Below are 72,089 nucleotides of genomic sequence, written 5' to 3' on the forward strand. Positions count from 1 at the left end.
CTGATATATATATTTGTGTTACTGTTAGAATTATGTGTGTTTGTGTTACAAGTATGTGCGTGTCTCTGTTATATGTATATGTGTTGCTGTTAGAAGTATTGCTTTACTCTCAAAAGTACGTGTGTCTCTGTTAGAAGTAAATATCGCACTGCTAGAAGTATGTGTATTACTGATAGTAATATGGGCATTACCGCTAGAAGTATGTGTATTACTGTTATAAATATGTGTGCCAAAATTAGTAGTATGTGTGTCACTTTAAGAACTATGTGTGTTACTGGTACAAGTACGTGTGCAAATGCTAGGAGTATGTGTGCTACAGTTAGATGTGTGTCACGGTTAGTATTGTTATGTCACTGCTAGAAGTAGGTATGTTACTCTTAGAAGTAAGACTATCACTGTTAGTAGTATGTTTTTTACTATTAGAGATTTGATTGTCACTTATAGAAGTATGTTTGTCAGTGTTAAAGGTATGTGTGTAACTGTTAGAAGTATATGTTTCACTTTTAGAAGTATGTGTCCAGTAGCTATTTCAGAAAAAATGTTCCGGGGGGCACACTTGGTATTCCGGGGGTGCAATGCTGATACTATTCTAATCATTATTGTAATATAAATGTAGTATTTTGGTCTCCTCTGGGGGAACTCTCAGAGCTCCGGAGGGCAGTGCCCCAAAAACATTTCTGGAAGAAACACTGTATGTGTCACTGTTAGAATATGTGTGTCAGTGTAGTAGTATGTTTATCACTGTTAGAAATATGTATGTTACTGTTCCAAGTATGTGTGTCACTGTTAAAGATATGTGGGTTACTTTTAGAAGTGTGTGTATTAGTGTTAGTAATTTTCCTTTACTGTTACAAGGATGTTTTTTACTGTTAGAAGTATGTACAGCACTGTTAGAAATTTGTATGCTACTATTGGAAGTATGCGTATCACTGTTAGATGTATGTGTTTTACTGGTAAAAGTATATGTGCCACAGAAACTTATATGTGTGTCACTGTTTGAGGTATTAATGTCACTGATAGAAGTATGTGTGTTACTGTTGGAAGTACGTGTGTTATTGTTAGTAGTATGTATGTCACTGTAAGAACTGTTTGTGTGTGCGTGTGCTTAAAAAGTATGTGTTTTATTGTAGCTAATATGTAAATTTTTGTCAAAAGTATGTTAGATGTACGTTTGTCACTTTTAGTAGTATGTGTCACTGTATGAAGTATGTGTATTTTAGTTTTGCTTTACTGTTAGAATTATCTGTGTTACTGTTAGAAGTATGAGCGTTACTTCAGGAGTACGATTACTACTGTTATAATTATGTGTTACTATTAGTAATAATGACGTCAATGTAAGAAGTATATGTGTTACTTCTGTTAGTAGTGTGTGTATTACTGTAAGAAGTATGTGTGTCACTGTTAAATGTATGTGTGTCAGTGTTAGAAGTATATGTTTCACTCTTAGAAGTACGTATGTGTGTTACCGTAAGAAGTATGTTGTATTGTATTTATTTCGTCCTTTTTTCATACATTTAACACTGTAATACAATGCATATGAAGTGGACACGTCATTTATATATGAATACAAAAGTAAAAGAAACAATAATAGTGAAAATTACACACACTAGGTTAATAATTAAGCCTTACTTCTTACATCTTATTACGCTGTACATTTTACATGACATCATTGTTAAAAATAAATTTAGCAATTATTGCTTGCAGTGTATTTAGAAATCTCCAACAAATATCTAATGCTAAAAGCGAGTAATGACATTGATTTACTGTACATCATGTAACATTTCTATTCACTTAGCAGTTCATGTATTCCTCTACCGAGTAAAAGCAATGTTGTAATAAATATTTCTATAGTTCTTTTTTAAATTTAGCAACAGAGTCCTGAGTTTTTATTTCTTTCGGAAGTTTATTGTAAAGCATGATACCAGCGTATTTACACCCTTTTTCATATAATACTGTTCTGTGTTCTACAATAGAAAAGTTTTGTTTGTTAATACAAATATGTGTGTTACTATTATAAATATATACGTTATTGTTAGTAGTGCGTGTGTCACTGTAACAAGTATGTGTGTCACTTTGGGATGGGTGGGTGAGTTACTGTTAGAAGTATGTGTGTTACTGTGAGTAATATTTGCCTTACTGTTAGAAGTATATATGTTACTGTTAGCAATATGCGCGTAACTGTTAGAAGTGTGTGTATTAGTTTGAGAAGTATTAGGGATGCGCACGAGATGAGTCGAGACGGGATTTTCCTGACAAAATTCGTGTCGAGACACGGCTCTTCCAATAGAGAGATATACATTTTTCGAGTCGAGACATCACTTTTACAACACATTTTCGAGACGAGACAGCCATAAATCTTGTCTCGTGCGCATCCCTAGGTGAGCTAATGTTGACAATATATTCGTTACTGTTAGTAATATGCGCGCTACTGTTAAAAAATTACTGTTACTGGTGGTAATATGATCGTTACTCTTTGCAGCATGTATTGTTAATGTTAGAAGTAAATGGGTTACTGTTAGAAGTATGTGTGTAAATGTTATATGTATGTGTGCTACTGTTAAAAATATCGCTTTACTCTCAGAAGTATGTGTATCGGTGTTAATAGTACATGTGTCACTGTTAGAAGTATGTGTGTTAGAGAATACAACTATCGGTGGCTTGGAAACAACTTCAAATTCCAGAGTATTTCTGGAGAGGGCACTGAAGTTTTCATTATCATTAGCTTTACCTCATTGCCCATTTAGCTACGACGATGGAAATGTATAAATGTACTGAACTGAGTAGGGCTCAGTGATAAAGTCTCACCTTTGGATCTAAACTGTCACAGTTCGATTCCACGTGATGCTATCTTATGAGATAGACAACATAGTATTTGTGAATTATTTTGAGGATTCTTCTGTTTCCTGTAATTACTTTCATTCCACAAAGTGCTCTTCGTTGCCCTCATTAGAGCATGGGATCCCTGGTTCGATTTCTGGTGGGAGATTATTGAATGAATTATGGAGAAAGAGAGAGTTTAAAGCGCCTTGGATTACACTTTAAACTGTGCACCCCACGCCTCATATAGCTCAGTGATGAAAAAGAACACGAAACTTTAACTATCAAACATTCCACCAACATTTAGTAATTATTCACGCCATTTACCTATTATGTGTATATTTCTTGCAGCATCTATAACATAGTAGTAGAACTTAGAGCTAGAGATCCTATTTGCTGCAAATATACCTTAAAACATTTAGAGCTAAGTTAATTATAATGAATAGTCAGCCTATAATTTAAAATGCATTATAACATATTCTTAACCTATTTTGATGACATTACTTGGTAAGTACTTACAATATACACCTTTTTTGTTCCTCTGTCTTATTATTAATTGAAGCACCCAGCCAAACAACGATATAAGTTACATTTTAGCGATATCAAGAAACACGAGTAAATTTTGTAGTATATTTCAGGAGTACAATAGGCAAACAGAAAACCAGGTGCAAGCACATTGTTGAACAATAGCTGATCTGATGAGAGGCTAATTTGTAGTCTTGAAATTCCACTGATAACTCAAAATGGTCCAACATGTCACATGTATCATGGTTCGGCCGGGTGCTTTAATTCTCGTGGTAACTAAGGTTTAAGTTAACCAATATTCTTCTGATATTCAAGCAAAAGCATAAAAACAGTAATTATAATGAAATAAAATGAAATCTTTCAGTTTAACGTCCCACGAATATGCCCTTTAAGCTAAGAGAGAGTAAAAATATAAAGCTCAGCAGTAAAGTAAAAATATAAAGCTCACTTTAGAAACTAGGTGGTTTCGTCTCGGAACATTCTTGTAGAACTTAATGTCCAGTCAGAGACAAGAATTCTTTCCGTTTGGTAAAATTTATTTTGGGAATAATAGTGGTATAACTGGAATGTACAGAAAATTACATTGTTTTTAATTTACTGAAAACTGTACTCAGATAGTCCTTCCATTCTGAAGTTCTTTCGGGAACTAATGTCATCAAATGGAAGGAACTTTTGTCGCTTACTGTACAAGAAAAATCACGTTGAGCAACGTAAAAAAGAAAAAAGTAAAATCAAGACCACAGAGGAATGATCGGTTAGTAGCGTCTGGCAACATAACGGAACACTTACGTTCTTAGCAGGTGACTCACCCACTTCTTTCAGAAGAGTGCTAGGACTGATGAGTCGATCATAAGACAACCATGTAACTTTGCTTATACGATCTTCAAATAACTATCTTCTATGCAGCTACTTCTGTGAACATGTATTCAAAACATACCTTCAGCTTTCAAATAAGATACAAATACTTTTCTCCTTAACAATTTAAGATCTGATTTGCAAAACGTCTCGAGTCTACTGCAATAATTTTTGAGAAAAAAAATCTAAACTTGGCATGTAATTATATTCAGTTAAAATGTATTTACGATAAGAAAAAGTTTATATTCGACTCAAGTGAATAGCCCTTGAAGCATATACTGTAGTTCTTAACAAGTTTAAGATCACGTGTAGAATATATTAGGAAGCGACTCTGGTCGTAAATAAATATGTAAAAGCATGTTTTTGGATATGTTATTGGGCGTTTTGAAATAAGTGAATTCGCATTTTGGCGTTTACATCATGAAAATAAAAGCATAGTTTGCGTTGCACAATGAGTGAAAATACGAGATTTCTCCATCTTCATTAACGAAATGTTAAAAATGAACAAAACGATTGTGTTGCACTACCACTGACTTTTAATGCTTTCTAAGTATGCAACTTCAAACACATAGTGGAGTTGTTCTATGATGTATTCATTGATGGGAATCTATGAGTTAATTGAATTTTAACGAGTTGAAAAAAAAGCATACAAACAACTTGCAATATTGTATTTTTATCTTTTGATCACGAACATAGCATTACATGAAACTTCTCTTAAAAGCACTTTTGTTCTATTTTCGCCCCTGTTTGAGACCAAAATTTCGAAACACAATTATAAGATGCGTGGTGCACGATGCAATTCTTTTGTCAAAGCATTAACTGATTTAAGCCTCACGAGTCGAAAACGACCCACTTACGTATTGTGTTATTGCTAAAGCTTATATATTTGCCCCCGGGTTGTTTTCAATCCAGTATCATAATTAGCCAATGGGAGATCAGCAAAAAGAAATGATACTAAATTCACCAAGAACAGATTGATAACTATCTATTTTCAAAAAAAAAAAAAAATCAAAATGCATAACAAAGAAGAAAAGAGTTAAAGCTATAAAGTCGCTAATGCAATACGAGTACTTGTGAATAACTAATTACCTCTATGGCCTATGGCCAATGGAACCCGGAGATCCAATGCTGCTTTTCAGAAAGCTCCCAGTTGAAATCTGTTCTTAGCCAACTGGTTCCAGTTTCTACTTCTTACCGCAATTTCTGCGAGATCCATCTTAATATTGCTCTCCCATCTGGACCTAGGTCTTCCTAACGGTCGTTTTCCGATTGAATTTGAAGTTAAAATTTTGAAAGCGTTCCTACTTTCTTTCGTTATGTCTACATGATCTGCCCACATGAACCTTCTAGACTTCATTATCCTAGCAATATTCGGTAAACGGTATAAATTATGCAGTTCTTCATTATGAAATTTCTGCCATTCCACATTCCCGTCGGAATATTAGTCTCAGGATGTTATTCCCAAATACTTTCAGTCTGTTTTCTTTCCTTACAGTAAGCGACCATGTTTCACAAATATCCAGCACAATAGACATGAGTATCGTTTTATATATTTTATACTTATATAGTACATTTATAGGACAATACCATTTTTAATCTAAAATTGTATTGGTTGTAACCTTTTTTAATGCATGTATAAAGATGCAATTAATACGATCATTTTGTGCGTCTTCTTTTTTTATAGGATATACGATATTGTTATTATTGAGTACAATATCCTTGATTTCAGTTCACAAAATTGGACATTTTAAAATTATAAAATTAGTCAAAACAGAAAACAATTTGTAACTGAGAAATGTTAATTCTGGTCCTAGCTATACACAAAACACAATTTTAGATGCTTTCAGTTCAATTAACCGTATTTTATCTTTTGTCATTTACAAATGTTGATAGTGCTGCAACCTACAATACAATGCTTTTCCGGTTGCATAAAAAGTAGGGAATCAGTTGATCTCGAAACATGAAAAAAGGAAAGAAAAGGAAAGAAAAACAGACTCGTATAGTATCAGATTTGGTTTCGTTTCAGAATCTCGAATTATTTTTATCGAACATTTTTTTTTTTTATGTTGGCTCAAAAATTTCAAGCCGTTGTATTTCATCTTTTTGGATTTAGAAGTAAGAAAGAATATATATTCTTCGTTCGTATTTCAAAGCATAGACCTTTTACCTGAAGGCGGGCACGATTGGTTCAGTGGTAGACCAATTGTCTCTGTTGCGTGGGTACCCTGATTCGATTTCAAACCAAGTAAGTTTATGGTGGACAACATCATTTCCGTATATTTCCTCGGGCTACTCTCGTTTCTCCCACATGTTTATTCCACCAATTCTTCCATCATCATTTACTTGCCCTTAAACCATCCGTCTCTCTTAGCCTAAAAGTCATAATTGTGAGATGTTAAATTGAAAAATCTCATTCTTTTTACCTTAAAGCAAACTCCTTCAGAATTCTTCTCGTCAGCGAAAATATTAGTCAGTTCCATCATATAGTGACGATAACACCATGTCGGCCATAATGTGTGGTTCTCAGAACTGACCAAACTACCGTTTCCTCTTACTTATGACATTGTAACTTAATGTGTGTCCAAAGACGTTGATATATTTTTTGCTTTTTAACTGTAATGTATGACTTTACACATGGTATTTGAGAGGCTACTTTCCTTTTTCCACTCGCTTTTTTTTCTCTCCCCTCGAAAATGAAAGATGGGTGCTCCCTTTCGTGTTAATTTAAGTAAATAATTAAATAAAAACATAGCGCTAAATAACTATAAACTATTACACTTGAACATGTGTTGGAACTCTGGATTGATAAACAGGTCCTATTTACAGCATCAGCACTATTGGCTTACGCAACGACCACTGGAGGCCTAAGTTGAGTAAAATAGCTTAATAAGCCCAATGCACTATGAAACAAAAATGTACACCACAAAAGACAAAGATAGCACAGCACTTAAATGAATTCTAAGCAAAAAATTTTCACTTAAGGCATTCCACATATTTACCCCCATATCATGCGCCCAATTACCCCATGGGATGTACATATTTTAACAAAATTTTAACTGCCTCACAGTGAGGATCCAAGATTGCTGCTCTTCACGGCACCATCCTGATTATGTTTTTAAGCAGCAGTAAAAACAGATGAGCGATTTATTGAGACTCAAACCAAAACACACACAAATCTGAAACTCAGTTTCAAATACGTCATTTCTCAATCAAATCAGTTTTTGGTTTCTTTTGTCATTATTACGCCCTCTCAAAATTCATCTAAGCTTTTTCTTCTGATAAACATCTACCCATCCAACATTTGGGTGTAATTAAATTCCATAACAATATGTGAAATGCAAAATTTAATTTTTTTAAAAGTTTTCCGCCCAATTACCCCCTCCATCCAATTCCCCCTTCTACATTACTTCGTTTGTTGACCCTACTACGACCATGTTGTTCAAACAATTTAATCCGCTCATTTGAAAAACTCTTATTTATACCGGATTGTACAATAATTTGTATCGTTTGTTCCGTCTTGGATTATGAGAAATTAACAAAACAAACTGGAGGCCCAGTTCAAGCTGGTTCTCAACACAGGTACACATGAATTATGTATATCATATGAAAATACTTGGCTAGTATGGAAATGTCCCATAATTATTTTAATAATAATAATAATAATAATAATAATAATAATAATAATAATAATAATAATAATAATAATAATAATAATAATAATAATAAAATATATATTTGATTTTTTGTTTAGTAAAATCTCGTTTTCATTCATATAAAAAATATTCACCGAAGAAACTTTTGTTACGCCGTCATCTTAATAGATATTCTGTTCCATGATACTTCGACTCTTAAAACTTGTTATGATGAACTAAGAAAACTATTGACTAATATTTAATATTTTAACATCCCAGATCAATATTTTTTGTCTAGCTAATTTTTAAGTTTTTTTCACTGTCCTTAGGTTTTACGGAAACAAAAACAATCACCATACTCACCACTACTTCCAGAGCTGTTTTCCATTTTTTTAAAAAAAATATGCAACAACTATCCTATATTTTTCGTGTGCTCATATTGGCGACTTGTATGAAATTACAACAAAGGCGCTTCTCTAGAGTGTCGGGTGAACTCAGGTATTGAATAGCAACAGTGTCGTGATTTGGTTTGTCTCATGTCTTTTGAATTCTTGCATACCCGCGTTTGCATTTTTCCGAAGACATGTTTAGAGGTTGACAGAGGTTTGGAGAAGCATTGGTGCTAAAGGAGTTGTAGATTGGGCAACAATTTTTCCCCCTCCCTAGTCTACTGCACAAACTTCGTGATTGGTTTTATTTTCCGTCGTCATAGTGAATGCCATTCCGAGAACATACGTTATAGAAAGAAAATCAAAGTCGAAAGTAATGTATTACAGGAGTTAAAATATTTCTTTTAAGATGACAACTTGACAAGTTTAGGCCTAAAATATTCAATCTGAATGTCCGATAAACTCTTCCTGTGATCATTTATTTATGTTATTTTCTCTTTTGACAAGTATGGAACCTAGTGTTAAGGGATATGAAGTAAGGACAAGCTAGGACATCTTTATTTCATGTGGAAATTCAACCAGCGATCAATGGAAGCCAAACAGCCTTCAAGAGTTCACTGCCTGATGTTATTAACACCAATATTCTTTTGTACGTCGCTAGCTGACTTTACATCAAAAGATAAATTAATTATTGCTTTGCTATTATTGAGGAAGTCTTTGTACTTGTAATTTGTAATAAACAGTGGTAGCGACCTTCAGAACCTTCACCCTTTAACAGTCTCACACGCGACGCTTTTAATTTGCTTTGTTAGATCAATTACTTCTCTCAATTGGTTCGACCTCATTGGCCCCTCATAGTCAGGCTACAAGACATTGTCCGTTTTGTTCGTTTACCCACGACACGATGTTACAACAAGGAAGTAATGTATATAGAAGTAAGTACTTTGACTCAGGTGAGTCTCCTTTTGGTTCATTTACATGTCAATGTTAGCAATCTCAGGAGCAAGTTTGAGAACTTTGTGTTGAGTCGACGACATTTAGAAACATGGACTTGGTCAATGTCAGTTTTGGGTAATCAATCACGCTCAGGAAACTCTGTGGTGTCACCATCATCTCATTCAGATGTCAGAGGGACAGTCAGGTCAAAAGCAATTGAGAGAGCACGATCTGGGTCTTTGGATCTCAACCACGACGCGAGACACATCGGAGTATCCCTGCCTTTGGGGTCCGGCATTCAATGCCATGGTTGATTGTCGGACAAGTTTTCATCATGGACTTCATCAGGACAACCCAACCTGCAAGTCACTGGAACTTCGAGGACAGCGCCTAAACATCACCTATGAGTAAGAGAGAGAAGATTGGAACTACTTCGAATTAGGGTGAGACTGTTCTAAATTAGTTGCTATTCCTTTGCTCTACCATCTATTCCTTAACGCCCTTATTGCTACCAATTTTCAATGAAAATGCACTTGTTATTTTCAAATTATTTTAACACTAAATTCATATTCATTATCTTGTCTAATTTTGCTCATGGTTCTAGTCGCCTAAGACTAGTGGTGGAGTCGCCCCCATTTAGTTTGGCTTTATTGCTATAAATTTGGTATTGTTATCCCGCACCTCTTAGGTGCCTCTCGTTTCTATCCCGACAGTTAAGTGGTGTCGGAACACTAAGAATAGCTTCGAACACGGCAATTATAGGACAAATTCGCACTATCTACAGCTCACTCTACTAAAAAGATTTAATTACGTATTTTTAAAGTTGGGAAATAAAGAACATAGAGAGTACTTTATTAATAATTAATAGAAATAGGTAAAAAATTCTGTACATATTAATATAAAAACTAATGAATCTCTCGAAAAGATGCTATGTGTCCGGCAAATAATAAAAAGTAGCCCCAGTCGTGTCCCCGTGCCTCACTGGCTAAGGCACTGTATATATACATAATTAGAATCTTAAACCAAACAAGTTCTCAACCTTTTAAAAAGTTCTTTCCTATTATTTCCTTTTGTAGAAAAACACGATTGTACTTATTTCTATTTTTCACTTATATGTTTCAAATAACATATTGTTAGTCAAAAAGAAAATTATAAAGGTAACTTAATTAAGCAAATACAATTGTAAAACTTTACTTCAAACGAAAAATCATTATCTAATACGTCTTTCTGTATATCGTGCACATGTGCTTTGTGATTTAGAGTGCTTTTCGTTCGATAGTTAGTAACTCTTTGGCACATGATCGAACTACCTTGTACGTGATTAATTGCCCTCATTGCATGCACTGGTAAAAGATCGCTTAACAGACGAAACAACTCAAACACCTCAAATTTCGTGTTGCTTACCTTAAAGCAGAGTTTCCCAACCGGTGTGCCGCGAGGAAATCGAAACAAAACTATTAATTCTATAGCAAGCAAATTGTAAGACATAGGAAAAAAATTATATTTTTGTATTTCACATTAGTATGAATTTCTACCATGGAAAAAATTACTGTAATTATAATATATTATTCTACATCTATTACTGTGTAGCAGACAGTATTTCGGCTCGTATACATTTCCACGGTTAGCTGCTGTGTTACGTTTCAATTGAGAGTCATACTAACACCGGGAAATGGAAGAACTTGTACGGTACGCGTTAAGTGAACGTTCGTAGAACACTCATTCGCACGTGAATGACAGAACAACACTTTGTTCAACAGCTGTGTTTTGACTTCGATGCATCGCAAGCTGTGTGATTGCAATAATATGCACCGCTTTTGGTTAAAACAGCAAAGTTAAAAGTACAAGACATTTGTTTGTTCGTTCGTTATTTAGTGATCTTCGTTCTTAGTGAAAGGTTGGATACAGTTTCCGAAGAAGAAAGCGTATTTTTTAAAAATCTGAGTCCTATATTTCATTGCAATTGTTTTCTATTTTGAAATTAGAATAAAAAATAAGCATAATGAATTAGCATAGGGGAAAACCAGTGATCGAGCTTTCATCTCTGTGAGAAGAAGATTAGTAATCACAGAAAAAAATACCATGGTATTTTATATTTGCAAATAATAATAATAATAATAATAATAATAATAATAATAATAATAATAATAATAATAATAATAATAATAATAATAATAATAATAATAATAATAATAACATTTATGAGTGTGCAGCGAGAATTCAATTTACACCCGTAGTGTGCCGCAAGTTGAAAAAGATTGGGAAACGCTGCCTTAAAGTAAAGTCGAGGTTATTATTTCTATGTTACTTTCTCTCCTTATTGTTTATATTAATAACAAATTTGTATTATCAGATACACTTGAAACAAATTTTTCAATTAAAACAAATTGCTCTGGAACTTAAAACACGTCCAAGACATGTTTCCATTAAGGAAGTAATTGGAAAATGTGCCATATTGTAACTTTCATTTTTTCACTTTTCTTTTTTAAACGAAAAGTTGCGTTACTGCTCTTTAATCGAATGTTGACAGGCTTTCTGTTTTTGCTGGGTTTTCGTCAATCCCATAAAAATGGCTTTTTGAGACGTGGACTACCAAAGGCTACCACCTGATCGCTTAACTGTATACACAATACTGCTTTACAGAATGCTTCTGTACTTGCTAACAGTAAAATATATCCTTTTTCATTCAGTGAGCATTGATGCTGCAACCTGCAATACAATGTTCATTTTCCGGTTGCATAAGAAGTAGGGGGTCAGCTGATCTCGAAATGATAAAAAAAAGAGTACCTATTTTTCCTTATGCAGATACGTTGTAAAGCGTCATTAGTGTTATACTAAAGAGTTCGACTAACATATATTTTCTGCAGTAGTCAAGCCTTTAGTATGACGATAATCATACTTCAAAAGGATTCTGCATAAGGCCCATCATGTTTTATGTTACTATTGGTTTCTTTTCGGGAATTTCAATGATTTTTTCCTAACATATTTTTTTTATTATTTTGATTTTAAAATTTCAGCATATTCTAATTCATCTTGGTGCAGGGGCGGATCCAAGACCGACTTCTGGGGGGGGGGCGGTGGGTTGTCATACTGCTACTTTTAAGGGCTCCAAACTTTGGGATGTTTTTTTTATATATATATATATAAAATAAGAAAGGTTCCTCTTCTGAGGGAGCGATCGGGGCGATCGGGGCAATCGCCCCCCTGGATCCGCCCCTGTCTTAGTGGGCTTAACATATAAGAATACATAGGATTTTTAAAAAGTTTTTTTCTTTATAATTCAAAGCACACACACAAAATACTCGTAGATTCGAGATTATAGTTTCTGTGTACCTGTTCTATTCTTATTGTCTTATTCCTCATAATCTTCTATTACCATAAATAATTAAAACAAGCTCTGTGGTTATAATAGTTGACCTGGAATTGTGTTGAAACATAATATACCTCCAAGAAGTAAAGCATTTAATAATCGTAAGAGGAAACAATGTCACATACTAGCTTGCAAAAGCAATAGATGTTGTGCTTAGCTCAACGGGTGTGTTTCCGTTTCGCAATGGAGAGCTCCTAGTATGTAAATTTAGACTGACTTTTCTTCAATCTCATGTGTTTATTTGATCTGTATGTATTGTTTGTTTATTTTGAGTCTTTACTACCTTTTCGAGTACCGAGGTTATATAAGACGTGAATCTTGAATTAGCTTAGAATTCAAACCACAGAATTACTCATTTGCAGTCGAATCGACATCTAGGTCATAGGGAGAGTTGATCGCAGAAGTTGAGGGGGGATGACCGTGTTTTGACTGCTTACGAGAAATTTGCTAACCAAAACCTTGCTATTGCTAGCAGAAATTTAATTTTGGTCGGTGGATATGTATAGTAGTTCTGTGTCTCTGTATTAATTTTTTCCCCTCTATCTTGCCTTTTACGCATATGGCATGGTCTCAAATTTTTAGCACATCCCTAAAAATGTTTACACCTGTTTCTTGGAAACTACTGAAGGAATTCGTTTAATTTTTATATCACGCACCCTACACTGGCTGGTAGTGCTACCGAACTAGGATTATATTTCTACGTTACATAAAAAACTAATAATTATTTTTTTACACATTCGAAGAATTTTATTAATGTGATTTTGTATATTTACCAAAACAGTAATTGAGAAAAATAAAGGAACTATGTTATAATTCTAGTTCAGTAAATAGAGGTACGTATAAGTAAGATTTGTGCAAAATTTGGCTACTTTAGCCTTAATAGTTTGTGAGAAAATGGTACTGTAAAAGGTGATTCCTCACATCAAAATAAGAGAATAATTAATATGTACCTATGGCGAAAAGTGCATAGTTTCCGAGCTAGGGATGTCCAAAATCACCAAAAAGCTAAATTTCAAGAGGCCCTACTTTGAATTCTAGAGACTGAATGGCGGTCCTTATCAGTGTAAAGGAAGTCATGCATACGCAACCCAAAAATGCATATTTCATTAATGTTCAATGGGTTCCAGAGTATTACGTGCAGGATTAAATTTTCAGATATGTCATCAACAGAATTTTGAGATATGCTCTGACTTTATGATTGGTCCAAAATAGGCAAATGATATGCCTTGACAGCAGTGAATACGGAATCCTTTGCAATTGGTGCCATGGCTCATGTTCTCTAAATTTATTACATTTTTTAAAAAGTTGCGATTTGTCAGTTCGTGAATAGTGTTGTGATAAGCATCCAGCAATCTTTATAAATTTTGAAGACTTGCAGTGTAATTATTTATTTTAACCCAGAGAACATGAGGAACCTATGGACCTATGTGACGTAAAGAAATGCAAATGAAACTATAACAAATTGGTGTTATATGAACACATAATTATCATGAAATGTAGACTACATGTTGCGCAAACGACAAACAGTAATTTTCTTTTAAATCAATAGAATTTTAAAGGAACAGCAGCAATGATAAAAAAATCAAAGATACATAATATGACTCTTCCCAACAAGCTGTTTGTACCATGAACCAAATATGAAAATAGGTAACTTAATAATTATAAAGGGGTGTAATTTAATCGAGTTACCAATCAATACTGATTATAAATCTTACAAACATGAACCATTGACAACAATCGCTAGAAAACGAATAACATTTTTTTTGTCTGACTAAACTAAATAAATAAATATATAATACACAGATAAATTATAAAACAAAACAACAGACCATTGATTTACACAACAATCATATTTCGTTTTCTTTTTTGAAGTGAATTTTCATTTGATTTCTCGTCTCATCTAATATCCATTACAAGCTACGTCTTCGGTATTACCTGAATACAAAGTTGGAGTTGTTTCATTGTGCGATGGTTCATGTCACTAAACGAGTTTTTAAAGGGCTGATATAGGAAATAAATAATTACATTGCCTAGGAAATTAATAATTACATGGCAAGTCTTCAAAATTCAGAAAGATTGCTGGATGCTTATCCCAAAACTATTCATGAACTGACAAATTGCATCTCTTAAAAAATGTAATAAATTTAGAAAACATGAGCCATAGCAACAATTGCAAAGTGCCAGTTGTAATCTCAAAACATGCGGTGAAAATTAGGAGTGTTGCCAATTTGAAAGATTGAATAATGGACGTTTGATGCACATTAGAAGAGTCCTAAATTCATACTGGTTAACTATAAAACAAAAATAAGCATATCATTGGTTTTTGGGGAAAATTTACTATTAAAATGAGTAGTCACTTGTTATGGTTTTCATTTTTCAAAACTTCACTTTAATTCAAAATTGCAGGTTTCAAGATGGCTGCCATCAAGGATACCGTTATGGTATGACTTCCCTCTAAACCTTTATCCACTTATTATCATTAATACGCGGGTTAGAAGTGGAGGTAATAGACTTAAGCATATAGTAAGTATAAACAATTAATATTCCTGTTACTTTTCCCCAAATGGGCGTATCTTAAAACTAACTTCACCATTGTCTTCTTGAGTACATTCTAGCCCGAAATTATGTATCATATTACCTTATTCCCATTAAAAGAAACTTGACCTTAATTCAAAATGGCGGGTTACAAGATGTCTGCCGTCAAGGGCATACCTACTATACGATTTCCCCTTAGGCCTTATATGTATCTACATGGTTGTTCTTTCATTATCACTCCGTTTACAAAGGGTAGTAAGGGACTTCTGCATTAATCTCTATTATCCACATCACAACCTTTAAAAATTATTTTAAAAAAACAATAGAAAACATGCACCATGGCAAAAATTTCTATCATCACAAGTAATGAATACATGTCCTCTATCATCAAAAAACATCCTTGAAATCGGAGCTGGACAATTGGGTGATGACCCTTGTATGTTACGAAATGTTCCAGGATAAAATACTAATATCTGATATAGTAATATATGAAACAAAGTTGCTTCTTTCCAAAACTAATCAAATCAAGAATTTACACAATATTTACCAAACAATATTGTTATTGCTATTAGTTTTTTTTTAAATCCAAATCTTGAAATTAAAATCATTTAAGGTCTATATTCGCATATCATAGTTTTGAACCGTTTATGTACAAAATCAGAGGAAAATTTATTTCATTTTGGAAGAATTTCTTTTCGTTTTCATGTCACTTATAACAAGCTGACTCTAAATTAAGAGTAGAATACCAGTTCTATAATCATATGTAAATCTGTATTGTTTCTAAAACAAGATTTTTCTACACATTGTTTTACAGAATATTTAGAGAATACAAATATTTAAGACGAAACCAATTTTCAAATTACGTTTGAAAATACACTTTCAAAACAAGACGTAAAAATGAATCTACTGAGTAATAATATAAAAATCGCAATATATCATGGCAATAGTATATCGATTAAAACTTGTTAGTAAAATAATAAAAAGAAATCACAGACAACAATGTGTTACCGAAGTTTGTTAGTAAATAATAAATCAAGTGATAGCAGAAAACATATAATTGCCATAGTAATGTTAGTAGAAACGTTAACCCACAACTTGAAGTTGCCACTAAAGTTATCTAGCTATGATTGATAAATTCCAATATATGTAACTAATAACTTCTATTTTAACCAAACCATAAAAAAAATTAAACCACGATAATTATTTCTTGATTTCAATAATTACCAACTCTTAATTCTGCTTCTTGTGGCAACATACAATGATATGTGGAATGCTGGGTGCATTCATTTTGTCTTCATTCTTTTGCTCTATCGTTTTATTGTTCATCTTCCATTCAATAATAGGGGTCGAAAGGGGAATGTAAATGGGCCAGCTTGTCGGTGCCCCATCTTCCAGGTGCTTCTCTGTTTTGCCAAGGATTGAAATGAGGAAAGCTTGGTTCATTCTTCTCCTCTTCATTGTTTTGTTCCTCTGTTCTATAGTTCATCCCATATCCATAATAGGGGTTGCAAGTAACACGCAAATCGGACAAGTAGTCGGTTTCTGATCCATTAGGAGCTCCAAATTCCCCCCAAGGATCAAAATGTGGAAGGCTGGATTCATTTTTCTTGTCTCCATTATATCTTTCCTTTGTTACATGGTACATCCCATACTCATAACAGGGGTCGCAAGTAACACGCCTATGAGGCAAGTAGTTTGCTCCTGATCCGTTAGGAGCACCATCTACCTCCCAAGGATCAAAATGTGGAAGGCTGGACTCATTCTTCTTGTCTCCATTATATCTTTCCTTTGTTACATCATACATCCCATACTCATAACAGGGGTCGCAAGTAACACGCCTATGAGGCAAGTAGTTTGCTCCTGATCCGTTAGGAGCACCATCTACCTCCCAAGGATCAAAATGTGGAAGGCTGGACTCATTCTTCTTGTCTCCATTATATCTTTCCTTTGTTACATCGTACATCCCATATTCATAACAGGGGTCGCAAGTAACACGCCTATGAGGCAAGTAGTTAGTTTCTGGCCCACCAGCACCACCTGCTTCCTCCCAAGGGTTGAAAAATGGAACGGTGTAATCAATCTTCCTGTCTTCATTCTTTTGACCCATTAGTTTGTGGAGTTTGTTCTTAATGTAGCGATTAGATCGATATTTTGCCATCCTATAAGTTAAGAAATAAAATAATAAATACACAAAATTATTGAAATATTCCACAATTATTAATTAACTATTGAAATGATTAGAAACTATGCACTGAGGCACTCCACCAAATAACACCATATGATACACTTCAGTGAATTGAAGAAGAGACACGGTGTAAACCAATGACATGGTTTTGGACTACAGCATTATTCCACTCAGGGACCAATTTTCCAGCATACTAACATTATTTGAGCAATTGAGAAGCAAACCTTTCAGTATTTCTCAGTCATGTTCCACACAACATTTGATTCCACTGATAACACGTTCCAATAGGTATCATACAGTGTTATTCGGGGCAATATTTCAATTTTTAAACGTATACAGTAAGTAATTCTAGAATACTATTTTAAATACAGAATTATGCAAAATAGAAATGAACAAAGAGAATTATGAGTTTTGTATAGGTCAGTTACAGTCTGTATGAGATTATTAAGAATTAAATCACATATTAACAGGAACATTTTAGTTTATGACTTTAGAAGTATGTGGCTATTCGGAGTGTAATTTGAAGCTAAATGGTGCTGTGTACACGCACCAATTATATAGGATTTAACTTCCGCCATGAATCAGAAACCTCGTAAATAGTAGAACGGACTAGGTTGAATTGCTGGTATCCTCACTATTTTTTTTATATATTTTATATATATTTAAGGAAACGTTTATTATATATCGTACAATCGAAAGTTTAGGACAGTTTACAAGACAAATCAGTAAACGAAGGTAAATATATTAATGTTATTAGTAACCTCAACGCTGATTCGTAGAAATCATAACTAAGACATTTGAGTGTAGAAATGTGTAATGAGTTTCTGTAATAGATTAGCGTACGTCTTGGGAAACATGTATTTGGCGACAAATATTATCGGAAACCTGAAATATTAAGAAAACTAAGGCTAAAAGATTACGATTAGGAATGGGATATTCATACCGTGTTACGGGGATAATGTTAGAAGATTGAAAGACAAGATAAATCTAACTCTTTCAGAATGCATCCTAAAACGGTAGATTACGATTGTTGTAATGGAATGGCCGTATCCCAAAATTCCTTAGGGTTATAGCATGAAAGTTGGTAGGATCTAATTAGGTTTTCAATTTAAAATAATTAAAGATGTGTTTCATCATTTCCTGAATTTTCTCCTGGAAAGGTAGAAAAAGGCGCTGGGAAAAGAGTGTGGGGAGTTTAATGGTTAAAGTAAGATGGCTATATCTCAAGATCCCTTAAATATAGTGACATATTAACTAAAGACATCTTTCAATAATGTCCTTCTTAGAAGAGAAGGTAATGGCGGGTAGAAAAAGGATAGATGGTTCCAATTGTTCTAATAAATGGCCACATGTCGAAATTCCTTAAGATTATAAATATATTAAGAATATGGAAAGTGCGATGACATAGGCCGAGTAAGTGCGGGGGCCAAGTCCGTCAGCTAGACGAATGATAGTACATAATATTTTGAATATGTATTTGGGTTAGTTAAGTGATATGCACCGAAACTGTAGAAGGTGCATTGAATTCTAAAGAGGTAGCAAAAAAAAAATTGAGAATGCTCCAAGAGCATTACCAGAACGGACTTTTAAAAATGGAAAAAATGGAGCTGGAGGGATAACTGTGAATATAAAAGTAAATCTTTTTATTTGCACCTTCTTCTGTTTCTCGCGAGAATTCACAAAATTTTATCTCTCTATGACTTGTGGTTTCCGAGATATGACTCCTTAAATCTCCCGAAATTCGAACTTCTTTGGCCAATATCTGAGAACTGTGGTCCGTTTGTCAGTTTCCACCGGTTACTGTTTGGTACTAAAATGTTCACCATCCTCTTAAGTATTGATCAACACCAATATGATCTCTCTATGACTTACGGTTCCCGAGATATAGCTCTTTAAATCCCCGAAACCGGAACTATTTCCTGGCCAATATCTCGGGAGCGGTAATTCATAGAAAAATGACATTGGTGTTAATCAATACCTAAGAGAATGGTAAGCATTTTGGTAGCGAAAATATCATTTGATTTGGATACCAAAGGGAGTACAAATATACCCCATTCACATGTTTTACTGTATATTTTATGTCATAGGCACCCTATGTTGACTAGCGTTCTTTGCATCGTAGGCTGGACTGTAAGGAAACTTATTTCCTCAATAACAATCATGTTGTAAGGTGATTTGCTTTGCTTCCGTATTTGGCTAAAACTACACCAGAGGTACATTTGTACGCCCCTTGGGCATCTATGTTACCATATTTGTTTCAGGTACTTTATTATTGTATTTTACTATTGTAAAGATCAAAATAAAGAAAAGGTAATATTATAGCCTATTGCAATATATCGCTGCATGATAGCATTCATTGATATTGCAATATTGTAACCTTTCCTGCCACAAAACATTACGAAATTAATACAGTTCTATAGCGTGTAAACAAATTTTCGTTTCGCTAACCTAACCTCTATAAACTTAACGTACATTAACTTAACAAACATAACCTTAAAAAGTACAACCCAACATAAACTAACATACCAATTCGAGGGTGGATTGATAACTTCTCAGCCTCACCAAGAAAACAAGCGATGCTTGGTGTTTTTATTCAATATATTCCCCTTGTAGTGCAATGTACTTTTCACATTTCTGCTGCAGTGCTTGCAGGCCAGACAAACAGAAGTCGGATGAATACTCTGCAAACCAGGCCTCAGTATGAGAAATGACGTCATCGGCGTCATTGAAATGCGTAGCCTTTAAACACATTTTCAATTTAAAAAAGGGACAAAAGTCTGATGGAGCCAAATCAGGCGAATAAAGTGAATGTTCCGTATTTGAAACCGTAGGTCTTCCAATTTTTGCAATGTCGGATATGCCTTGTGTGAGGTCGCATTGTCCTGGAGGAAGATTACCCCTTTTAACAGCATTTAACATCTCTTCTCCTTTAGTGCTGCTTTCAGTATGTCCAGAAGAGATGTATAATAAATTGCATTGCTAGTTTCACCCGATTTCAGATAATCCAGCAATAGAATTCCTTCACAATCCCAGAAGATCGTAGCAAGGACCTTAGCAGAGGAGTGCTGTGTTCTAGCCTTCTTCGGACGTGGAGAACCGCTGTGGCGTCATTCCGCCGATTGCTGTTTTTCGTGGGGTCGTAGAAATATAACCAGGTTTCGTCCACTGTTACCAGCTGTTGCAAAAATAGCCTTATCCGCTTGAAATTGGGACAGAACTGCCTTACTTCCCTCCAACCGTTCACGCTTCTGATCTGCGTTCAACAGTTTCTGAATCCATTTTGCTGCGACCTTCCTAATATCCAAGTCTTAATGGATAACTTTTCACATCCGTTCATGACTAATGCCCAATGTGACCTCAATCTGTTTGAGCGGGATTCGGCGCTTACCGAGAATTATCCGGCGAATGGCATCAATCATCTCGGGAGAGGTCACTGAAATTGGTCTGCCACACCTTGGATCATCGTTGAGACCAAACTGCCCAAGTTTGAAGTTCGTTGCCCATTTCTTCACAGTGGCATACAATGATGCCTTGTGCCCCAATGTCGTGGCAAGGTCGTTGTAGATCTCCTTCGGCGAGAGTCTCTTTAGTAAGAGGTACTTGATGAATGCACGGTGTTCAAATTTACTAATTTCTGGGACGTGGGCTGACATCCTCACTTTGGAAGTGAAAAAACAGATTTCAAATTGTTTTAGTCAAACCAAATTTTGCACAGTAGCTTCACAAATTATAAGCCTCATAAACGTATTTAGCTTTTATATCTAGCTTTGTTTGAAGCTGGGTAGACTGAGAACTTATCAACCTATCCTCGTATTATAGATGCCACAAATAAAGATGTTTGTAATTGCAAAAATTTGTATTGGGGTACACCTGTACCCCTGTTGGAAATACGAAGTTAAAATATACCATGGATATCCCAGGATTAACTGGTGGCCACTGGCCAGTTCAGTGGCCAGCGGTTTACTATTTGGCACCAAAGTATTCACCATCCTCTTAGGTATCGATCAACACCAATATCATGTCTCAATAACTCATAGTTCCTGAGATATCGCTCCTCAAATCTCCCGAAATCGGCCATTTTTCGCCAATATCTCGGGAACGGTAAGAGTGACGCGAAAAGTTCCATCACTTTCTCTGATAGCTTTTGATCCTCTATTGAATGGAGGGATCAAAATTGAAAACTCACAAATAACACACACACACACACACAGATATAGAGAAGTTTGTTGAAAAAAAGACACCCACGCAGCACACACCTTGTTATTACATTTCAGGGTTTTGGTCACAATGAAAGGCAAAATGGGGGCGAAAGTATTTGTAATAAAGAAGTAACATACATATATCGTTTTGTTTGTGATCAAAAATTAAAAACACAATTACAAGTTGCATTGGTGCCTTCTTCTATGTGAGAACCTTTGCTGTAAGAAGAGTATTTCGTCTGGAAGGGTCAGGTTTGATTTCCTGAAACCGAGAGCGTGGTTTCGAATTTACCTTAACCTCTGTGTACTGAAGGGCCCCAGAGGTTTTTAACATGACATACAGGGTATCTCCTGAACGAAAGTGATTACCATTGAATCAGTACTTGCATCTTTTTTGCAAGTGTGTACTGAATATGTCGAATAAAAAGTTTTGTTTTCTGTATTTCTGATCTGTAGTTATTAGCATAGCGTTGCGTTTGGGTTCTAAACGGTCTTCATAGTAATGCTTATGTAATCAATCAATTTTTCACTTTATTTTCCAAATATTCAAAATCAGTACCTAAAAAAAGCACTCAAAGATAATGGATTCAAAATTCTTATATATTTATCCTGGCAACTACCTCATTATTGATAAAATATAAACATACAGCAGTAAAGAAAAGGAAAATGGCTCTAAAAGTAGCTATTCTATTATGTGTTCTTTTTGACTTTTTAAAAATAAAATCATGAAGTTGTATGTGGGAAAGAACAAAGAGCAATAAAGCATTGCTTTTAAATGTTTTCTTAATATTTTTTTCTCCAAACCATATACAAATATATAGAGAAAATGGAATATCGAAAAGATTGCAAGGTATCTCCTGTGGAACATTATTTCACGGTATCACACAGGGGTTAGATTTCTAATAAGGAAAGAAAACAAGATTTAATTTAAAAGTCAATGGCATCAGAAATGTACGAGTTCTCAGATCGAAACTAGGAACCGTACTCAGTAGGTAATAGTTTTACCGTGGAATTCTGCGTGTCTCTTTATGGATATTGCTTTCGATGATCCGAAATCATTTGATGATTATACGCCCTGTGTAATGGTCTAGGCTAGTACATGTGGTATGGGCGAATATGGTCCCAAGTTCGATTCCTGGCGGGAGAGTACAAAAACTTCCGTCTCACTCCGATGGGTATTTAAACTTGTCATGCACCCTGTCTGTCACTTTCTACAGCCGCGTTCCTCAGCCGCTCTGTAAATCGTGTTTATATGGAGACAACTTCGTATGACAATCCTGTGACCTCCAGAGATCACAAAAGGTCACATTGTACAATAAGCATTGCATTTCCTCGTCTGTTCGATTTCGGTGATTTTTGGATATGTTGTAACTGAAGACCCCCTGGTCAATTTATATGGAGCCAACTCCCTATGACAACCTTGTGACCTCCAGAGGTCACCAAAAGTCACACCGTTACGTGGACTATCCTCATTTGCCCTAGCCCAGTATAACACACAACTATTTTTTGTATGCCAAGTTCGAACCAATTCTACCCCCACTCGTTGTGTGACCTTTGATGATCCCTGGAGGACACAGGGTTGGTCATAGGGAGTTGACCCCATATAAACAATTTCATGAGAAGTCCTCAGCTACAACATATCCAAAACTCTCCCAAACCGGACAGTCAAGGAAATGCAATGCTAATTGTGCGGTGTGACCTTTGGTGATCTCTGGAGGTCACAGGGTAAATCATAGGGAGTTGGTCCATATAAACAATTGACTAGGGTGTTCTCAGCTACAACATATAAAAAAAAAACAAATCGGACAGACGAGGAAATGCAATGCTTTTTACCGTGTCCTTTGCTAACAAATATCTTACCTACTACGGCCGGCACTTTCGTCGAGACGAAAGACTTTTTTTTTTTTTTTGTCTTTTACTCCATGTGATGCTGCTGCACTCATCTTTCAATTTTGATGTTCATTCACGTTCCACATAAGACAAGATGGCGATTTACCCAACACACTAGACGGCATTTCGTAGTTTTATTCTTACGCCATTTTTACATTGCATAATTTCAAAAGAGCGAAACTCAAACTGACACTATCTGAACTTTCGCCAGCAGTAATAATTCTATACTTGAAAGATAGGAAAATCTATTTGTAAACAATTTTGAAAGATCACAATATCAGAATGCTTTGCTGCAATGGCGTGTAGTTAACTGAAATTGGCCAATCAGAAGTCGCTTGCATTCTCGCTCCATCTGGTGAGAAAGTAGTCACAACTCACGTGGTCAACGTCACGTTACCAACCGTTCGTTATGTAGAATTATACTTTTTTCTCATTCGCTATGCATTTTTGTGCTTCTTTGTTTTTTTCTGTCAAAGCAATATTACTGTTGTTAAGTTTAAATAAAATATATTAAACCAAATTCAATATATTGAGCACGATTAAATATAGGAGGAGAGGACTGTTTCTCTAGTACTTTTTCTTTTTTCAGTTCTTTTTTCATTTTCTTTCTTTTCTTTATCTTTCTTTTTTTTGCAAAGGGTAGGTAAATAATTTCGGAAAAGATCTATGTAAGATCATACTACAATCCAAAGATATTTGTTTCAAAACTCGTCACTGTTCAACAAATTTTGATCGAAAGTATGTAAATTCTTTGAAATTGCGATTTTTACATTCATTTAAGCATAATATGAAAGGAAATTATAATAGAAGAATTTTCTTAGCTCAGGTTGTGAAAAAAAACGCCCTTGTACAACAGTAGCTGTATATATACACAAATGTATTAACATTTATAGAACATTTAAGCAAAATCCTTGTAAAAACCTACATTTCACTTTTTTTTATCTATTTCACTGTGATGTGATAAGCTGGGGAGTTAAGAAGTACCCTAACCTATAGCTTTCTATACCCTTGTACTTCCTTTTTCAAAATTGCGCAAATACCAGTTTCACAGCGATACAGAAAATAAAGTAACCGTGGTCAAGTTAAACATTAATAATTCCGTAATAAAAATCATTATTAACATCAAAACATGAAAAATATGTACAAATACCTTTTTGTGCAAGAACTACACTGCAATGTAGACAAAAGTTTCAAGTGATCCCTTGTACAGGATTATGTTTATTTTATTTTGAGCGTCTTCGCTTGGCTTGCCTTTTGTAGGTTACATCTGGAGCATCCCTTGCAATAGTCCAACAGTAGTCGGCCAATATGTTAGAACTCCACTTTCCCTCATATCTCTTCTCCATGGCTGCAATATCTTGATGGAAACGCTCACCATGTTCGTCACTTACTGCTCCACAATCTTCGGGAAAGAAGTCTAGATGTGAATAAAGAAAGTGGAGTTTCAGAGACATATTGCAACCAAGATTTTCGTAGCACAATAACAACTTTGCTACCAGTTGTTTGTAATTTGTTGCTCGGTGTCTTCCCAAGAACTGTGAACAAACACTCTTCAAGCTTTCCCACGCAGCTTTCTCCTCACCTTGGAGAATTTCGTCGAACTTGTGATCTTTGAATAGTTGCCTAATCTGTGGCCCTATGAAAACACCCTCTTTAACTTTGGCATCACTTAATCGAGGGAATTGTCTTCTTAGGTACTTATAGGCCTCATCCTCTTGGTCCATGCTCTTAACAAAACTTTTCATAAGACCTAATTTAATATGTAGAGGGGGAAGCAAAATTTGGTTACGATCTACCAGTGGTTCATGCTGCACATTTTTCACTCCCGGATGAAGAGTTTCTCTGGTACTCCAACCACTTTTGCGGTAATGAGATCCACGATCTCTACTGTCCCATTCACGTATAAAGCAACAATACTTTGTGTACCCTAACTGCATACCTAGCAACAGTGCTATTACTTTAAGGTTACCACAAATGAGCCACTGAAAATCATAATATTTAATGGCTTGAAGTAAACGTTTCAAATTTTCATAAGATTCCTTCATATGAACTGCGTAACCTACTGGAATTGAAGGAAGTTCATTTCCAATATGTAAAAGCACTGTCTTTAAACTCACCTTGGACGAATCGTAATTAATTTTCGTAGGTTCGTAATTAATTTTAAGTGCCCTCATGAGACCATTTACATCTGTACATGCCACAAGTGTGTCTTCCATAGTAAAAAATGAAGTGAACATCTTCTCCCTATTCCGATACACTGAAATATTTACTTTTTCCTGCAATAAATTCCATTGCTTTAAGCGTGACGCTAAAATTTCGGCTTTGCTTTTCGAGAGGTCCAAGTCTCTGATTAGATCACTTAGTTCCTCTTGAGTAAGTCTATGTGGTTCACAGGGAGGTTCTTCTACAACAAACGTAGGGTCCTTCGAAGTACTTGATTCAGGAGCTTCAACTTCTTGATCATCATCAGAAAAAAGATCGTATTCTTTAGGTGGGTCAGGAACAGGTAGTCCTTCTCCATGTGGAACAGGGCGCATTGCAGAAGGAATGTTAGGATAGATCAAGGCCCGTTTTTTCTTCGGAAATTCCCTTCTTGACGGAAGGAACCATACCAAAATAACAGTCTCTGATGTGGTCGCTTGGCTCCCTCCAAATCATGGGCACTGCAAAAGGCATTGAGCGCCCCTTCCCATTAATCCAATTTCTTAGATTGCTGGCACGAGTGTTACACACAATGTGGGGTGCCCAAGATTTATCTTGGTATCCAATTTTACAGCCAAAGTAATATTGATAGGCTTTCCTTATTAGTGGTGTTATAGTCTGCTTTTGTAGGAAAATGTCACTTCCCCACACACGTAGCAGAAGCTATCCGCACTGTTTACACAATTTCGCGGCATTTTTGTTTATTGAAATCCTCAAAATGTCACTTGAAATAGTTCCGACAACTATTTAAAAATATACATTCGAAATACCAGTATTTTTGCGTACTTGTAGTTGTAATTTTATGTCCTGCACTACACAAACGTCACACCCAAAACGCTGATAACTGCACTAAACCTGTCTTTTCTAACAATAGCAGAACACTACTGAGATAAGGAACACAATGAAACCAAACGTTCATATAGTTTCTCCAGTGTTGCCGGATGAGTGTAACATTTTACCCCAAACGAAGCGAATATATTTATTTTTAAAGCGTTATTATTAGACATGCCTGTAAAACGAAAAGTAGAGCTAATATTCGAAAATAACTTTCAAATTCGTGATCAGCACCACAAAATCAATAAGAATTAGGTAATTTTGTTCAATTTACATTTTCGTTGTTCAACAGTGGGTATAATCGGTATACATCTCTTCGAATTTGTACTTCGGAAATGTTTCCAAAACATCCGTTTATTTTCCTATTAAAGAAAGATTATGGAATTTAACACATCATAAAAATGTATAATTTTAAGGCAAATTATGTGATCACTTGAAGCGTTAATTCTTTGAATCTGAGTTCCACAAGGCCATATCCAGAGTAAAAGGGTAAACAAAGAAAGTTGATTTTAAAACAAGACTATTAGCTGAGAATGCCAAACCTTAAAAACCCATTATATCCAGCATTAACTTCAGAAATTTGGGGAAGAATTTGATTCGCAATATGCGATCTCCTCTACGACCTTGGTTTCATGTAAATAGATAATTGCAGAAAACTGTGTTTAGGAATGCAGTAGTTCAATGGTAAAAAAATATCTTTATTAGTAAGGATTCATGGTACGATCCCAGATCATGGGTAATAATAGAAACCAAAGATCCCTTTCTTTTTCCACGATCCCCTTGTTTCCACACACTCTATAGAGGAAGCATGATAGCATAGTGGTAGAGTGTTCTCCTCTGGTGCAAGGAGTCCCTGTTTCGATCCCAGGCCATGCTAGTTTATAATTGACTACATCGAGTCCGTGGCTTTTTGGAAGTTCTTCAGTTTCCTACTCACCCTCTCAATCCGCCAATTCTTTCGTAACCATTTACCTTCACCAACTATTAGTCTCCCTTAGCCTAACTATTAGTCTCCCTTAACCTAAACGATATACGCGTGGGACGTTAAACCAGAAAATTTATTTCCTTTTATTCGACGATGCAAAATCTAAACATTTTATTTCACATCATTTGTAAACAATATGCAACACAGTTTGTGATAACCATTTACGTAGATTAATTAACTCAATTAAAATTTATATGTGTTATAATATTCATGTATTCCTATGAAGGAATTGGATTATTAGTAGCCAGCGCCTATCATTTGACTTAATCGCTATTTCTATGCCTATCTGTTCCACGATAACATTCCTAACATTTAACCGATTTTAATAAAACAGGGTATCTTTGAAGCTTTAGGAATAAACTTTCCACTTGAGATTAGAAGCTATCGAGAATAAATGAGTAAAAGACGTTAGAATGTTGCAAGCTTACACATATACATACGAAATCATTTTGAAGTATAACCACATAAAAACTACTCTATTTTGATTTGACATAGTTTATGATTTCTTCAGCGTGTCTTATTTACTTTCATTGGCTACAGTTGAAGACAATTAAGGATAAGTGGGTAAAGTGGCTATTTTACCAAACTTCTATGTTTGTTGATTTAAATAATATGATAAGAAAGTAATTTTCTCAAAAATGTTCACCAAAATTGTACAATTTTGATGCAATATAGTTTATATTTGTCTTTAGTTTTTTTTTAAACACTTTTAGGTCCAAGGTATTTACATACTAATTCAAAAGTCTAAACGTTTAAAATGGTTTCCTAGAAAGTGGAAACGTTCTTTCTTTCTATAAAAAAAACATCAAGATAGAAGTTTTATACAGCAAAATAAGAAATAAATGTATTTACTTTTTACAAAATGTCTACATTAGCTAACTATTACTTGCGCGTCGTGCATGGCACGGGCATAGAACTTGAAAAAAAAATGAAATGAAATCTTTAAGTTTAACGTCCCACGGTTATGCCGGTTAGGCTAAAGGAGACGGTGATAATGAAAAATGAGTGAAATGGTGGAATGAAGAAAGTGGAAGGAAACGAGAGCATAGAACTTGAAGTGTTAATCATCTACAATACTTAGGGTTAAGTTTTTTATCAAGAATAAAGGAGTGGTATTCCTCCCCATTTAAAAAAATGCACACAAAATTATGTTAAAATTTATATTTTTCTTTGAACTAATATGACTTATATCCTTTGAGCCTTCCTGTGATCTCCATTGCATGAAGGATACACTTGATGATTTTGAGACAAAAACCCGTTAAGTCCAAAAAGTGAAAATGTAAAATGAAATGAAATCTTTGAGTTTTACGTCCCACCGGCTTATGCCGGTTAGGCTAAATGAGACGGTGATGATGAGTAATGAATGAAATGGTGGAATGACGAAAGTGGGAGGAAACGGGAGAACCCCGAGAAAACCCACGCACACGGTTTGTGTCCACCACAAAGTTCACTTGGCGGGGGCTCGGATCGAATCCAGGACCCCAAGCACCAGAGGGGAACGCTCTAGCACTAAGCCACCGCGGCCCCAAGTGAAAATGTAAAGTAGATAGCTTCACAATGGTTTCTCCTCATCCGATTTTCTTCAAACTTGGCACCTATATACTAGACCGAAAATAAATCGACACATGTTTTTTTGTTTCTTTCGAAAAATAGGTTAAGGGAGCAAAGGGCCTCTTTTCAAAAAAGGATCCCTTTGATTAAAAGGGCCATATTAAAGAATCGAAACTCTTCCGATGCAAAGATGACTTCAAAGTAGGAAATACGGATTTTGTCGTTTTTGTGAGAGAAGGGTTCCAGGGGCAATACCCCTTCGAAATGACAAACAACCCCGCACAATCCTTACGGAAGTTGGATTTCGGTGAAATTGCCTGAAATCGTGATATGTTCTAGATATGGTGTTCCTGAGAAAAAGTCTCAATGGACACCAACACAAATCACTGACCGTTTGGCCACTACAGAGCCACTTTTTAAAAGACAGCCTAAGATAACAATATTATGGATTTCGGTAAAAAATAATAATAATAATAACTGAAACCGCGACATGTTGTAGATATTGTGATCTTGAGAAAAAGTCTTAATCGGCATAACCACCAATCATTGATCCTTTGGCCACTACAGGACCGCATTTTTGAAAACAGCAGAAGGTAACGTTATTCTGGATTTCGGTGGAATTACTTGAAACTGTGATATGTTAAAAAATATTATGCTTCTGAGAAAAAGTCTTAATTTGCAAAACCATCCATTACTGAGCGTTTGACCACTACGGGATTACTTTAAAAAAGATCTGAAGGTCGCGTTATTTTGTATTTCGATGAAATTGCTTGAACCCGTGATATGTGGTAGACATTGTGATCCCGAGAAAAAGTCTCAAGAGGAACAACCAACCATCGCTGATGGTTTACCACAACAGGACCACTTTTTTAAAGCGAGCAGGGGGTAACGGTATTCTGGAATTCGGTGTAAGTACTTGAAACTGTGGTATGATGTACAGCGTGGTCCGGAAGTGAGCGTAAACTTAATTGGTGTTTTCTGACGGTTTTAGGTTTTACCCACATTTGTTTGGAAACATTGGTTGGTATTGTCTGGTAACGTTGCTTGGCATGGAGCACAAGGATGGAGCACCAGCGCACTTCGCGATTCACGTGCGCAATTAACTGAATCAGACGTTTCGTGACCGCTGGATTGGAAGAGGTTGTGCATCTCCACCAGCTCCCTTTGCCTTGCCTCCAAGAAGTCCCGATCTGACGACACCAGATAATGCTCTTTGGGGTTTCATAAAGCAACAAGTAACAAACACTCGTATCCATTAAGGGGGGCACGGTGGCTCAGTGGTAGAGCGTTCACCTCTGGTGCTTGGGGTCCCGGGTTCGATCCCAGCCCCCGCCAAGTGAACTTTGTGGTGGACAAACACCGTGCTCGTGGGTTTTCTCGGGGTACTCCCGTTTCCTCCCACTTGCTTCATTCCACCATTTCACTCATCTCTCATTATCACCGTCTCCTTTAGCCTAACCGGCATAACCGTGGGACGTAAAACTCAAAGATTTCATTTCATTTCATTTCGTATCCGTTAAGACTTTTTCTCATGATGAGAAGATATTCAGCATATCTTAGTTTTACTCAATCTTACCGATATCCAGAACATCGTTATACTCGGCTGTTTTCAAGAAAGTAGTCCTGCAGTGACCAAACGATTAGTGATTTGTAGTTGTGACCATTGAGACTTTATCTCAGGATAACAATATCTACAACATACGTATTACAGTTTCTGTCATTTTGACCAAAATCCAGAATATTACTATCTTCTGTTACTTTCAAAAAAGCTGCTTCGTAGTGGCCAAACAGTTAGTGAGTGGTAGTTTGCCTATTAAGACTTTTTCTCAGAGTTACAATATCTACAACATATCACGGTTTCAAGTAATTCCACCAAAATCCGGAATAACGTTACCTTCTGCTGCTTTCAAAAATGTGGCCCTATAGTGGGCAAACGGTCAGTGATTGGCGGTTGTGCTTATTGAGACTTTTTCTCAGGAATACAACATCTACAATACATCACAGTTTCAGTCATTTTCACTGAAATCCGGAATATTAATATCTTCGTCTGATTTTAAAAAAGTGGCCCTGTAGTGGCCAAACGATCAGTGATTGTCAGTTATGTCCATTAAGACTTTTTCTCAGGACCACAATATCTGCAACATATCAAGGTTTTATTCATTTTTACCGAAATCCAGAATGTTGTTAACTTCGGCTGTTTTCAAAAAGTGGCCAAACGGTCATTGATTTGTGTTGGTGCTCATTGAGACCTTTTTTTTTAGGAACACCATATCTACAACAGATCACGGTTTCAAGCAATTCCATCGAAATCCGATTTCCGTTCGAATTGTGCAGTTCTTTGTTATTTCGAAGGGGTCATTGAACCCTACAACCCTTTTCTCTCAAAAACGACAAAACCCGTATTTCCTACTTTGAAGCCATCTTTGCATTGGAAGTTTCGTTTCTTTAATGTAGCCCTTTTAGTTAAGGGGACCCTGTTTTGAAAAGAGGTCCTTTGGCCGCCCTTATTCTATTTTTCGAACGAAACTGAAAGACGTGTCTTTTTTTTTTTTTTTTTTTTTTTTTTTTTTTGTGGTTTAGTATGTGCCAAGTTTGAAGAAAATCGGATGAGGAGAAACCCTTGTGAAGCTATATCCTTTACACTTTCACTTTTCGGACTTAACGGGCTTTTGCCCCGAAGTCTTCAATTGATCAAAACGGGAGGGAGAATTGTGCTATTTTAAAATGTCAACTTTGGTCCTAAGTGTACACAAAACACATCAAACACATTTTCTTTAAAATTTATATAGTATTTTTTACTTATTCTGAAAATTGCTAAAAATCTTGTAACTTTCATTACATTATTTCTATTCTAGTTACATGAACAATACATAATAAGCAAATCACGAAGAGATTTTTGTCTTTCTTCAATTACTAAGTTTATTTCCAATGATTTCGTTTCCATACATTGGATTATTTCCTCCATTTTTGCTTTTATCTAAACCATAATACGCAAAGGAATATTTGCTTTTTTTAATATTTCAAAACCAATCGAAGTAGCTCAAGTGGTAGAGCGTTGGCTTCGCATTCGGGAGATCGTGGGGTCGATTCCCGCTTCCGACCATCCTGACGGAGATTTTCCAGGGTTTTCCTCAGTTCTACCAGGCAAATGCCGCGATGACACCTACTAAATAGGCCCTGGCTGATATCTTCCCAAATTCTTTCCATTCTTATTATTGTTGTTAGATATCCAGTATAAAATGGCCTCTGAGCTGTATCTGGTGATTGTTAAATAAATAAATAAAATAAATACAATACTCTTACATAAAATATCTTCGAGTTTATATAGGCGACCTATTCTTATTGACTTCTTGTCTCTTATTTGCTAACGATTCTGATATTTTTAAAATACTTAAAATGGAATATAAAACTACACTAATTACCCCTGAAACTGAAAATGCCTGGAAGACGTAATTTCATTAATAATAATAGTAAGAGCAAAAAATATTGGTACATTGTAACTTGTAAATGGAGTAGATGTTTTGAGTAGATGAAAATTTCTTGAAGTGAAATGAAATGAAATCTTCAAGTTTAACGTCCCACGATTATCAATGTCAGGCTAAACGAGACAGATGATTAAGGCAGGTGAATGATAATGGGAGACTTGGTGGATTGAGAATGTAGGAGGAAACAGGAGTATCCCGAGAAAACCCACATACACGAAAAGTGTGTTATCTCTTATGAAACTGAAGTCCCGATTCATGCTATTCTTTCAATCTCAATGAGAGTTTTAAATGCTATTTGAGACGTAAAATAAAGTTTAGTGTGGAATACTCACAACAAAGGTTACCAAGTGCACTCGCACTGGGCTCTCCGGCATGGTAGCAATATAGTTACCAGGGAACATTCGATCAGCTACTTGTATACACGACAGAATTGTAGGCGCTATCGATAAAATTTACTATGCATATTTTTTTTATTCAATGAATTACTGGTTCTTCTGCAATCTGCCATACACTGCTCCTTTTCCGGTTGCATAAAGAGTAGGGGATCAGCTAATCTCGAAAGTATGAAAAAAAATTCAAACCATATTTTCTCTTAGGATTGGTTTCTTCTCCGGAACTTCAATGATTATTTATGAACATACTCTTTAGGTTAATTTTAAAATTTCAGTTTATTCTATTCTATCTTATTAGACTTACGACATGGGAAGGAATACCTCTCAGCTCTCATATTTTAAAGCACAACACTTTTGTATGAAGGGGGCGCGGTGGCTCAGTGGTAGAGCGTTCACCTCCGGTGCTTGGGGTCCCTGATTCGATCCCAGCTCGCGCCGTGTGGACTTTGTGGTGGACAAACACCGTGCTCGTGGGTTTTCTCGGGGTTCTCCCGTTTCCTTCCACTTTCTTCATTCCACCATTTCACTCATTTCTCATTATCACCGTCTCCTTTAGCCTAACCGGCATAACCGTGGGACGTTAAACTTAAAGATTTCATTTTTTTACTTTTGTATAAAATTGATTCGAGATTATAGTTCCTAAGACCCGCACTATTCTCATTGTTTTATTGCCTTTTAAACCTAACAATTATTCCATCAAAAATACTTAACACAAGCTATTTAATTGAAACAAGACGCTGAAATTAAACTGAAGCTTAAAACCCTCCAAGACATCATTCCATGTATAATAGCAAGTAATGCAAACAGTGGCACATCGTAACTTTCAAACCTATTAGAAATTGTGCGTTGTTCAACAATGTATAGTATTCGTTTCGCAATCAAATGGAACGACGTTGGTTACCGTGAATTGCTTTTATTCAGTCACACAAGAGTGTTTGGGTAATTTGTTTTAAGTGTTAAGTTCTTGGTTGAAAATGCCACTTTTTTTTTACCATGAAAGCTCCACGGCGAAGTCATCATTGGTTAGAATCTCATGAACCGGTTCCAAAATAACCGAAACCAGTACTGCACCAGAAGTTCTTCCTGTGTGTTTACTGGACGCTCGCGGTATCAGACATTGAGAACTGCTACCAGTTAGTCAGAGCATCAATGCAACTGTCTACTGTCAGCAGTTGAGCCGTGTTTAAGAAAAACTGAAAACTCCAGAGCCAGGAATTGCGAATCGCTTAGAGGTCCACGTGATACAGGACAACACTAAGCTCGACGTGTCTACGATGACCCGGAACACCATACTAAGCCTTCGATGGGAAACACTATTGCACCCGCCATACTCCCCGAACGTTGCACCGTCTGCTTTTTACCTGTTCCATCCCTTGGACAATCACCTTAGATTATGTCAGTTCATATCCATAGTAAAGGTGCAAAATGCACTTGATACCTTCTTCGCTTCACGGCCCACCAAATTCTACCGCGATGGAATCCATGGCCTTCCAGAACGTTGGAGGAAGGCTGTTGATGCTGATAGAGACTAGTTTTGATCTTCCAGATAGTCTTAGGTGAGATTTCGATCTTCGAAGATGGTGGGTGAAAAAGCGACAGAACTTTCTTGGTTACCTTTGCAGTCTAGTTGCTAGCGGGCTCGCCTTTGATGCGTGTGGTCTCCCCAAGTTTGATTCCTGGGGAGAATACATTAAAATTTGAACGCATTACGGTGGTTTGGATGTTGCCACGTCTCATATGCCCTCGATACTGAAAAGGGACGCTAAACTAAAAAAAAAAAAACTACATTTTTTTTCAATACGTGAAGTTGAGGTTCAGTGGTTCTTTTGCATCGGTAAAGTTGACGACAAGTGAGAATATGTAGAGATGTGGAAAGATTAAGTTAAGGGAAATATCTGGTTTCTGTGGAGTGGAAGAGCTATTGTGTGGGGCGTTCCTCTGCGCAATATTCGAATATCGATAAGAAATAAAATTTCTAATTTAAGACCTCACGGTTATTTCCTTTAAGTTAAAGGAGACGGGATAGTTAATTAAAGCCAATCATTATAGAGTAATTGATGGAATGATAATGTGAGAGGAAACCCCTTAAGAAAGCCTGCGCACGATGTGGTCCAACAAGCCTCACAAGTCTTGGGATCGATCTATGAATCCCTAACACTAGAAGTGACCCCTCTACGATTAAAACACTATGCTCCCGTATTCCCCATGAGCTTAAGAGGCCTCATCACTGTGAAGTTAAAGTATCGCCAATTTTACAGTAATTATACGATATCTTCAAATAGATAAAGATAATCGGAAAGTGGAACAAGACCTCCCTAGACAATATTATTTTGCGTGAGATACCGCTATCACGACTCATTTATCTGTTTTCGATTTCCAGCCATTTAGAAAATAGCATTTATTTTCGCGTTTCTAAATAACTGCAAACAGAAAGCTACTAGGTGACTCGTGATAACGGTACACCATGCAAAATAATATTGTCTAGGGAGGTCTTGATCCAATTTTTGACTATCTTTTATCTATTTGATGATATCACGTAATTACTGTAAAATTAGTGGTATTTTAATTTCGCAGTGATAGGGACTCTTAACAGAATATGCGGTGTACCCATCAACATGGCTTGTTGGGAAGTACGTGAATTAAGAGGTAGCAACATCCGGTCAAAAAACATACGTACATGGCCATACCAGAGGTTATTTGACAATCATTGTCTATTAAGGATTGTAAACCTAGAAAGCATATTATTTACTCTCAAAAATATTTTTTTAAGCATGACTAACTCTCTCTCTCTCTCTCTCTCTCCAGCTTATGGAAACCGGAGGTTCAATTCCGCGTTCACCAAACCTCTCCATTGAATTCTGTCCTTAGCCAACTGGATCCAGTTTCTACTTTGTATTCCTATCTCGTGAGGACCATTTTAATATTGTCTTCTCATCTGCGCCTAGGTTTTTCTAATGGTCGTTTTCTGGTTGGATTTCCACTCAAACTTTTGAAAGCGTTTCTATTTTCTTCCATTCTGGCTACATGGCCTGCACACTTAAGCCTCCTACACTTGATGACTCTAACAATGTTTGATAAACAGTATAAATTGTGCAGTTCCTCATTATGAAGTTTCCGCCTTTTTTATTCATGTTCCTCTTGAATACAAAAATAACTATAGACTCTATTATGCTTTGAAAGAGAAAATAACAGAAGTAGTGAATATATAAAAAAAACATCTTTAACATCCCAAGGCTTATGCCATATACGCCACTGTGACAAATGATTAGTGGATGTATACCATATTACTATGAAAAAAATTGGTGGAAAGAGAATGCGGGAGAGAACTGGGAAACCTTGACAAATCCCACTGACATTATGTTGTCCACACGCTCTACCACTGGGCCACCCTGCCCTGGAAATACTGTACTCACTTGTCTGTTGGACTTAAAACGTACTCTGTATGTTTTAAATGGAGAAACGAAAGTGCTCTATCTGTTTATACTGTCTGGCATCTCAAGCTGACTCTTTGTTTAATGAATAAATATTGCAAAACTAACAATAAGAAATGAAAAGAATTTATGTATTAGTGATTCACTTGTCACTGCAACGTGGACTAAATCATGCGCTGGCATTAGGCGCTCACCGAGAAAAGTTTGCTGGGAGGGTTCCAAACTATTTTAGGGGGAGGGAATACAATATGTCTATGTCATATTGAACCCGACTTATTGTTTACCCAAAAAGTAATTGTTAATTACTACCACATATTCTCTCAGAAAAAATGATAGAATTAGATTATTTTATAAGATAAGAAAGAGTATTGATGAGGCTAAAATCCACTTTAGCATACATCAATCATTCCTGTATTATATATGTATAATTCTATTAAGAAGGTCTACAAATGTTTGTCGAGTTACGAAAATTGCAGGGGTTACCTGATAGACGCCTCCCTGTAGGTATGCCCCTGGCTAGCACACTGAACCTAAATGTTCTTGCTAACACTTTAACATCCTAATACAATTTATATATATATATATATATATATATATATATATATATATATATATATACTTACACTTATAAACAGAAATATTACTATCCGTCCTTGCACATATACTACCTAACGCATGCGTCTTTAGGCACGTGATCTCTTGTTAGTAATATTTTATTTGTTTGATTGTTATAGTGCATTTTCAGCATGAAAATTGTATGAGAACTGGATCTAGAATTAACATAAAACCCGAACCATCATTTTAAATGCTCTCCCACTGGGTAGCGAACTACGGATCACGTGGCTAAATTGAAGAAAATAACCAAGAAAAGAATTGATTTCATTGTGGAAACATTTTTTTTTTATTTTTTTTTTTACCGCACGCTGCTACAACTCACAATCAACTGAGGACAGTGAGAATATATGTAAAGTGGGTGATGCATATAAAACACTTTGGCTCCATGAACAATGTTTTGGCTTTCTGATCAGGAGTTAGGTGCTTCTTATTTAATTTTTAGAATTCCACAGTCGCCTATGGATGCTAGGTAACACTAACAATTCTGAACACTCAACGTGCTATATAGACCGATAATTAAACGCCGTCTTAAATACAGACAAAGATTATTATTCAGATAAACGAAAACAGAACACTTTTAGAATATATAAATCAATAACATATTTCTTTCACGATGAAAGAATCCTAATATTAAAGTCTTAAAACCATATTAATACAACGAAAAATAAAACAGAAATTACAAAGAAAACAAATGACGAACGCAAATTGCGAAGTAGCTAAAAAAAATTACGTACTCTCTAGTTATTTTTCTAAATATTTTCACTTTAGTTAATAAAAGATCTTACCTAAACTGATCGGATTGAATAATTTTTGGGTTTCTTGAGCTCCTTGCTCTTCTACCTGCAGGCGTAGCCATCTTAACTTGAGATATCTCCACGAAGCACGATAGCACAAAATGGCGATTCACTTCCGCTCGTTCGTTTTATACTTCTCTACAGACACATGAACAGTGTTGCCAACACATACATTGAGAAAGTAGATAAATGCACAAAATCAAGCTGAAAATAGCTAAATTTACTTAATCTTATAGCCAATAGAATTAAAGAATGAAAGCAAACAAAACAAATAAAAACTTTAGTGTACAAAATAACCTGGTATTCGGAAACCAAACACTTTTACCATTCTCATTTAAAATATTTAAAATATGTTTATCTACCATTCGCGAGAAGTACCAAACTTTCTTAAGTTCTACCCTTCGTTTCCAATTCTTGCAGCAATACGATATATATGTATTGATGATACTATTGATTTAACACAACACTAGAAATACAGAGCTCAAGCCGAAACCACACACACTAACACAAATCATAATAACACTAATTAACTCTAAACTTTCCAGGGAAAAAAAAATTACACTTGCCCACCTATGGATCTGAGAAATTCCAATTCTTTATTTCACGAATATTGAACTTTTTGTACGTTTTTTTTTTAAAATGTCTAATGTTGAGTGATATCTTTGATCATTCATCTTTATTTTGTTATTTTCAAGGGGGTCATAATGCAATAAGATAAAAAAAAATATTTAAGTTTTACGCCCACTGTTATGCCGGCTAGGTTAAAGGTGGCGGTGATGATGAAATAATGAATAAAATTGTGAAGTGTAGAAGTGGAAGGAAACGGGAGAACCCCCACAAAAACCCAGCCCACGGCGTTTGTCCAACACAAATCTCTCGTGGTATGATCTGGGATCGAACCAAGGAAGCCAGGCACCAGAGGGGAACGCTCTACCACTGAGCCACCGCCTCCCCCAAAGGACTCATAATATCACATATCCATTCCAACATATATTTGTAAAGCTACATGTACTGTATGTTCATTTTTTAAAAAAATAATTTCATTGCTTTTCGAAGATGGTCTAGCCGCAGAAGGCAACGCCTTCTCTAAGGCCAATAGTATCTGTTGTTTCATTTTTGAGAGAGTTCTATGTATAAAACACCGAATTTATAATTGCAAGAGCTAAAAATACATTATATATAAATCGAGTTTACCATTTACAACTTTCGATAAAAAAAAATAGTAACGTTTACGCAATGGTTGAGTATACCAGATCTCAAATAACTCGTATTGCAAAACGTCAGGGTACTTGTTTTTGTTTTTATTCATACAATAATAGTTCACCCCAAACTATGAGAGTATACGAGAAACCAGCACTATCATTTATTAACTTTAAATTTATAGATAACTAAAAGACAACAGAGGTCTGAGAGACCCCGCCAGAGTAGTTGAGGGTTAAGAATGACTGATGCGTTGGCGAAAATGATATAAGTAAAATAGGGCATATATACTGTGGTGTGGTAATATAAATGCTGTTGCAAGCAGAAACATTTGAAAAATTTCAGGCTATATTTCAATTCAACTTATTTTAAAACAGGTTGATAGAAAGAGATTTCTAAGTACTGCTAAGAAAGAATGACTAGAAATTTGCAATTACTGATGAATAATTAGCTAAAATTATAGATAATAGTTAAACGATATTTTTCTAGCTAAATATGGTGTGAAAATTACTGAGATGGCAATATTGCATATGAACGCAGCGAGTGTTGACTACCAATGTCGTTGCATAACTTTCTTCTTCCACTGTTGAAGTTCTTCATGATTTCAAAGAAGGGAAAAATAGTCAAACAGATTTAGTCACAAATTTCAATAATAATAATAATGATAATAGAATAGTTCTTAAAAAGTGAAAATTATTATTTAAACGCAATTTTAAAAGAATATCATTTCGGAACTCTTTGTGACAATAACGTATACAAGATTAGAGTTGACCAATCAGAAGTCTCTTACGTTGATGTTCTATCTACAGAAAAAAAATAGTCTATTAGTTTAACATTTTTCGATGTTGTCCATTAGGCTAAGAAAGACGGATGATTAACACAAGAGAATGATGATGGAAGAATTGATGGGATGGAAATTGGGCTGACTCTACCGTATGTGCAACACGTGTATTGGTACGGAGCGGCAAGTTTTGAGGGACGGCCAAAATTTGTCATAACCACATTATGTAAAATAAATATTTCTTGTTGGAAACAGATTTAACGATGAGTAATTAAATTTACTAACTTGACTTTCTATTTGAATACTATACTTAAAAATTATGTTTAGGTCACATTAATTTAAAGTCAAATGGACAGTGCTAAAGCAAATGGTCAAACAAATCCCAGCATGAATTGCATAATTCTTGTCAAATACAAGGAGTCAATTCTCGAATAGTAGTAAATACCTCTTCCATTTAGTTAGTTATCACAGTTTTGATATTAAAACTACTCTTGTCTTTATCACAAATAAGTTCCTTTTCGTTGAAGGCGGAAACAAGTTGTTTTTTTTTTAACAAGTGTAGAAGGAAAATCAAGATATAAAGGTAAAAGAGCTAGTTCACTGGAATTGCAAGCTGATATTTAAGATTGAAGCTCGATATTAAGTTCTATACAAATGATTACCATCTTTCCTCTACTGGTGTGTTTGCTTTATCTTTCACTAACAGAATAATTATTATTAAACCCTTAACGAGTTTTCGTAACCATTTGGTTACACATTTTTTGATTTTGCTTATTGGGTTGAAGAGTGTTATATTTCGGTATTGTTCGTTGTAGTTATTTGTGTACATACTTTCTGCGATGGGAGAGCAGCTATTGCCCCCTTGTGACAACTCTGGTGAATTTTATGCGGGAAGTAGTGTGTGGATATGTTGTTGTTTTGTAAGCAGTGCTGGAAGCAGACAGAAAATATTAAATACTGAAGGTAAGCAGTTTATGTTTTCATTTTTCTCGATATGTTCTTGTTTGTAAGTCATTGCCCAACAATGTGCAAGCATGAAAACGGCATAATGTCAAAAATTGATTACTATTTACGATAAAAATATACTACGTAACCATTCGGTTACATTGTTCAGTAACGGATCAAACGAATACTTTGTACAGGAAAAAATACAAAATATTGGACTAGCTTATATTGATGTATCTTTTGATATTTTTATAGAAAATCTAACGTGAAAAATAAACATAGTACTCTGTTTATTACTCAAATTTTAAATTTCATACATTAGCTCAGTATGGGAGATATATATATATATATATATATATATATATATATATATATATATATATATATATATATATATATATATATATATATATATATATATATATATATATATATATGTGTGTAAATGTATATGTGTGTATAAATAAGTTTTACTATGAAATCTCACGTCAGATGCAAAGGAGAAATATTGTGATAGGCTATTTACATTTTTGCAGGTGACTGTGTTTCGTCAAAAATGGATGAAGATCTTACGTCCGTTGATATATCCTATGGAAGGAAACTAAGAATAGGGCCAACAGTAGTGATCTCTTTCTCTTCTAATCTATCGGATTTCGGAACCTCGGATTCAGAATCTGATCTTATTTTCAGTGATTCAGATCCAGATTATATACCTGAGATATAGTACAGAGTGAGGCACAGGTCAGTTAAGACTCCTGTAGCACAGGAACATCTTGGCATTCACATTTGGTTCATGGTATATGTTTTTCGAGTGGGTAATGGACCATATTGTTTGACATGGTTGTCCTGGCGGCCATCTTGGAAGCCGTAATCTTGGATCCAACTTTGGATTTTTAAATGGAAGGGGATATGTGGGGTATCATTTGACACGACCTCAATTTCAATGAAACAGTGATACAGACTATTTCAGAACCTACCGTTATTGGTTCAGAACTTATTTTGGTTCAGAAGTTATTTTGTCATTTTTGTTTATCTCATCTCGTATAACATCAAGTCATAATGTTTATAACTAGAGTGAACGACAATGCATCAATTATTGTTAACTCTTAACTATTCTGGTAGGGTCTCATAAACCCCAGTAGTCATTCGGTTTTCTCTAAATTTAAAAAGTAGTTAATAGATGGCGCTGGTTTCTTGTCTACCCTATTAGTTTGACATGAACTATCATTGCATAGAAACAATAGCAACTACTCTGACTTTATGAGATTTGAGTTACTTGGGGTGAGTTACTCCACCAGAATTTGTACTTTGCAGCATGTGTTTTAAAACCAAAGAAGACATATTTTGGAATGAATGGAAGATAAATATAATCTAGTTTTAGGAAAAATACAAAGCATAACAACGAATTGGTTTTTACTCTGGAGGAGATTATAACTTTCAAATAACTTCATAATTAAGCAGTAGAAAGATTTTAGTAAACTTACAGTGAACCACTGTCAAACCTACTGTCTTTCTAACATTGCTATCTTACAGAGATGCCTAAACTCTACAAATCGATGGCTTTTATATCATTTTGCCGGAAACATCTTATAGGGCTATCCAGAAAGTAACAGATGTTTTCAAATAAAAAAAATAACTGAATGAACAAACCAAATTGCATTATATACATTTGAAAGGTACACTCTTAAGCTATTTTCCACATAATCGCCATGCAAATTAAGTCACTCATCATACGGTGGCAAAATTTCTTTCAATGCCGTCGCGGTAGAAATATGCCGCCTGCAATTTCAACTACTATCTTACACCGTCATGTAGTTCGGCGTCAGTATCAAAGCGTTGTGTAGCGAGCCATGCTCTCATCGCTGACAAGTAAAGGCTCCAAATGGATGAATCGAGTTGCGGGATGAGACATAGTACGCCTGATAGAGGATGTGAAAATACGTGTATGTGCAAAGTTATAGACGCTGAGCGCTATAAGAAACGGAGGGAGAGGGGATCAAATTGGTGGGAGAAGGGCTATGCTATGGTATTGAAATACATCAAATAAACTGTTGAATCGTTGAAATAGTGAAAGTTAGACAGTGCAAACGGTGGTAGTTTTTCATATTGGCAAAACAAGAATGGGCAGAATATATCATTAATATGCGCCGCCAGCTTCAAATCCGGCATTTTGAAATTGTGATTTTTTTTTTTTTTTTTTTTTTTTTTTTTAATGATGGATTTCAAGATCCGAGTATCAGTCTCCTAGATTTTAGTAAATAACTATAAACATGATCCTAAATATTCAAAGAAGTACAGATAACGATCACTAAAGTTCATATTTGACTTTTTGAGAACATACTGGCCGTAACTGATATATCACATGACTACCTTTCCATTTCAAAATATATCACAGATTTCAAAATGGTGTATTTCAAGATGGCGGCGGAGGTTCGTGATCTATTGTGACCATCCTTCTTTTGCAAATATGTGAAGCTTCCACCGTTTGCATTGTCTATCTTTCACTATTTTAACGATTCAACAGTTTATTTCATGTATTTCAATAACATAGCATAGGCCTTCTGCCACCAATTTGACCCTCTCTCACTCCGTTTCTAATGGCGCTTAGCCGTTATAAGTGTGCACATATACACATTTTCACATCCTCTATCAGGCGTACTATGTCTCATCCCACAACTCGATTCATCCATTTCGACCCTTTATTTGGTCACTTGGCGCCAAATCCACACAGTATGGTGGTAATCGTACACCTCCCATCCTTAACTATTCAAGAGCTCTCGGATACACTTGGCTGTGTGTGGACGTGCGTTGTCGTGAAAAACGGCACACTTCACACAGTTGGTGGTGGATTTTAATTGGATTCTGTTTTTTTTCTTTAATTAATTTATTTATTTTTTTGTCAACAAAAAAAATAATAATCAAAGAACCACCTCACGAGAGTTGAAAATTGAACATATCAATGGAGTTGAATATTGTCTTAAGATCTCCTTTAGCATTCATATACAAGATGGTACAAAAATGTGGAAAAAACAAAATAGAAGTTGAGTTCTGTATAAATGTTATAGGACCGTTCAATCGTCTTGTAAAGCTTAAATGAAAACCATACCTTGTCACACCTCATTCTCATAAGATATATTCTGACGCAGTAAATGGGGTACTTACAAGAAGTACATGCATCACTATTAGGAAACATTAAACAACAATAGATGCTAAATAAAAGTGTATATTGTTTATGTCAGGAAATTAAAAACATGATTGGCAACGAAAACGTACTTTTCGACTATTCAATCGAATCACCATGTATGCAATACGAGCGTATGTGCCACCCACCAATATATAGTAATAATGAAAGGTTAAACAGCAAGGTTAAACAACCAACTACAGAATTGTAGTTTAACATCTACTCAACATTTGCGATAATCATACTAAGCAGTAATGTGTAATAAGTCAAACGAGTAAGTTCATGCATATTTAAAGTTTAATGATACAGTGACCAGTCGGAAAACAAATTAAGCAAATACAACAACCACATACTCGTAATAATGGCAATTCGAATTGGAAAACTATTTGCGATTCTATACTCTTAACATCGATCATGAAAACAAATTCAACAGCGACAAAGATAATCAGTTATTTTATCGAGTTATCCTATTAGTTGATAAAATGTGGTCCCCGAAAGGGTTTCTATGTCATTACTCATACAGCTTTCATTTAATCTGTCGTTCATTTCCACTTTCGAAGAGAAAGAAAAATACCTTGATTCTCATTGCCTAGCCTTGGAAATCGATAAGGAGAGATGCAACTAAACCTGCCTCCAATCCGTTAGTACACTTATAAGACGAAGGAAAGGTAAATACGTAGGTACAAGTGATACAACTCTTTCTGCGGAAGCTCATCAGAGGTTTCTACAACGTTGCCACGTCGTGGACCTTGGAAGAGGGCGAAGTGAACTGGACAAAAAGCTGATGAAAGTTATATATTATTACGCATTCATATTTTCAAAAGATTTAGAGGCTTTTATGTCAACTTTTTTTATAATGTTGCAGGTCCTCGTTCATAGCCTCGGTAGCCTACAAAATACGCCACTGGCATGATGCGATCAAAACCAAGCACTGTCGCTTTCAATATGAAGAAAAAATTTTAGAAAATTTCCCTGTTACCCCTTAATGTGAAATTTTCAAAAATGCCATATTCCTCATATTGTTTAATGAGATGTTATACCAAGGTACATCTTACTAATTTGATGAGCTTGTGAAAGACTGCACTTTTAGAATGTTTTTAAAAAGTGCTTTTTCTTTTTCAAGAATAAAAAATATGATTTGATACTAGTGTACTACTATGCTTGCTACTCGAGTATCGAGTTGAGTTTGAGTTTAACGTTCCATTCAGCAGCGAGGCTATCTGAGATATGTTTCCAGAAATACTCTTTCCCATACTCTAGAACTCTCCATTCAAACTTTTCCTAACTCCATTTAAGTAAATAACTTACGGAAATTTTTGATAGTTCTGATCTGACTACGTTTCCCGATGTGCTCTGATTAAAATTTGTTTTAGTTTTTTTCAGATGAATTTCTTCTTTATATCCCATGAGTGTGACGTTTTAGATCAATAGAGACAGACGATTAATGACAGTGAGGAATTACGGAATAATTCGAGTAATGACAATGCGTTGAGGAGAACAGGGGAGCCACGAGAAAACCCATGGATACAATGCTATTCACCACAATTTCGCGTAGCTGGGGAACGAACCAAGGAACCCCTTGCAATAAAGGTAAGCGTTCTACCATTGATTCCCCGTGTTCTCTTGTTTCCTTTCGTAAAAGTACAGTTTTGTACACGATGTTGGTTCAAAAATTTTTAATCCTTTTGTCGACATCTTAAAGTTCCAGAGAAGCTCTTTGCAACATAAAACCATCTCTTTATGAGGTTCCCTGTTCGGACTATTCTTAGAATAAATGTTCAAATAATAGGATCAAACGTATTAGAAGATGCATATTTCGAACAATTTGCTGCTGGAAACTCGTGAAAGAGAATACTGTGGTATCAAGAGGTCAGTCTAAGTTGATACTTCAAGAAAGCCAGGAGCCGTGGTGGCTCAGTGGTTTCGCCCTCCCTCGCTCGTCTAGTGGCTAGCGCTTGCGTCTTTCGTGCAAGTGGTTCTGGGTTCGAATCCCAGTGTGAGAGCAGAAAACTTTAAAGTCATGATCATTCACTTTTATTAATCATCCGTCTCGATTAGCCTAAATGGCATAAACGTGGGACGTTAAACTAAAAAATAATTTCTTTTACAATAGTACATATATACATACTACTTCTATTAGCAAAAAAAGGTGATAGAGAGTTCACCTCCGGTGCTTGAGGTCCCTGGCTCGATCCAAGCTCGCGAAAGGTGAACTTTGTGGTGGACAAACACCCTGTGCGTGGGTTTTCTCGGGGTTCTTCTTTTCCTTCCCACTTTCTTCATTCCGCCATTTCATTCATTATTCCATCATCACCGTTTCCTTTAGCCTAGCCGGCATAAGTGTGGGGCATAAAACTCCAAGATTTTTATTTTCATTTCATTTCAAGAAAGTCAACATAATAGATTAAAGAAAATATTTTCAACCTGTCTGCTTGTAGTTACATTTCCTGAAGTAACAAGACTGGTCCTGACAAGACTGGTCTTGAAAATTATTTTCTTATAGCGTCTGAATATTACATTCATAGTCATGAATACAGCAAACAAGGTTCGAATTACGTTACACAATGTAGTGTTTAACTTCTACTCACATGTTCAGAGCACCCGAAAGCACGAAAGAGTATAACAATGCTTTAGACATATATAGCTATGGCGCGTGCAATGCGAAATGGAAATAAGTTTACCTTTTAAAGTTATTTTAGACATATGGAGGTTTGAGCCTAATCGACAACATTCAAATTTCTCAGTTAGGTCCAGAAACCGTCTCTAGATGTCATTCTTTACCTAATGACATATTACATCTGTGAAGTTGTCCCATCCACTTATTGAATTTATCTTTTTTATATCTATATTTTCTTAGTTTACGTTAGTTTTACTAAACCTATCGTTAGATTAGCAAAACAACACTTAAAGAAAAGGGCAGGTCAACTTCACAACTCCTCATTCACAAACGAATTTTAACTTTCTTTTACTTATATCGTTACTATATCCTTATTTACTTTGGGTTTGTAAAAACTATTGTTATTTTCTCAAAAATAAACTTTTTATTATAGAAATAATGCTTCCAGCCAAGTGTGAACTTAGCCCAAGCACAAGCAATTTTCATAATTGTCCACCTCATATCGTTAGTTTACGTTAGTTTTCGTAAAGTTGTCGTTAGTTTTGCAGGGATACACTTTCTAATGGAGAAAACAAATACATACGATTTAACGATATGTATATGTTTATGTTTGTCTTTTCTGTGACTGTACAGTGTATCTCCCATGTTTAATGACAGCTAAGGAAAAGCCCGTTATTCAATTAGGAGAAAGACAAATAATTATTAGTGAAGTCAAATTTTACGATCATAAAAAAACGAGTGGGTTGCTGCGTTTGTGGTACATGAGGAAGCGAGCAGAGAACTGGAAGTGGCAACCCTGGTTTGCTTAACAGAAGCCAAGAAGCATTTGGAATGTCATTGCTGACTCTAGCGCCACCCCAAAATCCGTGTTCTGATATCTAATCATCTATTTGGAGCTAGATTAATGTTTGACTTTACAAGATATGTACAGATATGAAACTTTATTAGTGAAATAAAATAAAATATGCAAGAAATAGTACCAACGAAACAAATAAAGAAAAGGGAAATTAATGGAAAACATTGTTTTCAAACTAGATTATGACGTTAATAATCACTCTGTGTTGTGTCCTCTGTTTCAATTTCCGTTTATATATAAAAAAAGCGTATATTCTAAAAAACGAAATTTGTTATAATGTACACTACCGCTCAAAAGCTTTCGAACACCCTGGATTTTTGTAAGCATCTATTGTGATCCTATTATTTTGGCATGAGAATTTTACCGCCCTGCATCAGAGGTACACCTGCCTAAAATATAGAATTTGACGACACTTGAATCGAGGTCTGAGACGTTCTGCAGTTGTTATGTCGAATTATAATTCTTAAAATTGAAACCAAAAAGGAAAATTGGATGTAGATATTGCATAGTATGGAAGTATGGAAAGTGAGACAAGATATTAGTTTTGTTTGAAACGTGTAGATATAGAGGGTCAATGCATTGACAAAAATTTGATCAGTTTTTTAAATTTTGCAGTTTTCTATACTTTAAAGATATGCTGGCTTTAAAAAAGCTAAAAACGCCATTCTTTGAAAAATGTTTACGACGGTCAATATACCGTCTTCTTTGCTCAACTGTCGCTCAGTGGAAGCGTATATGTAATGCACGTCGTTACTATTTCAACGGCAACAATGGAGCATACGAAACCATAGTAAACAATTTTCAAAATATGGTAGTTTTGGCGTCGTAAACATTATAATATCAACAAGCTATAAAGAACTGCAAAGTTTGGAAAGCTACTTTCTCTTTCAAGTTTTTATCACACCATTTTCCCTCTATGTCTACACTTTCCAGACAAAACTTGCCTCGCCTTTCATACTTTCGTTTATACTATGAAATATCTACATCAAATTGTCCTTTTTGATTTCAATTTTAATAATTATAATTTGCATTACATCTCCAGTACCTCTCAGACCTCGATTTAACTGTCGTCAAATTTGATGCTGTACGAAGGAGTACCTCTGATGTAGGTACTCCTGATGAGGTTAAAGTTGTCGTGCCAAAATAATAGGATCACAGCAGATGCTTACAAAAATCCGATGTGTTCGAAAACTTGACCGATTCTGTATATCTACTACAGATTGTAACAACTACCTATTTATAAACGTACCATCATCATTTCGTCAAGTTAAGATACAACACAGATTTCTGACAACTATCAGAAAGGAATAGTATCTGGGAAACTAAAGTACCATTTTGACGGAAGATTGAATTGGTGATCACCTTTTCAATGGAAGTACAACGATGCGTTTAATATGATGTTATTTTGAGCGGTTTTTTATTTATTTATTTATTTTTATTTTATTTTATTTTATTTATTTTTTTTTTTTTTGTAGGTAATACGATATTCTTATTACAGAGTACAATATTCTTGGTTTCAGTTTGAAAAGTTGAATTGTTTTAAATAATAGAATTAATCAGAACAGGAAACAGTTTTGTAACTTAGAAAAGTTAATTTTGGTCCTAACTACACACAAATTACAATTTAAATCCTTTCGGTACAATTTACATCATGTTTTTGTCATTCACAGCTGTTGATAACGCTGCAACCTGCAATACACTGCTTTTCCGGTTGCATAAAGAGTAGGGAATCAGCTGATCTCGAAACCTATATATATAAAAAAAAAAAATCTGAAGCATTTCACAGCATATTTCTTCGCATTTCAAAGCATAGTTCTTTTACCTAAAAAGAGGCATGGTTGGTTCAGTGGTAGAGGACTTACCTCTAATGCGTGGGGTCCCTAGTTCTATCCTCGATCAAGTAAGTATGTGGTGGAAAACATCGTGGTTTACTCGCGGTACTCTCATTTCCTCCCACATGTTAATTCCCCCAATTCTTCCATCATCATTCACTTGACTAAATCGTCTTCGTTAGCCCAAAAACTTTAATCGTTGGACGTTAAACTGAAAAATATCATTCTTTTTTCCTTATTCTTCCATTATATAGTGGAGATAACACCATGACGGCCATAATGCGTGGTCGTCGGAACTAACCCAACTATCGTCTTCTCTTACTGATGACATTGTAACTTAATGTATGTTCAAAGACGTTGATATATTTTTACTTCCTCTTAACTGTATTGAATGATTTACACATGACGTTTGAGAAATAACTTTCCTTTTTTCCCTGTCTTTCCTTCTCCCTTCTGCAATGAAGAATGGATGCTCTCTTTCGTGGTAATCAGTAGCGGCGATACCGGCTTCGGCCCCCCCCCCCCCCGTAAAAACTGAACCGTGTGGCTATGTGTTACTCGAACTTCATTTACAATTTCTATATGCGTACTAATGTACCATTTTACAATGTTAACAGTATTACCACTATGATCACAGCTACTATGAATAATAATAATAATAATAATAATAATAATAATAATAATAATAATAATAATAATAATAATAATAATAATAATAATAATAATAATAATAATAATACAGTATAACCACGGTTAACCGATTTAAAGTAGGGCTTATTTCGGATATTTTTTGTTGTTGTTTGTCTGTTAAGACATGGACATCTGTTACCGAGCCTGTACTACAGTATTTCTTATATATATGAATTGTTTTGAAGATCAAATAACTTCAAAACTTTCTTTGTATGCTACACTTACGTTCTTCATTAAAGTTAAGGAGTTCCATAATTTAGTGGTTACAGCGTTGGATTCATATCCACGTGATCTTGGGTTCAATCATCCGCTGGAATACTCCAAATTTTTGACGTCTGCCCAGCGTCGTGAGGAAAACTGAGGAATGATACGCCTCTTGGTGGAGGGTGATACAATGGGCTGACCACCTGTTCGTCATCCAAGTAGTTGTAGGCAGGGTGGATTGATTTAAATCAGTCTGATTTAAATCACGATTTTAATCAAGATTTAAATCATTTGATTTTTTAAAAATAAAAATCGTTGATTTAAATCAAAATCCGAAATAAATTAATTTAAAGTGAAAATAAGTAAAATCCTGTTTCTGTTCTGTTATTTCGATTATGGAAGATAATAATCATAATTCAATCGGACTCAAATGTATGGAAACGAGTATCATGCAAAGGATGATTAGAGAAATCCCATTTTGAACGGATAACGGGTGAATCCTGCTTACAGATTTTAAATCGTTAACTATTCCAACGGGGAAATCACCATGGACATTTAAAGCGAAAATTTGCTTCTGTCCACGTCTATTTCTTTGTTCCCAGATAATAGGAGCGCGTTTAGAGGGGTCCGATCCCCTCTCCTAAAAATAAATAAATAAATAAATAAATAAAACTAAGCGAAATTTATGGACTAGATACATAGAAGTTCCTCGGGTTCATAATACGGCAAATTTTGGACGCGTTAAAATATTGAATAATACTTTTGATAAAGTGGATACTTTCAAATATCTAGGATCAATATTAACAGACCTAAACAATATTCACGAAGAACTTAAATGTCGACTAAAAGCAGGGAATTCGTGTTATTATTCACTTCAAAATCTCTTATCGTCCCGAATTCTGTCGAGGAATTTGAAGCTTAAAATATATAAAACGATAATCATGCCTGTTGTTCTGTATAGCTGCGAAACACGGTCGCTAACTCTGAGGGAAGAACATAGATTGGAAGTATTTGAGAACAAGATCCTGAGACGGATATTCGGACTCAAGGGGAACGGGAATGGGCAATGGCGAAAACTTCATAACGAGGAACTACATAATTTATATGGTTTACCCAACATTGTTAGGGTCGTCAAGTCTAGGAGGCTTAGGTGGGCGGGTCATGTAGCTAGAATGGAAGAAACTAGAAATGCTTTGAAAGTCTTGACTGGAAGACCGATAGGGAAACGACCATTAGGAAGACCTAGGCGCAGATGGAAGGACAATATTAAGATGCATCTCGCAGAAATAAGAATACAAAGTAGAAACTGGACCCAATTGGCTAAGGATAGAAATCAATGGAGAGCTTTTGTAAACGTGGCATTGAAGCTCCGGGTTCCATAGACCATAGAGTTAGTTACTTAATTTTAGGTTATATATGTACTTTATATGCATTTCGTGCCGCTAGCTAGTTCCGATTTCTTTAAATGTGCCCCTGCAAAATATCAGTAACTTTCGTGAAAAGAAAAGTAGCATGCTGATAAATGTTGCTGTACTTTTTCCTTAATGCTGAAGAAATATTGTTTGGGATTGAAATAGGTTAACGACTGAAGATTAATTCAAAATTCAACCCCAATATTTTCACTTAAATGGCATAACTATCATTGTATTATATGAGGAGAAAGATTTGATTTAAATTTAGAAAATCAATTTAAATAAAAAATCAACAAAAATGATTTTTTTCCAACCTGGTTGTAGATCCACCAGTCGTTAACATATGGCATTGAGGCCGGCTCAGGACTTAAGGTCTGTTACGCCAGTGGTTTCAGTTTTTAGTTTTTGTAAGTTAAATGAACATTTTTAGGACTACAGTACATCTATATGTAGTTAGTACTGTAATAGTTTACATTAATAGCATATGGATTAGGTACAGCCTAGCGCGTCCCCGTCTTCTAGATTATTCCCGTACAGTACAGTACAGTACATGTTTATTGGATTTGAGATTTCGGATAATTCGGGCTTCTGTTATCCGGGATTATACAGTAACTTATTCCACACAGAGGAAAATTAACGTAGAATATTTTTTGAGTACTTGTGTAAAATACAGTGTTCTCATTGCCTAGAATAAAACGGAATAGAAACTCTTCTTGTATCGTCACACCGGAACACGTAACACACAAACCCACATGATAAAACTAAGGAGAGGTATTGTAAGCGACACTATCACTATATTTCACTTGAAATGGAATGGAACACAAAATTTGTAAGAACTGTTTACCTAACCTCCAGTTCTTCAGGAGCAAGAATTTGTACATAATTTTATCCATTTTTTTTTCATGTTCGATGCTCAAAATGGCAATGAAACTGTTAGAATTAGTTATAGGCTGTGTAGAAACGTTTTCAAAATGCACTAAAATTATAAATGACATGTAAAATGAGTCTTGCTGAGCGTACTTTGTAGGGGCCCCCCTCAGTTCCGGGCCCCCCGCACCGCGGGGTCTGCGGGACCCTTATCGCCGCCACTGGTGGTAATGTAAGTAAATAAATGAATAGAGATAGAAATAAAAATGTTAACGTACACTACGACTCCAGTATTTTATGATTTCAGTGTCTTACACTATATTTTTGGCATTACTACTGTATCGTCAGACCACAAGAAAATCAAAAAAAGCAAATATTACTTAGTCTCTCCCCCAAAGTATTAGGTTGTGTCCCTGGCGCAATGGTAGTGAATACAGTGTAGACATATGGCATAAAAACTACTTCATAAAACAGGAACCAATTTGTGCTAGGTAGCCACAAAAAGCACAAATGCTATCGAACTAAGTCAGGGCAGGAGTGCAGCAGGGGGACCCGAGATGAAGCGAGGTGTGTGTCCGTAGGGAGCAGGAGCGTCAACGGCGGTGGGTATGCGCATAAACGAGGATAGTGGAAAAACCCTTTGTATATCATAAAATGCATGGCTTGTCTTGCACACCTTAGGGGGAGATACGAAATGCCTTCCATGCTCCAAAATATACTTAATTAGGTTAGATTAGATTAGGTTTGGTTATATGTTCATCTTCTTTTCTGTAGCTTCAGTTTGTTCCTATACTTACGACAAACTATTCGTCTGTTTAGTAAGGAATATCTTTCACATAATTTCAAAAACTGACATTACTTATTTTTGTACAATCCGATAAAACTTAAACATGTTAATCTTGTTATTTGCGCACCAAAATAAATTTTCCAATTTATTTTATTAAATATTCTGAAATTAGTTCGGGAATACAGCAGTTAACCCATATTTTTCTTCTTTAGTTCTTTATACAGCAAGAAATTATGTAAATAATTGCTGTAATCTTCAATTTAATTTAAAGTCAAAAGTTACAACCTATTCCTATATTTATTTTTTAAATATAAAATGTGCGTCACTTTAAACTATTAAGAAGAATGAATTTACGATTATTATGTTGTTTTTTTTTCCATTCATTTTGAGTATTTCAAACTTGTTCCAATAGTTTATAAAATAAGAATACTTATTGAGTACAACTACAATACAGTCCAGCTTATCTGAATTCCTAAAACAGCTTTCCTCTAGAGATTTCTCTCGGAACCGATTCTTTATAGAACCGGTTTTCGGCTGTGAACGAATCCGGTTCTAGAAGATCCGGTTCCGGAACCAGGTTTGGAACTGGTTCTGGTAGCGATTCTGAAAACCTTACCTCGAATAACCTTTTTCTCGCGGAACCGGTTGAACGGGAATCAGAACTTTGTGGCCATCTCTACTTTCCTCGTGCGTCATTTTATTTAAAAACAACAATCAATGAGCACACTATTTGTTTTCGTCAAACAATTACTTATCCAAGAGTAAGTTCATTGTTACCCACAATTCTATTTTAACAGAGGTACTGTGCTATATTGTAAAAGTCCGTACTAGATTTTTAAAGCGCACTAGATTATGAAAAATTAAAACTCAAAATTGGAGAGCTGCGTAAACCTGGACCCCCTAATATGTCATACAGACAATTCAATTGCGTCAATTGAAAGTCTTTATTTTGTATCAGTATGTACCGTAATTATTTTTCGTTTCTACGAACTTGATTATCAGAAATTTGCAGAACAAACTTTGGGTCCAGTTCAAACAAGCCCTCAAACCAGGTTTTAAAAAGAGCTATGCTCGAGGTGTTTATATATCATATGAAAGCACTTAGTTTTTACCGGTTCGTACCACAACCAGCCTTGATAAAACCGTGTAAGGTATGGGAAATTATTAGAACAAACAGAATAGCTTTAGACAGTCATATTTCCTACCGCTCATGTAGCATCTAATATTCATATTTTTAACGGCCGTAAAAATGTTGCAAATATTGTAAACATTATTATTTTCTTACGTAGTGTTCTTACATATTTCGAAGGTTATTAAGTTGTGATAATCAAAGTATAATATTAAATGTAGTAATAATCTTAAAGTGAAAATATGAGTAGTTAAACGTAATTACTATTGGAGTAATCATTCTATTCCTTCATTAATGCGAGGTTGTAGGTTACGGGATGTGCTTCACATCCAACGTCGAAGTAGTGAGCTATTCGTCGCAATAAGTATAAATAGTAGAAAAGAGCAAAAGAATAATTAAGCCAATTTTGATACTTTGATAGCTCGTACGTAACCAACCACGTTACCTATCAATTTTTTATTTAAATCTTCTCAAGTTTAAATAACAATTGACAAAGCATGATATGTGTCCTAGTGGAGGAGATGATTGGGACTTCTCAGCTGTGAGCGCAAGGGTAGAAAGGCGTGACCTCCAACATTAGCGATAACATATTTAATTCTAGCACGAAACCCGAGATCATAGTAACTAGTTAACATTTAAATAGCCTTAGCATAATTGCTCATTTTTTATAGATTACATACTGTCCGCGTAAATGCGAAAATTAGTTCTTGTTAAATACCAGCACTGAGAAAAAAGAAAGAAAATGTAGGTCAACTAGTATGGTGATTTGTGCATTACAAAAGCAAAGTGTATGTTTATCATTGTGCTTATATATGTGTATTAGAGACATTAGTTATAATTTAGAGAACCTTTAGATACATTTAGAGAAATTATTAGCTTATTTTAGAGATAATCAACGGAAACAAGCAAACAAAATGTTAGACCTCGCAGAGATAAAACAAATACTTACTAAAGTCCTTGACGAGTCATTAAGTACCTTCAGGGAAGGCATGAACCGCAAATTTGAAGCAAATATTACCGATTTTAAGGAAGACATAGGTTGTAAAATTGAACGGTTAGGTGAAACAATAGATAGTGGATCCCAAAAGTTACATAAAAATGTAGAAGCCCATAAGGAAGAGATCGAGAGTTGTAGAGCCGAAGTTACTCATGACTGCCGGGAAAGTCCGACTACATTCGAAAAACTAGAAGGTAAACAATCCGCGTCAGAACGTGAGGTAAATGAACAGCAGGCTGACAAACAGATTCTAAATTTTGAGGTAATAGTTGACGTACAGGATACACAAACACAACATACGTCATGTTTGCAAGAGCAGGTTCGTAAAGTAAATGACATTCAGAACGACGTTCTGGAAAGTGAAAATGTAGCTTTAGAAAACACCGCTAATGTTTCTCAGTTAACAAGAAAAGTCGATACATCAGAAAATCATAGGGTGCAATTTGTTCAGGGTGCTACACAGATGTATGACATTCCATCGCGATCAGCCGTTAGGTCAACCGTTAGCTCAGAAGTAGGTCAACAGGTTAAGAGCAGCTGGCGTGAGTCAGAATGCGAAATAGAAGATTCTCAAAGTGACATTTACCAGATGCGTGATGATAGGACTTTTCACAATTTAGGTAGCCCGACACAGGGAAAGAATAATAATAGCGAACCAGATGGTAATAGTGAGAGTTATAGTTTCGATCACTTTCAGTGTAACTTAAGAGATAATTTCTTTTTGGCCAAAACGCAGAAGCCTAGTGTGATATATAGAACTCTTGATTTGTTTACATACAGCGCAAGGTCAGATAAGGAAACAGAATGTTCTCCTTCGCGTACTTCTCAGTGTGAATCAGACGTGTTGCACGCACACGAAGATGCAGTGTTGCCGGTTCGACCTAGTTCAATACACAACCCACATTTACAATTGTGCGCGATACGTCCACATTTACCTTCCGCTTTCGCATCGCCTAGTAACGCCTTGGTTAATGAATTTAAATCGAAAACTACCGGCGCAAACAAGTTAATAATTCTTGAAAACACGTCGCTCAATTCTAAAGTGCATGAATCGGTTCTTAAAGCCGTAATCACGCAACACCGTTCTTTCAGTGATTCGAACCTGGGAAGTTCACCTCCTGAGATAGTAGCTAGCATCACAACACCACTTCCGCATAGATGTAAAGAAATGTATGTGTTATGTATTTGCACTTCCATTACTGAAAGTAATCGTGTAGTTAAATTATGGGATTTCTTGGATAATCAGAATATAGGATTCGGTTCCATGAATAAAGTCAGGATTTGGAATCCTACAGCGAAGACTTATAACACGTATATTTTCACGGTCAAAAAGAATTCGTTCGAAAAACAAATTGTTAAATTGAAAGACACTCCTTGGCATCCTTCGACGCATGAAAAGTAATTGCTTTCGATTTGTCCTGAAGTAGAAATTTCCAGTCAGCTCGAACAACTTGACGAAAATAAATCAGAAACACTAATAAAACAGGCTTGTGTTAAAGTATAACATGATGATCGTTTTGGATTACTTTTTACATAAATCAGGAGATTTGTATATTACACACCATTGCAGAAATTCCACGGAATGATCTGACGAGTGTCTCAAAGTAATAATGACGAACTTCTCTAGTAGATTACAGTTACTCCATTGAAAAAAAACAAACCCACCAATCCGTTTGATTAAGGACTTCTATTACAGCATACCAGAGAAGACTATCCGGCCAGCCGTATCCCAAATCACAACATGAGGTACGTAAACAATGTGTATGTTTAATTAAAATTTATTTCAGGATTATTCAGGACTGAGGATGTTTGGAAGGAGAAAAGGATCAAGGATAAACAAATAAAAGTAATGAAAAGGTAAAAATGGTTTTAATTAGATCGCGAAATTTTCAAAATTCGAAATCTTATGACCCTTTGATCAATTTCGATTACAATCATGACACTTTTAAATATGTGGACCTCACCACATTTATGTAGTTTCGAATATCTTGCATGTTTATTGTGTTTATTTCAGGATAAAGAAGAAGATGAGTAGCTGAATAAAAGTTGGACCCACAATATTACGTGTTGTTTTATTATTATAGTATTTAAATGTGTAAATTTTCAAATCCCTAATAACCCCATTTGAAGTTGTTTCAGGAACCTTAGAGATTGGTTAGATACACTTAGAGAACTCGGCAGGAACCTTAGAGATTATATACCATATACATTTGTACATATATAGGATGTTCATATACTGTTCGCTTTGATCGTGTTAGAAAACTGAAAAATTAAGTATTTGAATAAAAAAAAACTTTGGAATAATAATGTTAGTTTACCAATTTATAAATCTGTTCGCTATGTCAAAATCCAATGTCCATAATAAGTCCAAAAGTTTCATGGTGCTTATGAAAATACAAAACCATGTTAATTTTTAATTTTTTTCTTGAGTCAGTATACTTTGTATATGACGTGAACGTTTATCTGTTGAGATATTATTATACAATTTTATGCGAATACATGTAAACAAAATGCATAATTATGCATTATTTTGGTGCAGAAGTAAATTATGTATGTATAAAGCTTCGTTAAAATATCATGGCAGACAATAAGTTAGTCTCATTTGTTATCATGCTATTACAAGATAAAAAGAAGGCAGCATTTCATTAATATCATTGTAAGGTTAGAACCTTATAGGCACCCATTAAGAAGGGTGGATCAGCATTGGTCGTCTGATCAGGACCTAAGACCATGAAGGGAATTTGGCTTTATAACTCGTCATTCTAAATTATCTAAATTCTGTAACAATTTTACCTTTTTCGGTCATAATTATTTTTCGCAAATATAAACTAAACCTTGTTATATTAAAGAAGTTAATGGAAATGAATTTGATCATGAAAAAGAAATGTTAAAATATGTATGCAGTACGAAGATAGTTATGAAATGTATAGGCAAATAATATAACGGCGTAATAGAAATACTAGATTGAGACCAAACTACCAGCTTAGACATAAATGAACTCGAATAAGACTTATTGAGGAAAGATAATGAACATTCATAGACTAGTGTCCAACTTTACAGAGTTTCTATTGTAATAGTACAGACGTGCAAAGACTTAATTGCGTTCGCACGTATGGACAAGTCGCTTTAGTTCTTTGTGCGAAGATGGTTATTTCGAGAACGAACCATTATTAGCTTCGGAACTGTAATCAATTACCCTCCATTTGAAAGTGTATCGCACACATTTGAGGAGAAAATATCTTCATTTTTTTTAACAACGTCCTCTTCTATTTTTTTTCTTATGATGTCATCGCTTTGTTAACAGCTCATATGGGAAGGTAGCAATTTATGACTATAAGGGAAAGGGAATTCTAGGACTTATTGTAGGAGTCACTCAATTCCTTAGAGTGTCAGTAAAGGTCAGCGCTTACTGCAAAACTCCAGCTATGGGTATAGCGAGTCTGTTGTGCCTATTGACTTTAGAGGCACAACAGACATTAAACTATTGTTACTTTACTTTTATCGGACTCGACTTTGTTCTGTGAGGTTGGAGAGAAATGTGAAAGTTACAAAGAGGCATATCTGAAATATGAAATTCCATGTTATAACGAAAAGGAGAAATAAATTCAATAGAAATGTCTAGTAATAATATAATATGTAGATATTGTTAAAAAGTTATATAAATAATGGCATACCTATTAAAGATAAATGTTGATAAATGAATGTGCATGTGATAGTTTAAGTAATAGCTGTTATGTTTAAGAACGTGTAATAAGTATTGTTTTCATAATTTAGTATTATTATATTTGTCATGCCCATATATCTGGATAATAATTTCGTATAGTTTTAATCAGATACAGTATTTTCAATCTAGTCATATAGAACTTTAGTCAATTAAAAGTATTTATGACAACATTTTTTACTTATACTAACATGTTTAATGGCGCCGAAATATATCCATATATTAGATAGTTAATTGTTTAACGTTAGAAAATTAATAACAATATTTGTAGATAACATTTTATTGCTATTACTATGTTATAGCTTAGGTATGAAATATAATCTTTTTCAGTCAATTTGTTTTTCTTGTCCATTTATATCTTAATTTGTGTGTAGTGTTTTAGGTTTCGATGTATCTATAAATCTTCATCAGTCCGTATGATTTATGTTAGGGTGTACATAAATGTCGTTTAGAAAAGAAATGCGTTTTGATTATTATATTTTTGAAAATAAGTAGAGACATATATTCTTACATAAACAAATTTTTTATTTTACTTCAGTAGTCGATAATTTGATAATTTTTGTCAATGTTATACAATTTTTACAGTTAAAGATTTATTTCTAGTTTGTATTTTTGATTTTTATACAAATGCTACGGTCATTATTGACGATTTTGTGAAAAATATATATGTGTGAGTTACTGAAAAAGGCGAATAGGAATAGGAATGTTGAAATAGTCGTTGAAGTATTGTCGATTTAGATGTTTCGTTTCTTTGAAACTTATATATTTTAATTTCATTAGTTCATTATTTAATTGTGTATTGAAAAAAAAAGAAAATGGATATTAAGCATCAGTTTTTAATGAATCAAAAGGTTTTATTTTGTATTAGTAGTACCATTGCATACATACGTTTAATTATTACTTGTACGTATATTCTTCATATGACTTTCAGTCTATAATAAATGTTATTTAATAGAAATTATGTGAAAAGAATAAGAAGTCAAGTCAAGCAATATTAGTAATCAAGGATGAGAAAAGAAATAATAATAGGAAAATTTAGTTGAATCTCGTATGGATCATCAATTCATTCAGTTTTCTATTTTGAGTTGGTTTCTTTTATTAGATGAAGGGAACGCGAAACCAAGATTGGAAAAAAAAAGGTAGGAAAAAAAAGGAAGGTAAGGGAGACTTTTAAGTAAATATTTTCAATTTTTATGATTAACGTTAAAGGAATTTTGGAATAAAACTAACTGTTCGACAACCAACCATTTAATGCCTATTAGCAAAATGCTAGTACGTTATGGAGGTTCTCCTTCAGAGGACAACATGGCCAGAGATATATGAATATGGATCTCTAGGTTTCAGCCATAACATATGAAACAGAGGATTTCTCTTGGGAAATCAAAATGACCCACAGTCAGTGAGGTTTCAGCTGTTTGTAAGATAGATTATTAAAGTGAATTATTTTTAATAACGTTGTATTTTAAATTTAAAAAGTTAGAAGGGAAGAATAAATAAATAAAATAAGCTAAACGAGCAATCATGACAACGAGTCAGTTAACGAAATGAGTTTTATTTCATAGCATATTAATTGATTGATGATAGTAAGAACTTTTGATAAGTGTCGAGAATTTGAAAGTTTAAGTCCATTCAGTTTCTTTAATGACCATCTGATCTAGTAGAAATAACATCGTCATGTATTTCAAAAGTAATGTCGGTAGCCGAAATTTATGATTTGTATAACAGCAATGAAGGAAGAAAATGAATATTTTTGTGAAAAGGAAAAATTAAGAAAGATCATATAATGCAAAAAGGCGGTTGAATGATATGTATTCATGAATGGGTTAAAAGGAATATTGTGTGTATATACCCCGTTGACGACGCATGTCCAGGATGAATGTGTTGCGAAATGGTTAATTATATTAGATTAACCATGCTCAGATAATAGTAGCAAATAAATGTCTTTGTGAAGACAATGAATTCCGAGGTAGATGGTGTGCCCTCGATGTAGTTAGACGAATTCCAAGGTGGACGTTGGCACTCGATGTAATTGTATGTACTAATGGTATAAAGATTTTTAAGAGAAAAGTATTTCTTGAAAATAATATTTTCTGGATACTCATATGAATGATGTAGATGTTTTTGAAGCCTTGTATAGATGCTGTTGAATAATTTAAAATAATTGTGTTTCAGATTAATCTCGAAGTAACTAGATCACATGACAATAAAAATGAAATTATGCCGTAATATGATATGAACTGTATTTTTTTTGTTATGAGTTTCATTGAGAGTAATAATAATTAAAATGTTTAAATGTGAATAGTTTTCAAAACTTTGAAAATAGAGATCTGTTTGATAAATTGCTTGTGATTACTCTTCTTTCAGTTAAATTGATTATTTAAAACGAAAGGATAAATGGAAAGAAAGAAAGAAAAAAGGAGGTTTTCTTGTTTTGTGAAATGTTTTATGAAATGTATTTTGGTTATTCAATGTGAAATTTATGTCATTATTGCTACGTAATGACACAAATCTTTCGATTCCTTTCCGCTTCCGATCTGAAAAAAAAAATACTTATATCCGTCTGTTTACGTATAGATTTGTGAATTCTAAAAGCGTTTTTGTTCGTTAATTACTTGGCCCGAGAAGGTTACTTACGTATATCTAACAGTACTTTGTAATATTATTGTAAACTTTGTTATTGTTATCACTTTGAAAATTTGAAGAATGGGTAAATCATGAAAAATTATACGTAGGAATACTAAGTGAGAAATAATGATAAAAGGAAAAAAGAAGAAAAAACACACACACATATATATATAAAGATATATATACTAAACTAATATATATAAAGAAAAAGGAATGATATAAATGATAGGACATTTAAAGACAGAAGAACAATTGATATATATAAAAGTGGCTTTAAAAAGAAAAAGAGTGGTTTTAAACATAAGTCGCTTAACATGCAGGTGAAAAGACCAGCTGACTAAGTGAATAGATAAAAAAAAAGTAATGGATGAGGCGTGCAATAATAGTGAATGATGGCATCAATAGTATTTTATAAAAAGTGCAAAGTGAATAATTTTCCACACATATACGTATATATCTATATATATATATATATATATATATATATATATATATATATATATATATATATATATATATATATATATATATATATAGTGCTTCGAATTCATCGTTATTATTTCTTAAAAGTGTTGCAGTGGCGTATCCGCCAACAAGCTTGTGTTGCATCCCAATCTTCATAAACGTGATTGAAGTGAACTATATACAGGGTGTGTTCAAATTCATGTACATCCAATAACGGCCCAGGATCCTTTGACAATATCGCCAGTGCAATATTGCCAATTCTCTGTGGACGCAATTTGCTATCGACACCAGGACACTCATCGAAGCAAGAGAATTAAAACGTTTATTTTATTAGTTTTCAACCAATTTTAGTGAAAAGAACACTAGTTGGCAACAGTGAAACCAGTGAAACATTTTCGAATTAAAGGCGCCAAAATTAGCTTTGTCTTTATATATGTGTGTGTGCGTAGAACAATAACTCTTTGTTCGAAGAGTTGCTGAGAGACTTTTTCTACTTCAGTTCCCATGAGAACGAAAATTAGCAAGTCACTCCAGTTTCCTAAATGACATCTAAACTAATTTGTGATCGGACAATTTTTGGTCATCAACCAATAGTGGACAATGTTATATTGGGTGAGTGGTTGCTAGTCACGTGATCCACGGTGACCAGAAGAAGCGCAAATCAGTCGGTCGACAACATTGAAACCCCCATCACCAGAGGGAAGTCGGGCAACGACTACGAATCGTGTGTGTGAAGTCACCCACCCTGACAAAGGGCTTGAAGAAATAGCTATCCGACAATATGCCTATTACACGAACATCATGCTAAAGGCCATTTCATACTTCTTAATCGTGAAGTATATTATAGTTAATAACGAACAACGTCCTAATACAGTTTTAATTACTCACTTATCTGGAAAAAGTTTTTGAGTGTCGCTTGACCCGACTCAGTATGCGATCATCTTAAGCCGCGTTTACAGGATTCTTCGAAGGACTCGTTACCGAAGCAGTGGAAGAGGATAAGCCGTGCCATAGGTTGCAACACGGAAGAAAATTGTAAGTAGCCAGAAAATTGCATTTCTCATATCAGAGGAAGAATATAGTGTTAGGATCGCCAGAGGAATATCGTTTGAAAAGTCATAGTGAAATAATAATATAATATGTACAATTAGCACGCCAGCTAGTAAAGTGCCATTGTAGAAAAAAGTAACAGCGCGCAATTGCTTATGCACAACTCATTCTTGACGAGCCACTTATGTATATATAAATAAATGTGCACAACCTATTATTAATGTAAAAGAGAAAAAGAGGATTAGTTAGTTGAAATTCTCGAAAGTTAACATCTAATATTCTTATTTTTAACGGCCGTATACTATGTAAATGTTGTAAACATTATTATTTTCTTACGTAGTGTTCTTACATGTTTCGAAGGTTATTAAGTTGTGATGATCAAAGTGTAATATTAAATGTAATAACAATCTTAAAGTGAAAATATGAGCAGTTAAACGTAATTACTATTTGAGTAATCATTTTGTTTTGTATTCTATTCCTCCATTAACGCGAGGTTGTAGGTTACGGGATGTGCTTCGCATCCAACGTCGAAGTAGTGAGCTATCCGTCGCAATAAGTATAAATAGTAGAAAAGAGAAAAACAATAATTAAGCTAATTTTGATACTTTGATAGCACATCCGTAACCGACCACGTTGCCTATCAATTTGTTATTTAAATCTTCCCAAGTTTAAATAACAATTGACAAAGCATGATATGTGTCCTAGTGGAGGAGATGATTGGGACTTTGCATTTTTCGATACCTCTCAGCTGTGAGCGCAAGGGTAGAGAGGCGTGGCCTCAAACATTAGCGATAAGAATTTGCAAGATTTTCAAAATACCTGCGAGAAAAACAAAGAGTGTACCAATCTTTAGTGCTGACAATTTTGAGAAAGTGAGGATTCTGGTTTGACGGTTGTAAACTAGAGGACATTTGACTTAGTCTATAAAATTAACCATTAAGAGTTTAATATCATAAATATACTATGAAAAAGAAAATCCTTTTAAGGAGATGATAGATTTTATAGTATGCTGTACTAAATTGTATGTGGAACTCAAACTTCATCCCTTATAAAAATAGTACTCCTTTTTTACTGTCTGGAGCAGAAATTTAACTGTTCGTTTAATCATAAACTGTGATGAAGTTAGCAGAGAGGATCACCCAAAGTTTACATTTATAAGTGAATCTCGTATGCTGGTAGTTCAGTATTATATACACACTTATCACCCAAGTATATGAGGTTTTAACCTCACTATTATTTTTTAGGTTTAACAATAAAATCTTATAATTGAGATTAAACTGATGTTAAACAACAACATTATTCTATGCTTAATAAACCCTCTCATACCTCAAGTGTTTGGAGTATATACCTTTTCATACCTCAAGTACGTTAGGGTTTAACTTCAACAAAATTTATTTCTATTTAGCCAAAAAATCTGTTTAACATTAAAACATTTTAATCTCAAAATTTTTTAAACTTTTAACCTTAAAAATCAACTCTCATGACGTATCTCCATGTTTCAAATAAGGGCTGTGGTTAGGTACTTTTCAAATCACCATTGTCAGTAAAAATGTCAATTTATTCCATAAAAAAAATCAGGTGAGAAATTTGTTTTAACTGTCTATTACAAAATCCAGAATTCAATTATTTGTTTCCGTTCAAGAGTTGTCGTATGGAGTAACGGACTACCTACGTAGCAATGTTATAATTCTATAAGACTTAGTCGTGTGATACTAATAACGTAATACTATAAAACAACCAGATCAATAGAAGGGAAGAAGCAATTGTACATTAATAACTCACTTACTGTTAGCTCTTGAGCTGAAACATACTTCACTATACTCGACACAGTTTCCCTTGCTGAAAAATCTAAAATTGCAGTACTAGTCATATATTTTGGTTTCATTTACAAACAAAATGCATTTATAACTAGAGATGATTCTTGTATACTGAAAGAAAGAACGCCCAGTGGGTGCCCATGTGCTTCGGATTGTACGTTAATCACTTGATCCCGTCTCATATAGCCTTGCTGCTGAAAGCGTTAAACTCAAAATCAACTCAACTCAAAGAAAGAACAGGAAATAGAATTGTGTACAGTGTGGAAAAGTAAAAATGTTTTTTCAGATTAACTCCTTGCTGCTGCTACTACTAAAGACCACGAGGACTTGATATCGACAAGAAGTTGGATTAATAATAATGATAGATAATAATGATAGATAATAATGATAATGATAATAATAATAATAATAATAATAATAATAATAATAATAATAATAATAATAATAATAATAATAATAATAATAATAATAATAATAATAATAATAAACGAGGTTCCGTTTATGCTAATAGTAAAAGTGTCCATCCTACGTTACACTTCTAATTGGTATTTTTATACTAACTTAAGAATTCTGGATCCAAGCACTAATTTGAAACACAAACATCCAAAGCGTAATGAGAAAATTATCTCAAAGTTGAGTAATTTATATTTGTTTATATCCCAACTTTCAGATCACTTTTCTAGACACCTTATGGACACGTTTACAAATATTACATTAGATTCAAATTTGTATAGAAAACGCAACTATAAATTTATCCAAAGGTGACAAATTTTTACTGATGGCCTAAATTTTAGTTAACGGAATACTCAATACAACTTTGTTATTTATCGTTAGTGAGGTACTTATATAATATGTATATGCACAATTGTTGACAATTATGTTTTAAATAAAGAATTAGATTTTTTTCTGATCATTTCTGTTATCATCATAGGCATTCTGCCATTATTGGCAGGTTACTTACTGCAGCTGAGAAGCTTCCATGCTTCATGGCATTTTGTTAATCTCTTCGTCTTCACGTACAATTTTTCTGTTTTGATATCGTCCATTAATTGTAATGTGTTACTTATACTATTTTGAATGTAGCCAGTGTATAAATTTAAGTTCTCTTCATGAAAACTGAAAACTGAGCCAGTTTCAGCCAGTTTCTGAAAACTGAGTATGCATGTACTATTTTTTATTCCAACGTCCTACTTTACTATGCTCCAAAGTTAAGATAGACAATGATGATGATAATAACGAAAGAATGGAATAGGAAAAGTAAGTGCAAGGAGTGAACCTCGAGAAAGTTCATGTACACGGTGTTTGTCCACCATAAAGCCCAGTAGACACAAACCGGGTTCAAGCCACATACAAGTTTCCTTCCCTACAATTGAGTCATTGCGGCCTCATATAGGTTCTAGTAATAATACACAACACTTTTCGCATGTATTATATCGAACAGGGTAAGTAAGAGAGTACTCCATAGAATTCTAAGTGATCCATAAACACTGCATGTAAGCTCCTCAACTTTATTCATATAATTTATTTTATCCTTCTTTGTAGATGTGAAAATTCAAACTAAAATGTTCATGAACCGTCAATAGAGTGATTAATTGCGGGTTCAAAGAAACTCCCTTTTGGTATCAACAAATATTATTTCTAGTAAGAACATGGTTTGGAAAATAATGCAGATGTTTAATACAAATTTAAATTATTTTTCCGTGTGTGAGTAACACTTTTATCTTAGAGAGCAAAGTGGCTCAGTGGTAGAGCTTTTTACCTCTATGCGTGGGGTTCCTGATTCGATCTCTGGCCAAGTAAGTTTGTGGTGGAAAACATCGTGCTCGTGGATTTTGTCGGGATGCACCCACTTCTTCCACTTTCTCATTCCACCAAATCTTCCATCACCATTCACTTGGTTTAATTATTATCCCCCTTAGCCTAACAGGTATGTGATGCGTTAAACTCAAAGATTTAATTTATTTTTCTTTTCACTTTCATCTTCTATAATGCACAATATATAAATCATTAGTACTCTTAATTAACATGTGTTTACTACGGTTTTGGTAAATATCTTTCTTGTCGTTTTTTCGTTTTTTCAACAATGCCATTCAATATCTTAGAGATTTTTCGTTTTCTCATCTTTCTGGAGTCTATATGAGTATAGCTGTTATCTCGAGTTGAAACAACACTAAAGGATAATATTTACAAAAAATAAGAAGGGAAAACGGTGACTCAGTGAAAAAGCGCATGTTGTCCCTAGTTCTATCCCGTCCAAGTAAGTTTATGTTGTAGAGCATCGTCCCCGTGGGTTATTTCTGGGTACTCCAGTTTCCTTCCACTTTCTCATTCCATGCTTCTCATACCGTTACTCACTTTCCTTGATGGTCCGTCTCCCTTAGCCTAATAGGCATAATCTTGGGATGTTAGACTAAAAAATTTGATACTAATAACAAAATTACATTGCTTCTTTAACAAATAATAAGCCTACTGAGACAGATTCCTTAAAAGCAGCAAAAATTATGCTCGTCAAGAAAGTGATTGATGTTGTTTTAACGAATATCAATTCAAATTATGACTTCTGTCTTTCTACTAACAGAGGATATCAATTCACTTATGAATATCATAATCTTACAAAGACGACGATATATTAGTTGGCAAAAGACTATTTTTTTTATTTTGCACTAATCCAAGCACTTATTGACATCTAACTGTATTCAATTCATTGAATTCATTGGTTGAGTAGCCTTCATAGATCATTGTCTCCACAGAAGTGTAAACTTACGTTTAAGTTACAAATAGTTTTTATCAGGGAAGATATATGTTCCATAGTATCATAGAAGATACATATGTATGTTCCATAGTTACATAATGCTTGTTAATTCTCATAAAATATTCTAATTTTCACATGTTCATTATTATTTTAAACAGTAAAAATGGCAGTTAAATTATTAATAAATTCCATATTTAAATATTATTGATAAATTCCGATCTTCATTTTAGTGGCATAATTAAAGTATTTGTGTTACGCTATTTTGTGTTTATAATAGTACTTATTTTATGATTCTGCGTTAATAATTAGTTGTTGCACATTATAAGTGATAAAAGTTGATAGTATTACAAAGCTGAGATTGATATTTAAAATTCTTGCCGTTACCAAGTACTATTTTATTCTAAAATGTTCTTTCTTGTTTGTTTACAAGTTGTCCGTGTTGTCTTGTTCAAATGTTATTTTGGTTTTCAAATTAATTAAGTTGAAACTTATACAGTTATACAGTTTATAATATACAGTTGTAGAAGTTTAGAAACAAATTCTAAAAAATGAAAAGAATTCTCTCTCATAATATAACTTGCCCTTCGATAACACTTTTTTTCGGATGAAAAGATCGAATATATTTCAGACAAAAAAAATCATATTTTTAGTAACAGTTTTTTTTTTTTGTTCAATAGGTCTAAAGTAGAATAATAAGGCATTGTAAGCTAGATAATCTAACACTAATTGAAGATATTTCTTCTGTAGAGAATCGATATTCAGAATTACTTACCGTTTCCAACTGAAATGAATGAATTTAAGAACACACATTACCTTCAACTTTAGATGGTTATCGAACACTTATTTATAAATAATATAATAATGGCAGATATTATAATATTTCCACTGACTACATGCTTGATATTGTTTAATAGTTCCTCTGTATATGAGAAAACCACGTTTTCATGATTCAGCGAAATGAAATGATACCCAGAAATATCAAGTATAATCGTTTATTGTCTTTTTTTCCAATGTTGCAGTTAACCAAACCATTGCTTCAACTGGTGGCCATTAAACTGCCAAAAAGATAAACTACAAACTATTACAACTCTTTTCTTATTGTAGAAATTGTAATTAAAGACAATGCTTATCAACTGAACAAAGGCACTGAATTTAAACTCCTTTTGCGATAACATACTTTTACATTGTAATACTCTTTTACATCACAAAAGATCAGTCATGTTTCCCTAACCAAAATACTACATTTTTCTCATTAAGAATTTTGAACACATTGACATTTTTCTGTTTTTTTGTAGCAAAATCCATTGGACATGCAGATCATAAAATAATGTTTAACAATTTAAATAAAATCATTCTAATTGTTTTTCTGTGCGAACTTTTTTTATAAAAGAAACTTAATTTTTTTTTTTACAAATTTTATGATGTCAACTATTTTTATATGAATTGGGAATTGTTGTTGGGAGTTCTAACAAAGATAGGGTTGGAATGGAAAGATAGAAGACTCATAAGAAACTTATACATGAACCAAAGAACATACGCGAAGACGAAAAGGTTAGCGGAGGATCGTGGAGCATGGAAGTTTCTCAGCTGCGGCAAGTGACCTGCCAATAAAGGCAGAATACCTATGATGATGATATAGGACCGATTGAAGTGTATGATATTATTGAATTTGTTCAGTAATCGTACGACAACAGATTGATATAACTTTCTTTAACATACATTGCGTTGGAAATATCATAATTTTGTGTATGGTAAAAATCAATCACAAATGTATCACTATAACTTTGTTCAGGAACTTAATCAAATTTGCACTCTTTCTGTGATAATAAAGGTATATAATCAACAAAATGTAATTAAATTTTGTCCATTAAGTTTACAATGTTGATTAAAGGTGAAATATATTCAAAATGACAAAATGTGGACTTGATACTGTAGTGCACTGAAATCTGCAAATACTGCGATTTTGTTCAGTAATTAATTATACAAAGCAAAATTAATTTCGTTTTCGTAATAGTAGTATACCGGTGTATTGTTAATATGGGTAAGAAAAACATAACTAAACTTTGCTTAATAACTTCTTAACACCAACTTATTTTGTTTTGTGATGAAAACAAATTTTGAAAAGTAGCATAAAAGTAAGTTAGAAAATGTCTCAGGACAAAGTGTTAAAATCTGTAATAATATAGTAATATTTGAAACAAAGTTACAACTTTCTAAAACTGATCAAATCAAGAGTTTACACAATATTTACCAAACAATATTGTTATTGCTATTAGTTGTTATTTTGATTCAAATCTTGAAATTAAAATAATTTAAGTCTATATTCGCAAGTGACAGTTTTGAACTGTTTATATACAAAATAATATTAATGGTAAGAGGAAGATATCATTTTGCAAGCATTTCTTTTAATTTTAATGTCACTTACAAGATGCTTAATTAATAGTACAACACCAGCTCTATAATTATACGTAATTCTATATTATTTTTAAAACAAGATAATCAGAAAAGAAGAATTTTCTACATATTTTTTACAGAATATTTAGAGAATACAAACATTTAAGAGGAAACCAATTTTCAAATCACGTTTGAAAATGCACTTTCAAAACAAGACGTAAAAATGAATCTACTCAATAATAATATAAAATCGCAATATATCATGGCAACAGTATATCGATTAAAACTTGTTAGTAAAATAACAATAAAAAATCACTGACAACAATGTGTCACCGAAATTTGTTAGTAAATAATAAATCAAGTGATAGCAGAAAACATATAATTGCCATAGTATTGTTAGTAGAAAGTGAATTCACAACTTGAAGTTGCCACTAAAATTATCTAGCTATGATTGATAAATTCCAATATATGTAACTACTAACTACTATTTTAACCAAAAAATAAAAAAAATAAACCATGATATTTATTTCTTGATTTCAATAACCACCAAGACTTAATCCTGCTTCTTATGGCAACATAAAAGGATTGATACGTGGCATGCTGAGTGCATTCTTTTGCTCAGGGACCGAAAGGGGAATGTAAATGGGCCCGCTTGTCGCCGCTCTGTTGTTCCAAGGATTGAAATGTGGAACGCTTAGTTCAGTCTTGTCCTCTTCATTCTTTTGTTCCTTTGTTCCATCGTTCATCCAGTATCCATAATTGGGGTCGCAAGTAACACGCAAATTGGGCACGCAATCGTTTTCTGATCCATTAGAAGCAATTTCATTCCTCCAAGGATCAAAATGTGGAAGACTGGATTCATTCTTCTTGTCTCCATTATATTCTTCCTTTGTTCCATCGTTCATCCAGTATCCATAATTGGGATCGCAAGTAACAAGCAAATTGGGCACGCAATCGTTTTCTGATCCATTAGCAGCTCTTTCATTCCTCCAAGAATCAAAATGTAGAAGCCTGTATTCATTCTTCTTATGTCCATTATATTCTTCCTTTGCTCCATCGTTCATCCAGTATCCATAATTGGAGTCGCAAGTAACACGCAAATTGGGCACGCAATCGTTTTCTGATCCATTAGAAGCACCATCTTCCTCCCAAGAATCAAAATGTGGAAGGCTGGATTCATTCTTCATGTCTCCATTCTTTTGTTTCTTTGTTCCATCGTTCATCCAGTATCCATAATTGGGATCGCAAGTAACACGCAAATTGGGCACGAAATCGTTTTCTGATCCATTAGAAGCACCATCTTCCTCCCAAGAATCAAAATGTGGAAGGCTGGATTCATTCTTCATGTCTCCATTCTTTTGTTTCTTTGTTCCATCGTTCATCCAGTATCCATAATTGGGGTCGCAAGTAACACGCAAATTGGGCACGCAATCGTTTTCTGATCCATTAGAAGCCCTTTCATTCCTCCAAGGATCAAAATGTGGAAGGCTGGATTCATTCTTCTTGTCTCCATTATATTCTTCCTTTGTTCCATCGTTCATCCAGTATCCATAATTGGGATCGCAAGTAACAAGCAAATTGGGCACGCAATCGTTTTCTGATCTACTAGAAGCTCTTTCATTCCTCCAAGGATCAAAATGTGGAAGGCTGGATTCATCCTTCTTGTCTCCATTATATTCTTTCTTTGTTCCATCGTTCATCCAGTATCCATAATTGGAGTCGCAAGTAACACGCAAATTGGGCACGCAATCGTTTTCTGATCCATTAGAAGCCCTTTCATTCCTCCAAGGATCAAAATGTGGAAGGCTGGGTTCATTCCTCTTGGTTCCATTATATTCTTTCTTTGTTCCATCGTTCATCCCATATCCATAGTAGGTGTCGCAAGTAACACGCAAATTAGGCAAGAAATCGCTTTCTGATCCATAATTGGATTCGCAAGTAATGCGCAAATTTGGCAAGTTGTCAGTTTCTGCTTGGTCAGTAGCTCTTCCATTCCCCAAGGATCAAAATGTGGAAAGATGGATTCATTCTTCTTGCCTTCATTCTTTTGTACCTTTGTTTTATCGTTTAACCTGTGTCCATAATAGGGATCGAAAGTAACACGTCGACGAGGCAAGTAGTAGGTTTCTGATCCGTCAGGACTTG

At 34.5% G+C, this 72,089-nt stretch overlaps 2 protein-coding genes across 2 annotated transcripts in view; both read right to left on the minus strand.

The window, feature by feature from the left end:
• Positions 1–16,028: 16,028 nt before the first annotated feature.
• Positions 16,029–37,707, minus strand: LOC145663786 (uncharacterized). Its single transcript, XM_081729871.1, has 2 exons — positions 37,614–37,707; positions 16,029–17,218 (listed from the first exon to the last, which is right to left on the minus strand). Exons 1-2 carry the CDS (start codon positions 37,682–37,684, stop codon positions 16,393–16,395), a joined length of 897 nt encoding a protein of 298 aa, XP_081585997.1. The 5' UTR covers positions 37,685–37,707; the 3' UTR covers positions 16,029–16,392.
• Positions 37,708–68,364: 30,657 nt separating this feature from the next.
• Positions 68,365–72,089, minus strand: part of LOC145664841 (uncharacterized) — a 16,250-nt gene continuing 12,525 nt past the window's right edge. Inside the window, exon 2 of the mRNA XM_081731851.1 lies at positions 68,365–72,089. This exon is cut by the window's right edge and continues 1,091 nt beyond it. Within this exon, the coding sequence (XP_081587977.1) occupies positions 70,511–71,803 (1,293 nt within the window). The 5' untranslated portion in view covers positions 71,804–72,089 and the 3' untranslated portion in view covers positions 68,365–70,510.

The sequence above is a fragment of the Thermobia domestica genome, chromosome 11, assembly GCF_964235325.1.
Source record: "Thermobia domestica chromosome 11, izTheDome1.hap1.1, whole genome shotgun sequence".
Taxonomy (NCBI): Eukaryota; Metazoa; Arthropoda; class Insecta; order Zygentoma; family Lepismatidae; genus Thermobia; species Thermobia domestica.

Bases quoted from the DNA above. Each gene is read 5' to 3' on its own strand.
- LOC145663786 (XM_081729871.1), bottom strand. From the start codon at position 37,684: ATGGCTACGCCTGCAGGTAGAAGAGCAAGGAGCTCAAGAAACCCAAAA. The intron at 17,219-37,613 runs GTAAGATCTTTT...CTTAACTTATAG, and splicing joins ATTCAATCCGATCAGTTTAG to GATGGCAAAATATCGATCTA.